Here is a 72,089-nt window from a genome sequence, read left to right as displayed (position 1 = left end):
AATGCCTTTCAATATGCATGTCTGATGATATTTTCCTTTTGAAAATATATCCTAAAGGAAAAGAAAAACAATCATGAAAAATCACAAGTATATTAATGTTCACCTTTTTAAAATTTTTGAAAATTAGAAATGACCTAAATGCCAATCATTCAATTATAGATTACGGAGCCATTTATTATTGGCACAGAACAAGTTCTTAAAACAACTTAAAATGCAGAAAAGTCATAAACCTTTTGGAAAATGTAATTCTAACTATATTGTGGTAGCCAACTTCCAACATGCCACGAAGATCCATATCTCCCAGTATTCTAAATCTTGTATGGTCCCCTTCCACAATGAATCATGGCTGACCTATGAAACCAATGGAATAGTGCAGAAGGGACAAGATTTGACTTCTGACGTTAGTTCCTAAAAGACATTGCACCTTCTGTTGTAGTCTCTTGGATCACTCTCTGTGGGGGAAAAGCTGATGCCATTAGGAGTGGCTTATGCAGAAAAGAGGTTTCCAATCAACAACCAGCACCAATTTACCAACCAGCCGTGTGTATGACCCAACTCGTAATAAACTTTCCAGCCATAGTCAATACTTCAGATAACTACAGTTCTAATTGATACGAGATTGCAATATCCTGTGAGTATTCTAAGACAGAAATGCTCAATTAAGCCATTCCCAAATTACTAACTCATAGAAATTATGAGGGGTTATTGATTATTATAGTTTTAAGCCATCAAGCCTTACATGTTGCATACCATTAGATTAATAGAGACTTGCAAATAAGTGTGCGTTAATATGTGCATGAACTTAAAAAATACCTGGAAAGATATAAATTAGAAGGCTGGTCATGTCCTCTTTTTTATTTTAATTTTGTGGATTTCCTTTATGTATTTGTTTTTTTTTTTTTTTTGCAATTGTTAAGCAATAATAATTATATCACGTCTCATAATGCAATAGCTTAAAACCAGTGATAAACAATTCCAAATGAAGTCATAAAAGGCAAGACTCAGCATAAGAAACACAAAGGTAAGAACTCTAGCAGACATTTATTGGAAGCAATGCAAAGCAAAACAATTGTGGAGCATCTTTAGAACTGAGAGAGAAAAAAAACGGCCATTCTAGACTTCTACAGACAGCATAAATGTATTTCAAATAAAAGTGAAATAAACACTTTTACAGGCATACAAATTTTCAAGTATCACCATGGACCTCTATTGCAGAAAGTGCTTAGAAAAGAAGAAAATTATGGCAGTTGTAGAAACAGATCTACAAAGGAATAAAGAGCACAGAAAACAGTCATTACGTGGATAAATATATACTTCTCTAATTATTGACTTTTTTTTTTAAAAAAAGTAACTGATATTAAACAAACAAACAAACAAACACAAACCTATGTCTTCTGGAATTTCTAACATGGGTCAAAGAAAAATGTCCAATCACATTGCCACAAGGGAATAGAAGGGTACCGTGGTAAGTTTCTAGTAACTGTAAGGGAAATGGGATCATATCACTGAAAGGTAACCTTTAGTAAATTGAAGGTGTATAATACACGCCCCCAAACAACCACTAAAATAACAAAATAAAACGATAGGTAGTAAAACAAAAAGCAGACAATACGGAATTATAAAAAATACCACCTACCACCGAAGGCAGAAAAAGAGGAAAATGAGAGAAAAGTCTATGTGCTTACCAATACCATCCTAGGTAGTTGATTTATTTAATCTTCCATGAGTTAGAATTACAGCCAAAGGAGAACAGGAAAACAAATATCAAGGTGGCAGATTTAATCTAATCATATCAATTTTGTATAGACCCCAATTAAAAGGTAGAGGTTATCATATTGAAATCAAAAGCAAGGCCTCGCTCTAGGATGCCTAGAAGAAATGAGCTTCAAAATAATGGCACAGATGAATTAAAAGTAAAAGGATGAAACAAGATATAACGTGATAATATGAATCACAAGAAAACTGGAGGGATGTGTTAACATCAGATAAAGTCGATTTCAGAGCAAAGGATATTGCTAAGGATAAAAAAAAAGGGTTGTTTAATAGTAATAAAGTGATTAATTCACCAAAAAGATATAATAAGGTTACGTGTTCAGTATATTTTGTCCATGGTTGCAAATGCAGCTAGTATCCCTGACTAACTACAAACCCTAGCTGCCTCGTGGAGGAAACACTTGAAAGAACGCAAGGAAAAAACAAAAACAGAAACAAAACAGAAGTTACCTCTGGTAGACAGAACGCTGGCCTAGCCAAATATGTGTACTCCCTAATCCCTGGAAGCTGTGAATGTATACCTTACATGGCAAACACAACATCTCAGATGAGATTGAGGGTAAGGACCTTGATTTGGGAAGATTACTCTGGATTATAAGGGTGGGTCCAATCTAATCATACAATTCCTTAAATGTGAGAATCTTTCCCTGCTGAGTGAGGGAGAGATGTGATGACAGATGAGTCAGAGAGATGTGACATCATTAGCTTTGAAGATACAGGAAGAGGATCACAAGCCGGGGGAATGTGGCTAACTTCTAGATGATGGAAAAGCCCAGGAAATAGATACTCCCCAGAGCTTCCGGAAAGGAACACGACTCTTCTAATATTTTGATTTTAGCCCAGAAAATCCGTGTTGGACTTCTGACCTAGAGAAATGTAAAGTAAAATAATAAATGTGTGTTTTTCACACCTCTACGTTTGTGGTAATTTGCTGTGCCAGAAATCTGAAACTAATACAGTCCTAATTACTAAGAATAATCTAAAAAGGAGCTTTGGCGTATACTAAAGAAACACTAATATGTTTTCATGCTCAACTGGAATACATTGCAGTCTACAGTGCTTTTAGATTTGTGGTTATTGTGTTTCCAGATGGTAATGTCTCAAGATAATTGTCGCTCTCTAAATATCTGAAATAGCTTGAAGAAAATCTAGATGCTTCTTTATTCACCCCAGCTACTTGATTTTATTATTTTGTCCTACTATCAGACTACAGCTTTGGATGTGTGGTGCTGGGCTAACCTGGCTACTTTCTGGGAGTCACAGCTCCAACAGATTGCAGTTGCATCCGTACAGAGATCAACTGTACAGAAAGGCGTTTCTCTGAACAAAGAAAGCGCAACTTTTAGAGAAGGTCCCTATTTTCAACCATCTCTTTTGGGGACTAGTTGGATTACAAAATTAAGAAGTCAGCAATTCATCTTTGTTCCCTGAAACTGCTTGTTTCTGCTAACTTCGTTTTTCCATGGTGTCTTACTCCATCCAGGCTGCCATAACCGAGCACCATTGTAAGGTCGTTTATAAGGCTGGGGAGCTTATAAACAGTAGAAATTGAATGCTCACAGATCTTGGAAGTTCAACATCAATGTATCAGCAGATTTAGGGTCTGGTGAGGATCTGTTTCCTAGTTAATAGACGGTCCCCTTTTTACTGTGTCCTCACACGGTGGAAAGGTTAAGGGCCCTAATCCCACTCATGAGGGCTCTATACTCATGACCTAATCACCTTCCAAAGGTTCTACCTCCAAATCATCACATTGGGTGTTAGCATTTAGTATATGCATTTGGGGAGGGCACACATATGCAGTTTATAGCACATAGTATAATATAACTCAGTAACATATTTGCAAAAAATATCATAATGATTACATAAATAGGGAAGCTTTTCGTTTTCATGGATGCTAAGTGATTTTATTGTTTACTGTGATTGTTATATTCCTTTTAGTCTCTTATAGCCATAGACTGAATTAATTTTAGCTTGAATTTGCTTGCCTGTCTGGGTTGTTTTGTTTTGTTTTGTTTTCCACAATGAATGATATTTTGCAGACCTGTTCATCTCTGACTTGTTTTATGTCTTCTCAACATAATGCACAGTGACAAAAAGGAAAAAAAAAGGTTTTTCCTTTTCAAATGTATTTGGATGTAAAAGGATTCTGGTATATATTTAGTGTTGTAACATCATAAGCAAGCCCAATGATGACTGGTACTTTAGAGACTGTGAGGTTTTGAATTCTTATGTAGCCAGAATTAATCTCTAACTACTTTCTTGGGCTTAGTTTAAGAAGACAGGCATACCAAAGAGATTGAGGAATAATTGGCAGAATTTGAACATGTGCGTATAAATATCATATTTAAAATATAATGAATTTCAAGACAGTATAGTGAGTTCAAGTTACATTAAAATTTATTTTAATTTAATTAATTTATAATTATGTTTCTCTAGTAAAATGTTTTAAAAATATGTGCATACCACTATGAAAAGTGGCTCTGTTGGTTAAGTGTCCAATTCTTGATTTCAGCTCAGGTCATGATCTCATGGTTCATGGCCATGACTGGCCATGCGTCAGGCTCTGCTCTGACAATATGGAGCCTACTTGAGATTCTCTCTCTCCCTCTTTCTCTGCCCCTTCCCTGCTCGTGCTCTCTCTTTCTCTCAAAAGAAATAAACCTGTAATTAATTAAATATAAAGAATCTACATTTCAGCCCAGTGTGGTGCCATGTGATTCAAGTAAAGGAAAGGTACATTTCACTGGAAGAAGACGATGTACTTAAAAGGTATTATTACTAGATACTTGACTTCTCATTTAATTTTCATCATATTTCCATGAACCAGACTTGCAGCCATTTTAAAGATAGGCACACTGATACTGAATTTAAATAAATTGTGTACAAATGCTCAGCTAGCGACAAAGGTTGGATTCAGAAACAATATTTAGGCTTCTAAACACTATGGTCTGTTATAACTCACTCTCCATCCAGTATGTGCAAAGCAATAAACTAGGTACGGACAGTTGTTAAAATGAATAGAATTAGGTTTCTCCTAGGGTACCTAGAAGCCAGAAAGCAAAGGCAATATAAAGAAAAATGGCATAGGGGCGCCTGGGTGGCTCAGTCGGTTAAGCGGCCGACTTTGGCTCAGGTCATGATCTCACGGTCAGTGAATTCAAGCCCTGCGTCGGGCTCTGTGCTGACAGCTCAGAGCCTGGAGCCTGTTTCAGATTCTGTGTCTCCCTCTCTCTGACCCTCCCCCGTTCATCCTCTGTCTCTGTTTGTCTCAAAAATAAATAAACGTTAAAAAAAAGAAAAAAAAAAGAAAAATGGCATAAAAGCTAATGATTTTCAGATTCACATCACTTAACACCTTTCTACTGTGTTACATTTTACTTCTGTGTCATAAATTCTGTCTATTTGCCATTCTTCTCTTACCTTGCCACCATGGTACCACATTATTCTAGCTTCTTGCTTTTCTTACCTCCAGTATCAACTTCTACGGACGTAGGCCCAAGGTAGGTGAAGCATTGCTTATCCTATCTTCTTATTCCTACTATCTTACCCACACCTCTCTGCTTGATAGTTCTCCTGATCTCTGAAAGGCCATTATAGTTGCAGTCTGTTGCTGCATGAAACTCACTTATCCCCAATACCATTTTTTTTTAAAACCAAAGCTCTTTTAGTCTTTACCTTTACCTTGATCTTTCTATCTATGCCTCAGCTGAAGAGAAATCCAGGTTTGTTTGTTTTTTTTTTCAAACTCTCTCTAAGTGATATCTACTGACCTGTTCTCCCATACCACTAAAAAACTCCTTGGGGTGCCTGGGTGTTCAAGTCTGTTAAGTGTTTGGCTCTTGATTTCGGCTCAGGTCATGATTTTGAACCCTGCTTCTGGTTCCATGCTGACAGTGTGGGATTCCTTCTCCTTTTCTCTCTGTCCCTCCTGGGCTTATGGGCATGCTCTCTCTCTCTCTCTCTCTCTCTCTCAAAATACACAAATAACTTAAAAAATAATGTTTCAATAATATTCTAGGCAGTAAACTCCATGAGTGAAAAATTATAAGGAATTATACCACTCCAGGATGACCTCCTCTTAACTAGATATATCTGCTATGACCCTATTTCCAAGTAGGGTCACATTAAGGTCACATTCTGAGGTACTTACAAGTTTTCACGTCATACAATTGAACATATATTCTAATTCCCATTGAAATTTCCTATTTTACCTATGTATTATTTTAATCTGGTGACTTTTCTTATTGTATTGAGTTAAAAACATTTTTTTTCTTGATTACATATGTCCATATTATCAGTCAGACTTACTCAAAACGTGAGTGGCATTCAGTATCACACTTTACTAACAACCCACAAAAGATTCAACACAGTCACAAAAATTGCCACATCAATATTTAGGAGACCCCAAAACCATTAAGCACTTTTTCCTCAGACATGTCCTTCAAACAAGGATGTCATTTATATTCAGAATGATAAGCACTAACTTTGTGTCCTCAGTAAATTAGTTGGGGCTATTTAGTTAAGGATCTTTCAGCTTTTCTATGTTACTAGTTACATAGCCAGTAGGAGTATGTGAGTAACTTCCATCTTTCAGGATATCAGTGGCTCATATATCCAAAAATTGCAGGTTTATTTATACACCAATTATTTTCTGATGCAATTATTTCTCAGATTAACAGTCAAACATCAAAAGATATCTTTGAAATATCCTCATTTATAATCTAGGTTGTAAAATCCAAAGGTCAAAAATTACAAGGAATTTGTTTAGGGTCAAAGTCAGCCTCCAGTTTCCTGACAAAAGAGAAACTCTTTACAGACCAACTCAACTCAACCTTTTTCTACCCAATTCCACCATGATCAGAGTACATACTCTGAATTTGGCCAATCCTTTGAAAGTTGTTAAAAATCTGGCTTTATGGCCCATATATGGTCAATTATGGTAAATATGACCCGTGCTCTTGAAAGAAATGCATATTCCTCCATTGTTAGGGCAGAGTTACATTTATAATTAGCTTAAGTATTTTAGAGATGTTATTTGACTTTTCTATATCTCTACTAATTTTTTGTCTGTCCTATTTGGTAGTAGGAGAGATCTCCTATGGTTGTGGATTTATCAAATTCTCCTATTCTATCAAAGCTCTGTCTAGGGGCGCCTGGGTGGCTCAGTCGGTTAAGCGGCCGACTTCGGCTCAGGTCATGATCTCGCAGTCCATGAGTTCGAGCCCCGCGTCGAGCTCTGTGCTGACAGCTCAGAGCCTGGAGCCTGTTTCAGATTCTGTGTCTCCCTCTCTCTGACCCTCCCCCATTCATGCTCTGTCTCTCTCTGTCTCAAAAATAAATAAACGTTAAAAAAAAATTAAAAAAAAATCTGTCTACTTTGCAGCTTATTAAAAGTATAGAAATTGACTTTACTAGATGATTGCCCTTTTATCCTTTTAAAAGCCCTTGCTTATTACTGGCATGTCTGACTTCTTTTATTATTATTTAAGTTCAAGTTAGTTAACATATAGTGTAGTATTGGTCTCAAGAAGAGAATTTAGTGATTCATCACTAAATCATATAACACCCAAGTGCTCATCCCAAGTGCCCTCTTTAATGCCCGTCGCTCATTTAGCCCTTCCCCCAACTATCTCCCCTCCAGCAGCCCTTAGTTGGTTCTTCATATTTAAGAGACTCCTGTGGTTTGCCTCCCTCTTTGTTTCTATCTTATTTTATTTTCCTTTCCCTTTGCCCATGTTCATCTGTTTTGTATCTTAAATTCTTCATATAAGTGAAGTCATATGATATTTGTCTTTCTCTGACTCACTTATTTCTCATAGCATAATATCCTCTAGTTCCATCTACTTGTTGCAAATGTATGTGTATCTATATCATCTATATCTGTCTATATCTATATCTATATCTATATCTATATCTATATATATATCTATCTCACTTCTTTATCCATTCATCAGTTGATGGACTTTTGAGCTTTTTCCATAATTTGACTGTTGTTGATAGTGCTGCTATAAACATTGGGGTGCATGTGCCCCTTCGAATCAGCATTTTTGTATCCTTCGGATAAATATTTAGTAGTGGAATTGCTGGGTTGTAGGGTGGTTCTATTTTTAATTTTTTTGAGGACCCTTCATACTGTTTTTGAGAGTGGCTTCACCAGTTTGCACTCCCACCAACAGTGCAAAAGTGTTCCCCTTTCTCCACATCCTTGCCAACATCTGTTGTTTTCTGAGTTGTTAATGTCAGCCATTCTGACAGGTGTAAAGTGGTATCTCATTGTGGTTTTGATTTGTATTTCCCTGATGATGAGTGATGTTGAGCATCTTTTCATGTGTCTGTTGGCGATTTGGATGTCTTCTTTGGAGAAGTGTCTATTTATGTCTTCTGCCCATTTCTTCACTGGATTACTCATTTTTTGGGTGTTGAGTTTGATAAGTTCTTGATAGATTTTGGATACAAACCCTGTATCCGATGTCATTTGCTAATGTCTTCTCCCATTCCATTGGTTGCCTCTTAGTTTTGTTGATTATTTCCTTCACTGTGCAGAAGTTTTTATCTTGATGAGGTCCCATTAGTTCATTTTTGCTTTTGTTTCCCTTGCTTCTGGAGACACTGACACGTCTGTCTCAACATCAACCTTTACTGTCTGTGTCCTCATATTTAAGTTATGTCAGTTGTAAACAGTGTATCTTAGTTGTTTTTTAATCTATCCTGAAAATGTTTATTTTTAATATTTAGGCCAATTATATTTAGTATAATTATTGATCAATGTGAGTTTATAGTTACCATTTTGCCCTTCGTTTTTTGTTTGAATTATTAGTGTTTCATTTCTCCAAAAGTCCTTATTTAAGTGGGTCCTTCTATCTGGAATTCCCTTTCTCTTTTGCCTACATTCATTTAGTTATCTCTCACCAAAACTTTAGTTATTTTCTCAGAGGGGACCATCTGGCCCTATCTCTAGATATGGTTTCTTTTGGTAGTCAGTCTTGTAGTATCATATTTCTTCTCTTCAGTGCACATAACTCAATTATTTTGTGTACTGATTGATGTGTGTTTCTTCTAGACCATAGCTTGATGATGATAGGACTTATTTATCTTCTATTAATAAATACTTGCAGCATTAATAAATGAACATGTCAATTCTAAAACAAATTTTACCTTTCTTTACAAACAAATGTTAAATAAATACAAACAACACTTTCAGAAATGATCTACATATTTACACAGAACCACAGTATCTCAATGCAGCACCACCATTACATTAAATCTAATTTGTCTTGCCACAGATCTTATCAGGCACCCTTTGCAGAAGCTAGGGGATGCTTTACAGCTTCCTATGGGCTTATTCCTATATAAGAAAACAAGATTTCCTGAGACAATTCTATTTCTTTCACACCCACATGGAGGGAGAATAGGACTGACCAAGTGCTGGTTTATTTCAAATATTTTCCAGATTATTTGGTGCAAATTCTTTTCTACAATATCCCATTGTCATTTTTAAGTGAACTCGGCAAGGCTCAGGGCTCTGACTCATGAATGTTCACTTTCTTACTGGATTAAGTAGGCAGTCACAGGCAAAAATGTCTGATGACTCAAAGTTTCTCTGAGCGTGTTCAAGTTTTTTCCCTTTTGGAAATCACTCTGAGTACAAGTGGGAGAAATAATGATGTGCTATGGGTCCTTTCTGTCATTCCTGTGCAAACAGTACACTTTTTAGGACTTTTACCCTTTCAGAAATATTCCAGTTTATCAAGGTCCTCTTAGCCACTCCCTTATTAAAGGAAGAAATTATTTCCTCCTGTGCATTTAGTTTGAGAAAGTTTATAACAAATAATTTAAATTAAACAGAATAAATGTCCTGGAAATTAGAGAATAGTAGGTGAATAGACTCATTGCAAATAACCTGGAGTTTGAACCATCCTTGTGTTGAGTTACCTGGTACTGGGCTAAATTTAATCTGATGGGTTTTAATAAAAATTCAGGGAATGGTGCAGCCTTATCATCATCAGATATATTATTCTGCTTTACTAGAGCAAATAGAGTAAAAGAATATATATCACTTTGTCTTCTTAACATTAAGAGCTTAAAATTTGTCAAATAAATAAATATATATATAAAAAGAAAATTTTAATATCTAATTCTTATAAGAAATCCTTTTTACCTCTGCTTCCTTTGAAACAGACTACTATTTTTGAATCACAAAACCTCAACATTAAAGGATTTTTTTTCACCCTCGCATGCCCAAAATCTCAGACTGGTTGAAACTTCAACTTCACAAAGAATTAAATGTTGTATTTCTAGCCCAGAAAGGTGATTGCCTACCATTTTTATCGTATAATTACTTAGATTTTCATATAGACTGTCACATACAAACTTTAAGTAGCAAAATGCAGAATACAAAGCTGCCCCAAAGTATAATAACTCAGGTATTCATTAGATCAAAACATAAAGGAAGTTACTATGAAAAAATTTAGTCTATGTATTTAAGAAAATTAATCGTAGGTAAAAACAACTTTATTCCACAAAAGAGGACAACTCTGCCATAAATTTGTTTTAGCAATAGCAATAATAAAAAAAAATACTTCTTGTTTTAAGAAAATCCAGTTATTTTCAAAATCTTTAGAATTCCCCATTTGTATATATTCACACTTGTTGGAGAACTACATCCAGAAATAACTCATCTCATTTAGTACCTCTCTCTTTGAGAAAGTATTCCATATATAAGATATATATAGCAAATGCTCTAGACTTTGGGTGTAAATGTCAAATTAACAATCCAGTAAATACTAGCCATTCCCTTTTATTTCCCACAAATATAAGAAAGCCATGTTTTAGTGGCCTTTCCTCCCCTAACAAGTCTAAGAGTTCCTGACATTCATCTTCTTTGTCTTTATATTCTCAATCAGTCATTATCTTCTAATCCCCTGCTCAATTTTTTATAGGTGGCATACTATCTCTACAAACCACCTTTTCCTGTCTGCTACCTAAATTCTGCAGTCTCTTAACTGCAATTTGAGCATAGAGCATAAGTCATCAGAAAGCAGGTAAAACAGACTGGTATTTAAAAAAAAATATTACATAGGTTCAGGAATCAGAAATGAATAGGAACGTAGAGGGAAAAAAGCTTCAGCTAGATACCAGGCATCACGGCTTCTGGACTCCATAGGATTTGTTCATACCAAGAATAATTACAGCCTCCTTTTCCTCTATAGGACTATTGTGACCACATTTTTTGTATACCAGGCTTCTCAGAATTTTCAACTCTCTCTGGGGCCCAGCAAGAGGAAAATCAGTAGTGCACCCCTCACTCACCCATTGTCTCAGCCAACTTTTGATTGTACTTCTTAACTCTATAATAACAATTTTGTTCCTGGCGTAACAAGTTTTGACATTAACACACTAAACAGCTTATTCTTCATTGTGACAAATTTCTTCATTCCACAATAAATTAGGGTTTTGATTTTCACATAACACAATACTGGGGGGGGGGCGGGCGGGGAGCACTTGGGTAGCTCAGTTGGTTAAACATATGACTCTTGATTTTAGCTCAGGTCATGATCTCATGGTTTGTGAGATCAGGCTCTGCGTTGACAGCATGGAGCCTGCTTGGGATTCTTTCCCTCTCTCTCTGCCCCTCCCCTGCTCACTTTCTCTCTTCCTCTCTCTCTTTCAAAAATAAATGAATAAACATTAAAAAAGAACATAACACATAGGCTTACTGAAAAAAGAAAAGAGATACACACACACATACAGAGAGAGAGAGAGAGAGAGAGGGAGAGAGAGAGAGATTTTCCATTCTAAAGAGAATTCAGTTCTCCAAAATATAAACTAGGAAACCCTATTCTGGCCCTGACAGAATGAATAACTGACTAGATTTGCCCTCCCATATTAAACAACTAGAAAAATAATGAAAACATTTGTTTTCAGAGATTGGACAATAAGCAGTGAAGTAATATGATTCTGAGGTAAGGGGAACAAACAAGATGAGTCCTAAAGCATAATTGGAATTTGAGGTTGCTGACATTTCCTTCACTGTTACTTCAGTCCACATTCTGGAAAGAATTGTCAAAACTGTTAAAGATTTTTTTTTTCATAACAGAGACACAATAGAAATGATAAGCAGAGAGGGATAACAGTTTCACGTGTATTAGTCAGTATATAGGAAAAGAGTAATTACCCTAGAAATTTTCGACAGAAAGGAATTCAATACAGGGATTTAGAGCTAATGTAATTGTTGGAAGGACCATGGAAGTGTTCAGGGAAAGACAATGTTGGATTTTAGGACATTATAAAGTGGAGGAACCACAGGAATCCACTGTTGATGGTCAAGGTTATCTACAGCACGAAACCGGATGATTTTGGATAAGATGTTCAGAAACTTTCACATGTATCCTTTGCTGCCACAAAAACAATGGCAGCTAGTACTTGGCCTTCTCTTTCCAAGCATCGACCAGTATCTTTCATTGATGGAGTCTAACCAGGACTCTGGTGGTGGTGGTGGGGGGGGATTCTTGAAAATGCACTCCAAGCTTTGACTGCTATAAATACGGGAGAGTAGAGACAATATGACATGGTTAGACATGCAAACTGTAGACATTTTATTCATACAACAAATAATTTTGAGTATCTATTTACAATATGTGAAGCATTGCACTAGGCTGTGAGAGGAGGCATGGAGAAATTAATAGATGTTCTCAAAAACTTGCAATGTAGAAGCAAAGATCAGACTTGTAGTGAATACCACCGTTGAGAGAAACACAGTAAAACCTTGGATTGCGAGTAATTTGTTCTGCAGGGAGAGCAAACATTTCTAATAAGTTTTAACTTGATAAATGAGCGATGTCTTGCAATATGAGTAGTATGTGATGCTGAATGTCACATGATCGCAACTGAGCCAATGGTTCTTCTCTCTCTCTCGCCGTGGGATTGTGGGTGATCATCTCCTGTGTTTGGATGCTCTGACTCAGGCAGAAATCAGTGATTTTTCGGAATGTTGGAAGATGCCCACAACTGGCACCAGTGTATTTTTTGCCACTTCAAAGCACCTATGGACAGTCCTTTGTTTTTCTATTCAAGAGTAAGCTTAGGAATGCTTTGCTTCATTCTAAGTCAGGCTGCCTGCAGATATAGACCCTTTCTTCTGCTGCTTTATTGCCAGAAATCCTCAAGAGGAGGTAAAAGCAAGTGTCTTTGGGTAGGTTCCTTATTAAAGTTGCAAGAAAACAGAAATATTTCATGGAGCCAATAGATAGCAGTGACTCTAGTAGTGAGAGCGAAAGACATCCTACACAATAACCCTTCTCTCTCTTGTCTCCCTCACACCAGCCCTGAAGGTTTTCAAAGGTAAGTGCAGATTAATTTGTTTATTTTTCTTTATATTTTGTATTTCTTTGTTATTTCGTATTATATTACAGTATTGTAATCATTTTTATGTGAATATTTTGGGGTTGTGAAATGAATCATCTGAGTGTCCTTTATTTTTATGGGGAAATTCACTTTGATATACAAGTGCTTTGGATTATAAGCGTGTTTCTGGAACGAATTATGCTTGCAAACCAAGGTTTTACTGTATGTGGTTAGTACCAAATCTGTAATGTAAATAAAATAATTAGAAAATAGAGAAAGCATTTAGGAGATCCAAATTTTATATTGTTCAATTAATTGCCTTGTATTTTAAATTAATAATCCTTTCAGTCGCTCAGCATTGCAAAAAAAAACATTTGCCATGTTTAATTAATGTAATCCACTGCAAATGACATGTTTTCCTTAAATGGCTGAGCCATTGCTGGCCTGTGACTTTTTCGATGAATTATAACTTTGGAGTAGCTTCCCTATTCCAGAGTCCATACCTCAGCTATGCACATGGAGGATATCTACTTCATTAATTCACTCAGGGATTAATATGTCAAGGGTTTGACCCTTACGAAACAATACATAACAAGCAAATGTACAAATCAGAAGGCCAATGTTTAATTTACCATGAGAGACTCATTTAACCAGGTCACTGAGATTGGCTGTATAAATGGGGCATAGCTTTTTGATAGGAGGAGCTTGTGCCTGAGAGTCAGTTTGGAACTGTCCACTCCTTGCATCCTATTGCACAATTGTTAAAGCAGTGAATCTTTTTGTGAGTGACAAATCCACTGAATAAACAGAGAAAGACTCTACGTCTTTGCCTTAGAGCAGTGCGTTGCAATAATGACAAATCCTTATGCAGAAATGTACTTTCTACACAACACTACATTTGTGTTTGTGATTGACAGAAGCATGTAATTATTCCTGGACTTTCAGCCTACTGTACTTTGGTTTTACTTTTCATGGGCATCTGCCTGGTAATTTTTGGTGACACCTGGACTTATTTAAAACATCTCCTAGTGTGGGTTAACTCTGCACATGGCTTATTGTTTTAAATTTTTTTAATGTTCATTCATTTTTGAGAGACAGAGAGAGACAGAGTGCAAGCAGGGGTGGGGCAGAGAGAGAGGGAGACAGAATCCAAAGTAGGTTCCAGGCTGTGAGCTGTCGGCACAGAGCCCCATGTGGGGTTCACTCGAACTCATGAACTGTGAGCTCATGACCCAAGCCGAAGTCGGTCGCTTAACTGACTGAGTCGCCCAGGCACCCCTGCATATGGCTTATTGTTTTAATTTTCTGTTGATTCTTACTAGCTACAATTACAGAGGGTGATAGTTACAACTGATCTCCAAATGCTAGGGGTGTGCTTCATTCACCGTTTGGAGATACATTGACTACAGTTAATATTGGTAATTATAACTATAAATACCCTCCAAATATTCGGGATTGTTTTTAATAGAGGTTATGAAACATTTTAAAGCTACTTTGTATTGTTTTAATGAATTAAATACACACTGCTTTTAACAGTCGTGCAGATGTCAAAAATTGCTCTCATTACTCAGAGAAAAGTTAACACCATATTGTAATATATTATTTTTATCTCAGCAAAGGTTTAAAAACAATTTCATTCTGATCCTCAGCCTCTTATTCTACTTAAACTCTTCTTTCATATGTAGTGATACAGATTTCTATTTTAAGTTACTAACAGTTTGTGATTTTTGTCCCTTTCTCTATTTGCAATGATAATTGGCTAATTAGAGAGTTGATCATTCACAAAAAAAAAACACAGCACTGTTGAGAAGCTGGCTTTGGATATGCAAATGTTCTTATGTATCAGAAGGAATTATTTTTAATGTTTTCCCCCCAAAACTCAAGCGTTATTGCTTTACTTGTCTTCACTTCTGAAAGGTCATCAATGACATTTTTTTAAAACACACCAAAAAAATAAACTGTGATTAATTTGTTTTATGAACTTTGCACTTTTATGTTTGTATACATTTTTTTAATGTGCCACTATCATTTATTTACGCATAAAATCTTGGCACAACCTACTATGGAGTTAACATTCAGTTTCATCTTTACATGTGGTCATTAGCACATTAATTTTTTAAGAATTATAAAGCCTCTTTTAGAAATGTTTATGGGAAAGGTATATTTACTCAAAGAATGTAAATTTAGAATATCTATTTTTCGAACTAAATAGGGCACTAAATAGAACCACATCTATCTCTTGGTTCCCAGCCCAGGAATTATATAATTTTCTTCTGTTTTTTAAATCTTTATTTATTTATTTGGAGAGAGAGAGAGAGAGAGAGAGAGGACACGTGGGGGAGGGGCAAAGAGAAAGGCAGAGAGAGAATCCCAAGCAGGTTCTGTGCTGTTAGCGCAGAGCCCCACGTGGGGGCTCGATCTCACGAATCATGAGCACATGACCTGAGCTGAAATCAAGAGTCAGACACTTAATTGACTGAGCCACCCGGGCACTCCTGTATCATTTTCTTTTTTTATAAAGTAAAAACTACAACAAATCCAAGGTTTTTGAAAGCTCATTTTGCAATTAATTTCTTCTGTTTATTCATTAATTTCTTCTGAGTAACTCTTGTTCATGAGCATCTATTAATCTTAGGGCAATATTAGTTATTTTTAAGTCTGTCATTTGCTATCTGCTTACTATGTGCAGCTTACAGATATTATTTCATTTGACCCTTATATAAATTCCATTAAATACAACCAGAAATTTTAGAGATGAGGAAAAAGAGGCATAGAAAATGTGAGTAACTTACTAAAGTCCTACAGATAACAAGCAGCCAGTCTAAGAACTGAGCATATGGCTACATGATCCAAAGTCTGTGTTCTTAACCTCTTTGCTATCATCAAGCTCTACCACTGACCAGCTATTGCAACGGAAGACAAAAAGTTACGTTACGTACATAACAATACGTAGCTTAAGGAATGTACTTTCATTTTGAAACAGATAACACCTCTCAGAGTTCAGCTTTTCTTTGAGCAGGTCAAGATCAATGTTGCATTACTTCCAGTGCCTGAAATGATAATATCTCTTAGCTTTCCTTGTTGTCCTTATTGAGTCACTTCTAAGAGATTTTTCTATATCGAAAGTCAAGTCACCTGATTCAACCATCTTGACCATGGCTTTTTGGATCATCATGGGCATCTGACCCATGGTTTATAGTGTAGAAGAAGTCTAGCCCAAAGCTTCGCTCCATAGAGATGATGACTTGGCCAATAATGTACTGTCATTAGGAGAGTTTGAATATAAAACTATATTCATTGGTTAAGTGTCTGACTTCAGCTCAGGTCATGATCTCATGGTTTGTGAGTTCAAGCCCCGAATCGGTTCTCTGCTGTCAGCTTGGAGCCTGCTTCACATCCTCTGTCTCCCTCTCTCTCTGCCCCTCCCCCACTCATGCTTTCTCTTTCTCTATCTCTATCTCAAAAATAAACATTAAAAATTTTTTTTGAATATGAAACTATAGAGAGATGTTGTTAGTTAGTTGCCTGAGCGGGGATATCTGGTTATAGGAGCAGAATCTAAAAGATAACTAGAGGGGTGCCTGGGTGGCTCAGTAGGTTAAGCGTCCAACTCATGATTTAAGCTCAGGTCATGATCTCATGGTTCGTGACTTCAAACCCCACATCAGGCTCTGCGCTGGCAGCATGGAGCCTGGTTGGGATTCTGTCTCTCTCCCTCTTTCTCTGTCCCCCCCCTGCTTGAGCTTCTCTTCTCTCTCTGTCTCTGTCTCTGCCTCTATCTCTCTATCTCTGTTAAAATAAATGAATGAACATTAAGTTGTCTAAAGGGGCAAGAACTATAGAGAAGAGAGGGGGAAATCAAAGCAACCAACAAGAAAGCAAGGTCATGAACTCTTGCCCACTCACTCCTTTAATTCTCTTGATGAATGTTTAATTCTCCTGAAGAATTTTCTCATCTTTTATGTCCAGCATATTGGCTTCAATTCCCGGCTGTTCTACTTATGTCGTGTCTTAAGCTAATCTCCTACCTCTTTCAGACAATGTACTCGTCTATAAAATGACAGGGCACGTATTGTGTGATAGCTCCTGGCAAATGGTAGACCCTCTAGAAACATTACTTGAATTTACATGTGACACAAGCAATTCTGCATTGAAGCTTTATTCAAGATCAGGCTCTATTCCCACTTATTCTGCCCCATTTTCTCCTCTCCCACATCTTCCCTCGTTTCTCCTTGGGATGAGAAGAGAGGGGAGCTCAGTTAGATCCTTAGTTCAATTACATCCTGAACTTCCCTGCTAGCTTCTACACTTACATTCTATTTAAGACTAGACTCTAAATAGGAGGATACCAGTGGACCTAATATACCCAACATCGTTGTTTTTCGTTGTTGTTGTTATTGTTTGTTTGTTTGTTTGTTTGTTTTGTTTTGTTTTCGTTTAAATCAAATTCCCAATCATCCTTTAAATCCATTTCTAAGAAATTTAGTCTGGTTTCTCCCACCAGGTTTATTGTCCCTTGTATCAGAATTCCTTTTAAGACTCTCTTATCACTCCATCGAAGTGGCAGTCTCTGAGGGCAGAAACAATATATTACTCATTTTTCATCCCTAGAAGTATATAACACAGTACCTGGCACATAGAAGGTATTCAATAAATATGTGAACTGACATGCAATGTGCTGAGCCATGGGGCAGGCTGCCTGAACAGAAGCACTTACCAAATCAAAAGGGCAGGGGAATGCTTGAGCTGGTTTTGCTGATTTCAGGCCTTCTGTCCTTCCGAGATGTAGGAGATTCACCCTTATTGTACATGGGTGGCTGCTTTACCACACCCCAGAAGTGCAGGTGCAGATATTAGCATTGAGCAGATTTGCACAAATGAGAACTCTTCGATTTGTCATGAAAAGCTAGGATTCCAAGAAAGAAGGTGATAAGTTGAAAAATTAGGGGAAAATATGTTGTAAGAAGAATCTGGCACACCCCTTCCCCACCTCCATATTAATGAAATGAAAAGGGTGGGGGAAGGAAATGTTATGCTACACATTGGCAGGAAAATTGTGCGTGTCCTGTGAGCAGATGAACATGGGACTGTGAACAGGAAGCTGATTATTCCAACACATTCTAGTTCTCACTGGAAATATCATCCTGGAGGAAAAGTCCAATATCTCTACTTTTGGATCACCTACTGCTCTAACTTTCTGTATTTTCTTGGACTGGAGATAAGGAGACATGTAACTATCTTAGAGGCAGGGCATTTTTAAAACTAAGGTAGATAGGGGTGCCTGGGTGGCTCAGTTGGTTAAGCATCTGACTCTTGATTTCTGCTTAGGTCATGATCTCACGATTCGTGAGACTGAGTCCTGCATTGGGTTCTGCGCTGACAGTGCTTGGTATTCTTTCTCTTCTTCTCTGTCTCCCTCTCTCTCACAATAAATAAAAACTTAAAAAAATAAGGTAGATATTTATTACCTATATGCATTCAGCCAAAAGCTGACCTCGACTTACCATACTACCATTTGTGGGAATTACCTCTCTCTCTTTCTCTCTCTCTCTCTCTCTTTTTTTTTTTCTCCCAATTATCCAGGGAGAGTAACTTATTTTTTTATATACTGTCCGACCAGTATAGTCATATGTGATTGTCCCAGTACTAGTAACTAAAGCAATCTAGACCAATCAGAATCTCTTTCTTTCTTTCTTTTATTTTTTTTGTAATGTTTATTTTTGAAGGAGAGAGAGACAGAGTGTGAGCAAGGGAGGAACAGAGAGAAATGGAAACAGAAAGGGAGACACAGAATCCAAAGTGGTCTCCAGGGTCCGAGCTGTCAGCACAGAGCCGGACGCAGGGCTCGAACTCACAAACCGTGAGACCATGACCTAAGCCAAAGTTGGACGCTTAATGACTGAGCCACCCAGGCACCGCTAGAATGTCTTCCTAAAATGGATACTGAGATGGGAGAGAATTCAGCCTATAATGTAAGAATTGGAGAGCCTCTGTCAGCCAGATTTTCTACTCCTTGGACCAAAGACATAGAGAAAGCTAAAGTGGTACTGAGGTAATAATGAATAAAAATGAAATAGCTATAAAGAAAGGAGAAAGATGCTCACAGATGGTATTTCAATTATTGTTTCCAAATCATCCCTGAGGACCATTTGTTTTCTATTCCTTGCGTATGAGACACTCCCATATCCTTAAAAATGACTGCACCACCGCCCCCCCCCCCAGGCTTGGAATTGTTTTCTGCTAAATACAATCAAATGAGTCTTAAATATTTCAATTTCAGATCACATCAATGTCAGTCTGTCTGAGAATGACCCAGACAGCTCTTATCTCATCTTTATTTTTTAAATATTTATGTATTTATGTTTGTTTGTTAGTTTATTTTTGAGAGAGAGAGCGAGCAGGGAAGGGGCAGAGAGGCGGGGGAGAGAGAGAATCCCAAGCAGGTTTCACAATGCCAGGGCAGAGCTCAACTCGGGGCTCGAACCCAGGAACCGTGACATCATGACCTCAGCTGCAACCAAGAGTGGGATGTTAACCGGCAGAGCCCTCAGGCACCCCATCTCCCCTCTCATCTCTAAACTGGAATCATTCCATGACTACCCAAGACTAAAAACATAATCATAGTTACCATTAAACGCGACTCTGAAGATTATTAAAGCTGGGCCATTAGAAAATAAAAGTCAAAGGTAAGAGCTGCAAAGGTTTTTCAAACAAGAAATAATGTTTAATAAATCACAGAAGCCAAAAAAATATCATGCAGTAAGTAAAAGCAGCCACTTTCATCAATCAATAAAGCAAGTTTTGTGGGGGTTTTTTGTTGTTAAATTCCATAAAGTCGCTTTAAAGAAGTTGTGTTTAAAGCTGTGCTGTGCAGCGGTATCCTGAGTCCCCACATGGAGGGTAGTATTTTGAAATTGGTAAGACACGGGTGTGCATCATTTGAAATGGAATTCATTAACAGGTTGTATTATTTTACTCAGCCCCCATGGAACATCACAATGAACTGATCAGCTGCCACGCTTCAGGTAGAGGGAGGTACGTAAACACGTTTTCAGATGAAAGACCTGTGGGGTTAGGAACATACACAATGTGCCCCTTGCCAGCTGATTTATCCAGTAGGACAAGGGAAAAAAAAAAAAAGATCCTTTCTTCATTTCACTGCATTTTCAGTGTGATAGAGCACCAAATCCAGTGACTAACCCCACTAAATTACTTGGCAAGGGCTGGACCCTATTTTTCTTTGGGAAAAAAAAAGTAGCAGTGCAAGAAGATAATTTGTAGGTCTGGGTTTCTAATATACAATAATTTTGACCATTTAAAACAGTTTTTGCAGGAAATATTTTATAGTTAGAGAAATAGTTTTTGACATTTTGGGGGGAAAAGAACAATGGGCCGTTTACAGGTCTACACAGCAGATTAATGAATCTAATTGAGTCTGTAGGGAAATGTTTCAGTTTAACTACTGGAACTAATTTATACATTCACTACATCGTAATAAGTCAATTTAAGTTTCTGGAAATAAAACTGGATATCCTGGGTATAGATTTGAACTATAAATTTCTGCAAGAAAGGAGTCTGTGTGTTCATTATACATTGTAAAATTACCATATGGACCTGTCAACACTTCTTAGCACAGCTTTGTAATAATGTCATTTAGTTTAACATTGTAATGTGCCAACTGAATTAATGTGTATGACACAAAGCATGCCTCCCTCCCAACCTCTGCTTCTGGGGAGCTGTGCAACTTTTAAAGATTTTTCTCAAGGCAAGAGCCTCCTGCATTTGCATAGAGAACTTCAACACAAAGATTGAGTGTAATCACATTTACCAGGAACTGCTGAGACACAAGCCATGGGGCTCTGACGCCTAAACTTTCCAGAAATATGCAGTCCAAAAATGGGAATAAATCTTCACCTGCGAAACCTTACTTTACAACCAATACTAATCAACATCTAGATAGCAATGGCTTTCTTCATTAATTGCTTTTTTAACTGTGTAAAACTCTTAAGAAGGAGAATTGAGGAAACATTCTGCACATAATAACACGTGGTATTACTCTGTTACTCAACTGTTCTTCTCAATCTGGATACTTATAACACTCATATAAAAACATTTCTATCCAGATATCGTTAGACCATGACATAATATAACCCTGTGGAGAAATAGTCAAGCAAAATGGAAAATGGCGGGGGGGGGGGGAGGGACAACTGCTAGCATTTACCATACGTGAACCATATACATGTATAATCTGATTTAATTCTTACAACCCATTCTGTAGATGAGGAAACTGAGACACAGAGAGATTAGGTAGTTTCTCCAAGGTCTTGTACCTAGAACAGTTTGGATTTGAATACAGACGGGTCTAATGCCAGAGCAAGAGTTGCATACCAATATACCATACTCTCTGTCCAGAATAATAATTACTAACTCTTACATAGAGCTAGTAGTGTTCCAGTAATTAAATTACTTGACTCATCCCCATAACCATCATGTAAGCTAACTGTTTTCATTATACCAATTTTATGGATGAGGAAACTGAGACACAGAGAGACCGTGGAACTAGTTCAAAGTCACATTGTTAGAAAGTGGCAGAGCGGGAGTTGGAACCAAGGCAAAGTGACTTTAGGATTTGATTTTCTTCCCAACTACCACATACATGCAGTTGCCCTTTGAATAAAGCAGGGGTTAGGGTGCCAACTTCTGTCCAGTTGAAAATCTGCATGGACATTTTGACTCCCTGCAAACTTAACTACAAACAGTCGAATGTTGACTGGAAGCCTTACCGATTGCATAAACAGTCAACGAACACCTATGTTGTATGTATTCTTACAATAAAGTAATCTAAAGAAAATGTTATTACAAAAATCAGAAGGAAGAGAAAGTACATGTACATTACTGCACTGTATTTATTAACAGCAACAACAACAAAAAAAGTCCACATGTAAGTGGAGCGATGCAGCTCAAATTCCTGTTGTTCAAGGATCCGCCGTAGATAGTTTCCTTTGTGGCGTATCTTAGTAAGAGAGTGAATTTCATCTTGTATTCAATCATATGGGCTTCACAAGTGTGTACAACCATTCTTTGGGTTAGGACATTGCCTTAAAAAAAAATTCCGTTTCCCTTGGAAGAGCAATGCACTATCACATAAACCTTCACAATCACGTAGGGGCGCCTGGGTGGCTCAGTCGGTTAAACGTCCCGCTTCCACTCAGGTCATGATCTCACGGTTTGTGAGCTGGAGCCCCGTGCCAGGCTCTGCGCTGTAGGTTCAGAGCCTGGAGCCTGCTTCCAATTCTGTGTCTCCTTTGTTCTCCGCCCCTCCCCCGCTCACGCTCTCTCAAAATATGAATAAACATCAAAAAAAAATACCTTTTTAATCACACTAGGGTAGATGAGTTAATCTGATAAGCAAGCTGCCTTTATGCAGAGAGTCAAGTTTCAAGCGGAGGAACCTGTGTTAAGTCGCTGATAAAGATAAAGCTTTCAGAAAACATCCGGATGCTCCCGGAAAAAGCCCTGCCCCGTAAGGAGTGAAATGATAGAAGGTCCTGAATAAATAGGCCACCACTTTGTACCACGAAGAGAAAGAACACCTAAAGCTTGGACCTTTAAGCCACACCCAACTGACCACCTTAAAAGCCACCCCTTTAAGCTGACACACCCCAACACCGGAAATGGGATAACAAACTTAACTTCTTCACAGAAAACTTCTTGCTTGCTTACAGACTAAACGTTTCATTCAGCGTGTTACTTTTCTCTTGCCGCTCTGTTCCTCCCATTTACACTCAACATTTGAACTTTGATTTTCTCTCTTTTGATCCTTGATGCTCTGAGTGTGGGCTCCCTGTCTGCTTGGATGGTTTACACCCTAGTTCTAGTCTCCATGATCTAAATGAGTTTGTCATTGATAACTAGTACCTTGGGAGGGAATAGATAGCCCAAGCCTTGTGATGAAAGTTCAGAGTCCCTGAAGTCATATGTTATTTTTACCGTTTTGAAGTCTCGGTTGGCATGGCTGACTATGGGTGATGGTGCACGTTGCAGGAATTGTAAAAGTAGCAGGGCTTATCACACACCACCACCTTTACCATCAATATCATTCTCAGATATTTAGATTTGTCCTCTAAACAACTGCTCTGAGAGACCCTTTGTCAAAGTTTATGGGATCCCCTGCCATTCATTCAGTATTGATGGCTATCTGCTATCTTACAGGAAGATAGAGTAGATACACTATAACTTTAGCAAGTTGCATCGAATTCTGGGCACACCTCCCAGAAGAGAACTTATATTTACAAAAATACTGTAAATAGGTGGCTATCTGTCCAGAAAGTATGCTTCATTGCTGTTTTCCCTTTTAGTGGAACATTATAAGAAGTCTAACTGTCAGTGTCTCAGATGAAGGTAGGAAAGATTGGATGACATCGTTTAATCCACTTCAGATGAAGTGGAGAGAGGTACATCTCAGATACCATCATTTATGCCCCCAAAAGATGTTAAAGGGCACATAACACCCTGTACTTATGAGCAGTCACTTGGGATAAACCACAGTGGTTGATGCTGAGTTGACGCCAAACCCCATTAACCAAGCGAACGGCACAATATAATAGTACCATGCAGTAGTAGTGCTTTCTGATTGGCCTCTCGTTTTCATTGTTCTGTAACATCTGTCTCATTGGCTTTAAAAGGAAGAGAAGTAAGGAAAGATTCCAAAATAACTACCTTTACCAAACTGAAACAAATACAGACATACCTCATTTTATTGTTTATTGCTTTATTGTTTTCGCTTTATTGTTTATTGCTTTGTTGTTTTTGCAGAGCTTGCATTTTTTACAAACTGAAGGTATGTGGCAACGTGTGTTGAGCACATCTATTGGTGCCATTTTTTCCCAACAGCATTTGCTCACTTCATGTGTCAAACTTTGATAATTCTCCCAATATTTCAAACTTTTTCATTATTATATTTGTTCTGGTGATCTGTGGTCAATGATTATGACTGGTTGAAAGCTCAGATGATAACATTTTTTAGCAATAAAGTATATTTTAATTAAGATATATACAGTTTTTAGATATAATTCTAGTGCACACATAATAGACTACAGTATGCATAAACATAACTTTCATATGCACTGGGAAACCAAAAAATTCGTTTGACTTGCTTTATTGTGATATTTGCTTTATCGCAGCGGTCTGGAAGTGAACCAGCAATATCATCAAGGCATGCCTATATAATTCCTACAAGGGTTGAATTTCCCATATGACTCACGTTTAGAAATCACAAAACTAAGTATGATCTAATAAATTTGCTGAATAGTTTAGGTGAGAAATCATTAGGACAGAAAGCTCACATTAGAGCATAAGTACCCTGGTTTGGCTTCTGCCTGGATCAGTGTGGGGCACTGGCCTTGATTCTTCTTTCCTTTGCTCCTCCCAGGCATTGGTATAGTCTTCAGCATTGGAAACCAAGGTATAGGAAGGGGTTGGTAAATATCTTACAAATTCAGGTAATGGATCTAGATCTAGATAATGTAGATTCCAAATTAGATGTTTTGGCCTTGGAATTAAGAGCCTTATAAAATAAGCTCCTTTATTAGGAAGTCCTGCCTCAGCTCTATTAACAATTTCATAAGTGTGAGAAAAATTGTAATACTTCACTATTTTAATAAATTTGTATTCTCTCTTCAACATTTTTATAGAAATGCACAAATCTCTTGTTTGTATGATCATGGTAAATGGGGAGAAATGTAAAGGATAATTCTCATTTTCTTGATTACATTTGCACTTTCCCAACCAGCTCCTTGTACTTTCACCTAATCCCTGCCTTCGAAATATGCCTAGCTTTTCCGTTTAGATGAAACATAATTTGTTCAAATTGTCCTTTCCAAATTTGAAGAAGTCCTACCTAGGATATGAGGCAACACATGGCTTTAAAATACTTAGCATTTGTGTGATGCTGCTCATCTTTAATCCACTTCAGAAATATTACTAATTAATTAATTAGTTCCTGATTACAAGGGGGTAGAAGTTCAAGGAGAAAATTGACAACACTTCTCCACCTTTATAAGAAATATTGCTTATTTTAGAGAACATTATTTCTCCTGAGCAATCTGTAGTATCATAAAAAGTATTGCAGATGCCCTTTGCTGGGACTAGGTACAATAATCATTAAAAATGACGAATAGTACTAATAATATTAGTACAAATGCAGCAATATTTTGTAAGGTGGATACACATTTGTTAGATTCCTTAAGAGCAGGAACTATATCTCGTTGTCCTTTGTGTCTGACACCTAACACAGTCTCTGGCACAGAACATACGGAAACATGAATTTATAGGTAATGAAGTCTAATTTAGAGAGTTTATTTCAGCCAGTGATAAATAAAATGAGAGACAACACAAAACAGAATTGCGCCACGTAAAAGGAAAGTAAGAAATCAACACTGTGGTTGATTTTCTGATCACGAAGTTGAGTCCCTTAAGCCTCAGGAAGAAAAGGCAAAGGAAAAACGAAACAGAAAAAGAGCCCTTATTAAATATGAGCATATTCCGTGTGTAGAGAAGATTCAGATTTTGACGCCATTGCATACAAAAAGCAATCTAATGCTTTCAAACATAGTCTCAGCTATGTTTTCTTAGAATAGTCACCCTGATGTTATAACAGTTGAGTTGGTAGAGAGTGTAACCTCTTCTCATCCATCTGATGTCAAACAGCTAGATTTTCCAAATTGACTTTTTAGTTTTACACGAGTCCCTAATACAAGATAGACACAAAACTAAGCCGTCCACACACATACACACTACACTGTTTTGATCCCCAAATAAAGTATTTAGCAAAAGAGATAAAATGACTAATAAACTTTTTTAAATTTAGAAATGACTTTTAATTTTGTAACTTTCTAAAATCTAAGATTTAAACTTCCTTTATGGACAAAGAAGGGTCCGCTTATTCTCTATTATTGAGGAAAACCAAATCAATAACCTATAATTTATTCTGGTATGTAATAGCTATAATGTAAACAATATTCTTGCAAGGGTAGCCTAAAAATTTAGATTTGTATATATTGTTCATGATACATAAAAGAAAAATAGATGTTAAATTTGGCTGTGCAGCAAGGATTTTTTTAAGCTTTTTTTTTTTTCGATATCTGACCCTTTTGAAAACCAATAAAAATTCTAAAAGCTTTCTTCAGAATAAAGAAGCATAAAAGTAATACAAACATAATGTTTTACACTTTATATCAAGAAATCCACATACCTTAAGAATCCCACGCATGGCCCAAAGAACCTAGGTCCCTTGGAAGATGGTCGAACAATGAACAGAAGTTGAGACATCCAGGAGAAAATGTTTAGGAGAGTAAATTAATTCGTGTTTGGGTGTTGAAAGTTTCAAGGGTCAGTGAACATAAAGTCAAATTGTCCAGCATATAACTGAAAAATCAGAAGCTTGAGAGACAGAGGTTGGGGCTAAAAATAGAAGCTTTTCTTACATGGAAGTGATTACTAAAATCATGAGCGTTAATAAAATCAGCCAGGGAGAAAATAAAGGAATGGGAAAGAAAAGATAATTGAAAAGATGGTAGGATGCTTACTTGCAAGGAGTGTGAGAAGAGCAAATGAGAGGAAAGTGGAAAATGAGAAACCAAACATGTAGAAGAAAAGCCAGGAAGATCATTGTCTTATTGAGAGACTCAAGCAGCAGATAGCCAACAGGCTCAGAAGCTTAAGAAAAACATATTGAGAATTGAGAAAAGACCAGTTAATTTTGTGACTAGGAGATCTCTATTAAACTAGAAAGGACTAGTCACTAAATTTTAAGGGGTTAACGAGAGAAGAAGAGAAAGAGTGATAAGGAAGAGAAGCCGCCATGTTACTGAGAAGTTCTGTAGTCCAGCAGAAGGAGAACGGAAGGTAGACAATACTTAGACACGATCATTTTCATCATTTGAGGACTCAATTCAGAGAAAGTTAGGGAAGAGCAAAACAGTGAGACCACTTTCCCGCACACTTTCCTTTTCCTGTCTGATTGTTTTCTGTCACATATTGTCCTTTTCCTGAGACATCAAAAGCTGCTGAGCTGGGTAGAGTGGAGAATTTGACAAAACCAGTCACTCGCATTTTAGAGAGAGACACACACGTTTATTATATTCATTGTATTAGGGCTGTGAATTGCTTGGAAAACAAAACAAAACAAAACAAAACACAAAAATTTAAAAAAGGATCCTTGACTCTTTCTACCTGAAATGGGGGGACTTCTATGGTCATAGGGAAGTTGTCACCTGCCAAAGTATGAGTCTGAATGATGTGGCTTGACTAGCATTGTGTTCTATGACTGAACTAGTGTTCACAAGCTGATGAAATGCTGTGAGATTTCCCTGTGGACACAGTCTTGAGCCAAGCACTAGTGAAATTACTACAATCCTCCCTCACTGAATTAGATGATCAGACTAATCTTCACAAATGGGTAGGATTTAAGATATGATTGTAAGATTTTTATCCAATTGCATAAATCTATGTATGGATGTAGGTTCAGATTAGTAGACATTAAATATAACAGAAAAAGATACGGACATTTCTATCTAGCAACTTTTATGTATATTTTAAATCGTTTCGTTTTTGTATGTATTTCTCTCAATAAAAGTAGCAGACTGAAATGGAGGAATTTGTTGCAATAAAATATAAAACTGAGCTATTATGTTACTAGCTCAAGAACACAATGCCTTAGATATTTAAATTTGTGCAGAGGGAGTTATATATATAAAATCTCTGGCCAAAGTCACCACGTGTGAAGTTGGAAAGACAGTATCTATATATGGCTGAATAGAAAAGTTTGAAATATTACTTAAAAATTACCTCTTTACAAGAATATGCACATGAGAATCACTAAAATTAAAGTATTCTTTTTACTTAAGTACTTAAGTAAAGAATGCAAAAGGTATTGTGTTGGTAAGTATGCATGAATTCACCCTTAAAACAAAATTTCAAATAGTCTTTAGATAAAATCCTTTGCCAACCTGTTTTTTTACTCCATGTAACTGAGTTTTTATTTTTGGTGTTACTATAAACTTGCTTTCTATTTAATTCTGATCAAGAATACACACATTTTATCACACACACACACACACACACACACACACACACACACCACATACACTCCTGGGTCATAGAGTCAGGGCATTAAGAGCTGTTAGGAAATTTTGAGACAAATCTAACTCCAGCCCAGAGCTAAGAGACATGAAACTTGGCTCACAGAAGGTGAATCCTCATCCCCAGTCTACAGTATGAAAAATCTGGTAAGAACTTTGGTGCTCAGGCTCATGGTCAACTAACTTTATTCCATATCACTCTCCTTCATCATTTCACAAATATCCTCTGAAAATGTCTTACTTTGTGCCTTGGTATCTTATGCCGACACGTATTCCCTTCTTTTGTACCTTAAGAGGGTCAAGGTGATCTCCTATATTCCTTCAGACACAGAAAATAGGCTAAATATACAAGGCTCTAATCTCATGATATTAACCTAAGCCTTTTTTTTCCCCCTGCGATGATTCTTTTCCCAGAGATGGATTATTGGTTTCAAAATCAGTGTTGTAAAGGTAAGAATTGATTCTCTGTAATATCTCCGTCCTGGTTCCATTTCTGCTGGATCCGTAATGTAAGACAACACCAAATGACTTTATATGCACTGATTTTGAGTTTTGTGCAAAGTTTCTAGCCTGAAATATTATCAATCCCATTGTCATGTGTACAACTAGCTTTTGGCAGAATATGTATCCGGTGGGTCATTCCATAAACCATGGAGTCTCTGGCAGTCACCCTTTTGGTAGTCCACACAAGGTGTTACTGTAGAGCTGTAGTAAAGACAGAACTCTACCTTATCATTCACACTCCATCTAAATGAAGAGGTCTTAGATAAGATTGTTCCATTCTTGATTTAACCCAGGGTAAATATTCAAATAAACCATTCTATTTTTTCAAGTCCTAATCTGTCTTTTCCTAAGAATGGAAGAAGAATCTAGTGTTGTAAGAGACGCCTAGGATCTCACCTGAGATAAAACCAGGTATCTCAGTATTGACTAATAGTTGACTGTTGTTGATTAATTGACTAATAGTTCTAAATTGACTAATAGTTCCAAGTGACTTTAAAATACATCATGTCATGTGGATTTACCAAAGTGTTTAACCACATGTGTTCCTACTTAGAAATTGTGAAAGTAAGGCTTAAGGAGAGTTTTTCAAGGTCATGAATCCAACACACGTTCCAAATATTGTTCTCTTTGTTGTTTTTATTCTTTACTGTTATTTTCAGTTTAAAAGCTCCAAGTACTATATAGTGCTGACAGTTTTTAGCCTGCATGTAGAACACAGTGCTCACAATTAGGGACTGCTATGGCCCAATGGAAAGGATGTGTTAAAAAACAAAAGGTAGGAGGATCATAAGCTCATGAGAGTGCTTCCTCACCAGTATGCCACTAACACGTGCCAGGGGACTTTTTTCCCCTAATCATCCTGTAGAGTATTGAATATTGAAATATTTCCCCCAGACACCATAATCTCAAGATCCCTCTATCAGATGACACAAACCCCATTAAGAATATTTGTCATATTGGAAGAAAGAAAGTTATATTTTGTCTTCCTTTTCTACTTGTGAGCCTCTTTGATTGAAATGTCCCTTACTGATGTCATCCAGATCAGCTCAAGTTAGACATTTGACGAGTCCATCTGTATCCACAGTCACCCACAGACATGGGAAACTGTCACCCATCTGCCTCCCTGTGCTCTCACTTTGTTCCTGTCCTGGATATTTTGTTCTCATGTAGCCACAAGACATATTAATACCCTCCTCCCTCCAAGAGATGTGAAGAGAATAGAGTCTCTGCTAGCTTGTGCTCCAGAGAAGGATGTTACAGAAATGGCATATGTCATTATACTGCTATCCACATATGTTCCACAAATTCTCTAGCAACATCCTCACATTTTAATGAGCATGTTGCTTCACTTCCTGACCTGCATTCACTGTTAATCATTTCAATGACTGATTATGACTCATCAGTTACTCCACACTTTCCCCAAGTTGATTGTTTTCTCTTAATGTCAAAAAGTGCTGTAAGTTTGGGAAACCTTCTTAGCTTCTGTTGCCTTCTGGTATATTGCCTAAATTGTATTTTGTCACTAATTAAGGTGACTTTGTTGGACTTGAATATTTGTTGTTAGTCCCTTTCTAACTTTGGAGGGAAACATTTCACTTTTTGGGAAAATAATGCCAGCATGATTTTCAACCAGAGAAAGGGCAAACTTTAGATGTGAAACTTAAAGATAAGAAACAAATGAAATTTTTTCTTTATCACACTCCTGGGGCACTCTGTATAAAATTCCAATAATAATTAATGAGTCTAAAAATAACACGATTCTAATAATTCCATAAATATGATAAGAATTCAGAAGAGCTCTCAAAATTCCAAAGAAAACAATTTTGTCAGTGAATTAAAAAAAAAAGATTACTTGAATCAATTTTAATCATTTTTTAAAGAAGTCATATTATTTGAAACAAATTCTACAGATTACAGCTGAGTGTACTAACTTGCAACCATGTCATATGAATTCAAAGTCTTGTAAGATACATCCATTCACCATTGTCACGTAAGTACGAATGGTGCAAAAAAAACAGTTATTGTTTATCTGCCAATGCCTCTCACAGGCAGTTTCCTCAGTAGGTAATATCAGTCATACTTAAGAATATGTCTGAAATGCTATTTTGAAGCATCAAAATAATTTTACTGAGGTAAAGACTATTTGTAGTTTCAAAATCTGCAGTTTTCCCTTAAAAAAATGTATTTTTGTTGTGATGTATTTCTGGATGCCTAAGCAACGTTAAAGGAGTTTAAATCTCTAAGCGTATTTTGAACGTACAATCATGTCTATGACTAATGCAGAGTTCATTTTGTTCAAATGAAAGTTACTGTAAATATTCTCTGAAATGACTTGATTTTTTTTTCATTCTTTTATTAGGTAACTGATCTTTAGACAAAATAATAAAAACAGGTTTGTTAAATGAGATAAACCTCGGTTAATCTTTTAGGAGACAAATTGTTGTTCTGGTTATTGATTCTTTCCTAGTTTTATGTGGAAATGAATTAGAAAGGCTCAAAATTCTCATTTTTTAATTTCAAGAGAATGTGGCCGTAAATGTATTTCTGTGTAAATGCAATAGCGCCCTCTGGAGGTCTGGAACACCGTGCATAACTTTCATAAATCAGTGTCTTCTTTTGTTAACCCTGCATATTTTTGTTGACTTCGACATTTAATATTTTATATTCTGATAATTGTATTTGTCTCTTCACATGATTAAATACATTTAATCTATTATTACTTTCTATCATGCATTCATCGTGATTTGTGTGTCATCTCATTTGTAATGCGACAATGTAATAACAAAACATACAATTCTGCTGATCTTGGTGATGGATCCATAACTTTTCTATTTTTTATCACGTGAAAATATTTTCCAAACAAGAAATGACAACTTTCATTGCCGAAATCCCTTAATATCTGGTTATATGCAGACAACAGCGAGCTAATTTTACCTCCTTTGAAGATGCTTCATGGAAACAGTTACTTTCATTCTTTGAGTCCCTGACCAACAAACACAGCTGTGGTTTTTCTGTGGTTTTGAAGCGAATTTATTGGAGATGGGGGAATATGGAAAGGAGCAGAGGTCAAAAAACATCGGAAAAAATATCATGAGTCACTGGAACACATTCAAGAACCAGAGTGACTTCTATTGTGCCATAATAATATAAATAAATGATCCCATAATCATTGGCCTCTCTGTAACAGCTTTACACACAAAGATGTTTTTGAAGTCCAGGGAGATGCAAACAGAGTTTTTCAGCCACTATAAAAAAGGGGATGAGCCTATGACTAATGCAGGGTGAGAGGAAATAATGTCATGCAACTCTGAATGAAGCTTGGGCTTGCTTCTCCCGGAAGGTTTTCAAGAGGCCACATGTCAGCTAGGTGGGGGTGGATATTGGAGTGTCCCTCGGTTGGGTTGACCTCTGGGGAGGTTGGTCTTTCCTGGCTCAAGAAAAGGAAGTCAGAGGACCCACCCCCGTTCTGACCCCTGAAGGCAAAGGAGTGACTGCAAGCACGTCACAGGGAGTCTTCCTACTACATACAAAGATAAACAGACACAAAAGTGAATGGAATTATAACTCTAGCCCCCAGCACTCACATACACTCAAACATGGACGTACAAGGGTGCATAACACCATAATTTCTAGAGCAACTAAAATTCATAGAAAAATGTAACACTGAAATGATTATATATCTAACAGGGAAGAGGAAAGAGAAGATTGGAAGAGCTAGAACTGCCTCCATCATTCTGTCCTCAAGGTCAGAATGCTCCTTCTCCCCGTCTCTCCCCTCTCCTCCTTTAATGATATCATCGAGAGGAGGCAGGGCACAGCTGTCAGCAAAACCGGGAACATGAACTATGTTCATTGTACAAGTTAATCATCACAGAAGTTAAAGATGTCCATGTTGTGTTGTTTGGATTTTGTCACTGACTTTCTTGAGTTTGTATCCAGAGTAAATGTCATAAGTAAGCTCCTGGTGCTTTGGTTTACTTACAGGGGTGAAGAGAGTTAAGTGATGGGGTGCTTGCAAAGCATGAGATGATGACCATGACATAGAAACAAAGGCTGGCTTTCATAGAGTTGTAATGACTTGACAGACACTTAGCAACTGTATGGACTGGGCACTGATCAGAATACCTCATAAGTTCTAGCCAGTAGACTCTTTCCGGCAACAGTGTGAGATAGTTAACATATTCTTATCATCCATCATCTTCATCAGTAAATCTGAGACACACAGACTGAGCAATTTTCCCCAAGTCACACAGCTAACAAATTCTGGAGCCAACATTCAATCCCAGGCGACCTGGCAACTCTACGCTCTTAGCTACAGGGTGATTTTGCAATTCTGCCACTGTAGCCATTATGGTCGTTGTTGGACAAGACCGTCCTATTACTTTGCCAAATTTATCAAATAAACCTGTATTGCAAGAGAGCGAGGATAACTTTCTCTGTCAATATAAATACAATGGCATGATTGAGGTATCAGCATAAGAAATGGAATTTGAGAAATAATGATTTGTTTCTTAAGTTATCCTTAACATTTCTTTTTTTATATTTGTTCTTCCCTTGGTGGCCATAAGTTACTGGATGATCATCCCTCAGAACTCCAGATGGTCTTCACGTAGACATTGAAAATCAAATGAGAAAAAGAAACAAAACAAGGGCCACTGACCCGTCTTGTGCCCTTTGCATCCAGCCTCCTGGTTGTGTACATGCTCTGGTGGTTCACCATCATAGCGCTACGGTTTTTCCATCAAATATTCCACCAGTGATTCTCACAGGTAAAGAAAGACTAGAATTGTTGAGGGACCCACACCTTCCTAGAAAGTAGTGGGTTTTTATGTCTGGTGACATTTGTGTTTTTTTGAGTCACGAAAGAGCAGTGGCACTTGCTCTGAATAAGCCTTTGGAGTTTTGATGTCATGTTTTTGGCTCTTGATGGCTTCGACCCAGCTCCTTTTATAAAGGACTCATTGCTTAGCTTACTGCTAAGACTGAAAGGGCATCTGTCCACATTCCTCTTAATCATCAGATCTCAAACCCAAGTGTGAATCAGAATTTTCCCAAAGATTCTGGCTCAGTATCTCCAAAACAGGGTCCAGAAAAATCACAGATTTTCAAATGATTCGGATGCAGGTAATTCAAGGATTGCACTTAAAGAAACAGAGCAGACCAGGTGGTCTGGAAGCCAGGGGGAACAGTGGTCTCCTGCAAGGCTCTTTCAAATCCATGTGCCTGAATGCCATACTAGATGTGAAGAATCAGCATCTCTGGAAGATGGAGGGCTGAGCATATGTTTTTAGAATGAGCTATTGGAGTTTTCTGCAATGTCTTCAGAACTTGCTCTGTTCTGGGATTGTGGTTTGAAGGCTGTGTTGAGTGGAGCCCCAGGAATTTAGGAAGTGCTTCAAAGCCTTTTCTGTGGCCAAATAGGCAGGCATTTCCCTTCAGGCTTCTTACCAAAGCTCTGCTTATGTTGCTTTTTAAAAATATTGGGATTCCACACAGTGCCCTCCCTTTTTTGGAGAGGGGAGGATTTCTGGGGGGGTGGGGGGGGGAAGAAAGAAAAAAAATATATTTCAAAACTGCACCTCTCAAATTAACATCAGGGATGTCACTGAGGCCGTATAGATAATTCTGGTCATTTTGAACCAACTTTGTATCCAGCTCTATTCCCCAATCCCCAACAGACGTGTGACTGACATAGTGTCTCGAATCATGGAAATCTCTGAGTCACAAGTGATACGAAGAACCTGTTGATTTTATTTTAAGCCCATGACCTAAAACACACAAAGAATTACTTTTCATTTTGTCGTTATCTAAAGATAATTCCACAGAAATAATCATAAAAATCAAGACATTGACATCTGACTCCATGTTAGTCAGAGTTGATTTTTTACAAGCTTTCCACTTCCACTCAGCTATTAGCATCAAGAAAAAAGGCTGATTTATTCTAAGCCTCAAAATGAGCACATGGACTGAACTGAATGTTCTATTTACTCCTGGTTACAAACTGACAAGGTTGCCATTGGACCAAGAAAAATGTTTCTCCTGCGATTATTAATATTTGTTGAGAACCCAGGGTCTGGATTGCCACCATAAAATTTATAATACAAAATTTATAGTCTGTCAAGCACTAAAAGTCAGAAACTAAAAACAGGAAACAAACTAGATGTAAAAATATAGGTGAACTAAAGAACCAGAGTTAACTACTTTCTTGACAGATATTATTCTTTTTTTTTTATAGATGGCTTGAACAGGATCATCCTGAGGCACAAGATCAACTAATTAAAACATTTGCACAGGAAATGCTTATACTTACAAGTTCTGATTTTGCTGCCCATTGGCAAGAACAATAATTAATGAAATGGGCCAAATCAATTTCAAACTCACTTAGACCACTAGTTTCACCCCCTCTGCTCATCACCTTCATCCCTCTCTACCAGATTCTCCAAGTAGCAAATATGAGCCATGTACACTTTATTCTCTTCTCTGTCCCCAAGTACAAACAAAACAAAAAAACAAACAAAACGAACAAACAAAAACAAGGACATAGCTCAAACTTAGCCTCAAGACAGAGAAGAAATGCAGTAAAGTGTATTATGGCTGAAAAAAAGTTGTTTTTTTTTTTTTTTTTTAATTTTTTTTTTTCAACGTTTATTTATTTTTGGGACAGAGAGAGACAGAGCATGAACGGGGGAGGGGCAGAGAGAGAGGGAGACACAGAATCGGAAACAGGCTCCAGGCTCCGAGCCATCAGTCCAGAGCCCGTCGCGGGGCTCGAACTCACGGACCGCGAGATCGTGACCTGGCTGAAGTCGGACGCTTAACCGACTGCGCCACCCAGGCGCCCCTGAAAAAAAGTTTTTTTAAACATTTTCAGAACTATCCTCTTTGTATAGTCATCCATTTAGCAAATATTTATTGTGTCCTACCGTATTCTAGGCATGGGGGAAGCAAAAATGAATAAGAGGCAATTCTTTGCCATTTGGGAAAGACTTTTTTGAATTGGGAGCTGTGGCCCATTATTGAGCTGTGAAATCAATAGATCATGACCAACAATAAAAAAAAAAATGAGAGTAGAAAATCTCAAAGGACACTTCCCATTGTAAGGGAATATATTCTTTTTATTAATGTTTATTTATTTTTGAGAGAGAGAGAGAGACAGAGAGAGAGAGCAAGCATGAGCAGGGAAGGGGCAAAGAGAGAGGGGGGAACAGAGGATCTGAGGCAGACTGCGCTGTCAGCAGATAGCCCGTCGTGAGTGAGATCATGACCTGAGCTGAAGTCGGATGCTCCACTGATGAGTCACCCAGGCGCCCCAGGAATATATTCTTTTATGGAAGTTCCGTTTCAGTCTGTGTCTGTGCGTGCTTTGGGTCACGATGTAAACACGTATTTCTAGTGGTAGTTGCATTTGAAAAGTTTAAATGATACTGTTAAAGAGTCTACCTAAAGAGGGAGACAATTAATACAATTAACACAAAAGATCACAAATGCTCTTTCACAGGTGTGGAAAAGGAAGCCTGAAATCTTAAAGAGAGAGAGCGTCTATCTCTGCCTCGAGACTTGCAAATGGCTGTTGAAGAAGAGTTTTGATATTTGAACTGGATCCAGAGGGATGAAACTGAAGGTAGAGAGGGCGACCCTAGAGGGAAATTCCAGGAAGAAGGAACCAACTGTGCAACCAGTTCTGAAAGGGAGCACTGTGCTTAGAGTGGTAGGAATGTGTCTGTGGGGGAGCACACGGTTCATGGGGGTGAAGGGAGGGGAATGGCATGTCATAAAAATGGAGAACCGTATATGAAACAGGCTGGCCATTGAGGAAAGGAACGACAGATCCAGTTTGCTCTGCTTCATTTGTCTGTTTTTCAGAGGGTAACACTGTTACCATCAAGATGGACTGGAGAAAAAAGACAAGGGAGGAGATCATAGCAATCATTCTGAACATAGTGAGGGTGAGAAGGAGAAGATGCCACATTTGGGAAGATGCTAACGTAGAATCCAGATGAGTTCATCATTAATTAGACATGTGTGGGGTGACGTAGATGATTCAAGAATGACCCTATTGTTACAGAACTACGGAGACAAAAGCATCACAATGTGAGCGAGACGTCTATTTCTCCCCTTATAAATTAGCTTCGTTTTCCGTGGTGGGCCATTAGGTAACTTTTTTTGAGCCTCCACTTTTTAGTCTGCTAAATGGAGATGTATGTAACATAAAGATGCCTTTAATCGGAAGTTTCTAACTGTATAGCCTTTTGAACAGACTATGGTTTATTATTATAATGGCATAATTCTGTGATGCAAAACACGTGTTTGTTAGTGTCATCCTCACTACGATTCAAATATCTCACTTCTCAAAGTATTATTTGCTCAAAGAAGTCAGAGAAAGAAGCTAATTATTTTTCTTCTACTTCAAAAACAAATCTAATAATACAAACTCAATTAAGATTCTACATAGCACAAACTTACTTAGGTAAGAAAGAAAATAAACTATATTGGTCATCTCGTTAAAAGAATAAAAAAGCTGTTTTCCTTTCTCACCTTGTTCACACCAAGGACACACAGACCTCTAAGCATTATCTTCTCATCCTGCCATAATGAGAAAGAAATTTTATGGTCTGTGTGTTTGCTAATAGGTACATTTCAAACCTTCCATTTGGGCATCACAGAGTCATTTTCTCCCCCCAAAAAGACATCCAATTCACAGGAGAATGCAACTAAAAGCAAGTCAACTCAAGCTCTGGAGATTTTTTAGAGTATAAGGTGTGTGGCCCCAAAATCTGTTTAGCCGCCCTAAACAAGATTCCACCACTCCCCATCTATATACAAATACTGAGAACCACTCTCATTAATATTCTTTTAGAATTATAAAAGTCTAGGGGTGCCTGGGTGGCTCAGTCGGTTGAGCATCCGACTTGGGCTCAGGTCATGATCTCGCAGTCTGTGAGTTCGAGCCCCGCATCAGGCTCTGGGCTGACAGCTCGGAGCCTGGAGCCTGCTCTAATTCCGTGTCTCCCTCTCTCTCTGCCCCTCTCCCGCTCATGCTCTGTCTCTCTCACTCTCAAAAATGAATAAATCTTTTTTTTTAATTTTTTTTAACGTTTATTTATTTTTGAGACACAGAGAGACAGAGCATGAACAGGGGAGGGGCAGAGAGAGAGGGAGACACAGAATCTGAAGCAGGCTCCAGGCTCTGAGCTGTCAGCACAGAGCCCGACGCGGGGCTCGAACTCACAGACTGCGAGATCATGACCTGAGCCCAAGTCGGATGCTCAACCGACTGAGCCACCCAGGCACCCCTGAATAAATCTTTTAAAAAAATAGAATTATAAAAGTCTACATTAAAGTAAGCCCTTAGTTATCAAGAAAAGTTGAATATTTTATGGATGAATCATGTTCTGTATGTTGGGCTGTGTAAGGCCCTATAAAAGTATCCAAGAGCAGATTCTTTGTTGCTTAGTAGGAGAACCTTAGACTGGATCGCCAGATATTGTGGACTCGGGGAAGGTGGTTTGGAGAAATCCAAGAACGCTGACTGAGAATTTATAGAGTTGGATTCCAGGCTTCACTCTTTCTCCAGCTAATCAGTGTCATGTCTTCATTTTTCCTTAGGGTTTGCTCACTCAGAAAAGAGAGGGTTAAAATTAAAGGGATGTTAAGATCTTTTCTAGTTGTAATGGTGTCCAGCTTTATAAAAAGCTTAGAAAATAAGAGAGAAGGTAAGCGCATTCAGCTCAACATCCTGGTAATTGTTAAGATGAATCTGAATTGGAAAGAAAAAAGTCATGAAGAAATTTAGTTTGGGGACCATCCTGAGGTCCCAGGTGGAGAGGAGAGGAATGGTAGTTGTTGGGCTCCCTCACCATCTTGAAAACAGTTTATTTGTAAATCCCTCTAAGAATGGTGGATTGTGTCCTCTTCTCTATAAAATGCCTTCTGTTGTTCACCATAAAGTGCAGATTTTATAGTTTCACATGACCAGCCTAAGAATTATTAATAATACTTATTTGTTCACCATTCTGCACGTAGGTGGGGAATAGAGAGCAAATAAAGACTCGTTCTCTCATATTTTCCATATCTAGGATTTCTTAAGCTTTTGAAAACCATTAGTTCATGTAAAGGCACATTGTCTTTGAGGAAGTTTATGGCCTTGTCTTCATGAAAGAAATTAAAACTACACATCTGGTAATAAAATATGACTGTGGGTATTTACCAAGATTCTCCCAGAGAGCAAATCTACTCTCACTGAAGTGTAAGACTAAGTTCCTCTGTTGAAACACTTTGAATCTCTGGGAAACTTATCCTTTTCCTAGATTTCCAGTTCTGGAAAATCTATGCAGAATAGAAATTAGCAGATGGACTGAGAAATCATCAGAATAACGCTTTTAGTGACAAATTCTCAGCAAGTGCCTTGTGAGCATGTTCCCATCTAAAAAGGATCGCAGCTGTCTTTCCATGTTAACTCATGGGTAATGGGAAGAAGTCCAAGTCAACTCTTTGATGGGAAATCAACTCCTAAAATCAAGGTAAAATCAAAGCGCTATTTTGGGGGGTTCCTCTATCCTGGCTTAATGTAGGCATATTACACCATTTTGAGTGAAAAGTGGTCCTGGCCCTCTTATCAATTATCACCCTCACTTGGCTAGAAGGAGAAAACCATTTTGTTGTTTAGCGAGAGAGACTGGCTTGAGCATACCTGCCAAAAGGTGAGTGTGGTGAACTCACTCTAAATGCGTGCTTTGTTTTGGTGGATCTTTGTGTTGATATGGTGTTCAGGATCGATGGCCCTCCAGTTAAATGTGAAAGCCTGGCAACAACACATACACATTCCGTATGTACTCATGTTATGTATTTATATGTCAAAGAGGAGACCTGATTGTCTAATATTCAATACTTCCCCCAGTAACACATACCACCTGGGATCTGTTTCATGTTTACAACAGGCTAACAGTTCCTGTTCCAGGGAATTTTCTCCTTTTGTTTAATTCTGTCTCTACCAGGACCAAGTAACCACATGTGATTAGTGGCTACCATATTAGACAGTGTCGATTTATACTTTGACTTTCAAAGCATCCCAAGATTTTAGTTAATGGCCACCCAGATTCTGAAATCCAAAATTGTTCCTGACTGTCTGCCATTCTTCAGTGGCTAAAAACGCCCTTTTTGTCTTATGAAGTATAACTCAATGTCAAAAGGGTTTATGTAATATTTAGACTTGTATTACATGAAATTAATCTTAACATAAAAAATCTTTTGATTACAGAGTATGCTTTGTCAGTGATTGATTAACTAACTTATTTATTCATATAATAACGTCACTATTTCCTTTTATTTATATTCTTGAGCTGTAACAGAAAGTTTCTATTTGTGCTATGCTAGAAGGCCGATTACATGGTTATCATAATCTTTCCACCTGTTTTACTAGGCTCCCTAGAAATAACCTTTTATTTTCTTTGTTAATGACTCTCCCTCAAAATCACTTTCTTCATACAGAACCAAGATTTGAGGACAATGATATTATTGTCTATAGAGATTCCTACTCTTTTCTCACCTTTACCTCTGCCCTCACCTCACTGGTGTGGAAAGAATAAAATCTTTATTTTCATCATGTCTTCTTCATAAATAGTTACACTTGGAAGTGAAGTGACATACGTATTTCCTAATGCACACTCTGACCCTTGGCTATACTGTTTTGTATTATTCTTGCCTTTCTTGTCTCTCCATGTGTAAAGTGAATTGAGGACATTAACAATGACCTTCTAATTTGTTTGCTTTCTGCATTAATAGGATAGGTGATAGGTATGGAATAAACTAATAAGATCCCATACATTGATTACTTTGTTGATTAAGACCTCCATAATGAAGGAAACCAAGAACAAGTTCATTAATAAATCAATCAACATTTATTTATAGTCTACTATGTACTCTGAATTAAGAGATATATAAATAAGTATAAGATAGGATACTGGCTCTCAGAAAACTTCCTGTAGTTTAGGAAACCAAGATGAATACTCAAGAAGCTATTGTGGACTGAAACAACATGAAATTAATCATTACATTTATGTCAAAAATCCGTAAGCATTTTATACTTTAAGCTGTAGGATTTCAGGAACCAAAGAGATCAGTGAAGACGAGTAAAACAAGGAAAAATTCATGGAGAAGATGGCACTTCAGCTTTGCCTTAATTAGCAAATAAAATTTGATGAGACCCCTGAGAAGACAGATACTATTCAAGGGAGAGAGTAACTCAGATGTAAGTCAGAAAAGCCCTGGAAAAGGGCAGTGCTGGTAGAATGGAGAGGTTGGCATGGGTGAAAGAGAATCTTGAAAGGAAAAATGGAAAGTAAGCTCTAGCTATAAGTGCGGCAGATACACAATAAATCTTTGTCCTTCATTCAATGATATCATATTTTAACAAGAATTACTATGTCCTAAGATTTTCTTCTGCTTCACAAATCTTCATAAAAGGACCAGATGGCAGTGGGATCTTCTCCTCCTCCTTTTTCTTTCCTTTCCTTTTTTCTTCGTGTATTGTTATTGTTATTATTATTATTATTATTATTATTATTTTCTAAACGCCATGTACCCACTCAATATCAGAGGACAGTTTCAATCACATCGGTATAGTCCTCTCCTCACAAAGGTGATCAAGGAACAAATGAGTGACAAGGAAGGAGAGTCAGAAGGATGTATGGAGCAAGGAAAATTTCCCAAATTGGATTCTGGGCACTCACTATTCCTTCCTGTATTCTCTTGCCCTCTCCAAAAGCAATATTTCCCTGGAATGGGACAAACATGGCAGCTGAGGAAACCAAAATGCAAACATTACCCAAATTATATTTATTTTCAATATGGATTTATCCCTAAAGTGTCTCCTTGTGCCTTTTATGTTATCAGGTAGTCTCTCATCATTAATATGCTAAGTTAATAAGAGGAAGTCACTGTAGCGATGCAATTTGCCAGCCTAGGTAACCAAGTACTACCGGAGAACCAGGGAGCTTAAGGAGGAACAGCATAAAAGTTGAACAGCTTTTTTATCTTGCTCTTTGTACAAGGGAGTTGCCAATTCAATTCAGTGATGTTTCAGCAAGATTTTGTTGATCTTGTTTCAGATTGGAAAATATAAAATCTAAAGCCCTTGCCACAAACATAGTGTTCACATACAAATATATATGACAGGCGTGTGTAGAATATAGGATAAATATATGCCCAGAAGCCAATGATATGCAAATTTTGCTGTAAATTGTCTATTACTGTCACCACTTGTCAGCATGTCACCAAAACAGTAGCTATCTTAGACCATAACTCTCTCTAATGAGTAAATTAAAAGATTGTGAAATCAGAAGAATGCATATTTTCAACTCTAACAATCATAATAATGTTATGATGAAAAATCATAATAATACGGAGTACCTGCATCCCGCTACAAGAAAAATTTCAATGAAAATCCACTAAAAATGGTCTAGATTAAAATTATTAGTACTATAGAAGTCATTTCATGGTGGGGCACCTGGGTGGCTCAGTCGGTTGAGCTTCTGACCTCAGCTCAGGTCGTGATGTCACAGTTCGTGGGGTCGAGCCCCACGTTGGTCGAGCCCCGCGTCGGGCTCTGTGCTGACAGCTCGGAGCCTGAAGCCTATTTCAGATTCTGTGTTTACCTCTCTCTCTGATCCTACCCCACTTTCACTCTGTGTCTGTATCTCTCAAGAATAAATAAACATCAAAACCATTCTTGAAAAAAGTCACTTCATGGTAAGCTAAAACATTTAAAGAAGATAAGTGGATTTATCCTTTCCAAGGCATTTTATAGATGTTGGGGTTGAAAATGTAATGTAAAAATATAGGGAGGCATAACCTCATAGATAGAGGTAAGCTATAGCATCCAGGCTTAACTTCTTTGCTAATCTTTTAATTAATTTTGGAACTTTCTTTTCTCTATTTATCCCCAATGCATAACCAGCCCAGACTAAAATTTACTTCATTTAAATAAAGCATTATCCCATGAGGAAACTGCAGATTCCAAGAGATATGCACCAGTGGAGACAATTCCAGTACATGGCAGCTTAGGTGTGTTATGAGTGTAAAAGCATGTAATTGTCTTCCCTTGTTATAATGAAAAATGTTATAGAAACCTATGAAGATTCATCCTTCCTAACAGGTCTTTTACAAGTTTCCTGTCAGTATCGAAGTCAGCCTGGGGCTAAGAAATGAAAATGGGATGTATGTCAATTTAGTAAATAATTTTCAGCCTCTACACACAGCCAAGAGACTCTTGGTATTAAGATGTTTTAAATTGCTGCTCTCTCAATTAGCAATACTACACTTAAGATCTTTAACTGTTATCTTGGTTAACTAGCCCTTTTGCCAGGAAGGGTCCAGGTCAATGACGTAGATTTAGAAGCATCACTGCAAAAGGTAATGTTAGTAAAAATGGAATTCTAAGAGAATCTTTGTCTTATATTATGCCGTATGTTGCAAAAATATTTATTGATGAAATTTTTTAATATCAGGGATTGTATTATGGTATAAAATTATTAGAAATATCTCAAGAAAAATATCCAGGAAAAGAGAGGGAATAAAGAAAACAGGTTAATTTGAACAAGATATATTCCTGGCACCAATATTAATATGATTGAGCCCTGACCTTTGGAATATTTCATGCATTATTAATCCATTGAAGACAGTAGGTAATATGATTTTATATGCTTTTTAGGTTATAATTTGCATAGCTGGGGATGTAGTTTATTTTTTCAGCGCCTTGCATGCTGTGAGTGCTCAATAAATACTAAACAACAATAATATGGTGTATAGTGTATTCCTGAGCTTTAATTTGCATGGCCATCTGGAAAACTCTTGTGTTGTAAACACTAGTTTTATTTTGAGTAAGAATGAAATTCTGCAGAAGTTGTTTAGCATTCTTGGTTCAAATTTTTTCCTGGTTTTCGCCCTTTCATTTGGTAGAAAATGTGAAATAATTCAAAGAGTTTAAGGCTTTTCAATGTAAGAAGTGAAAGATTTGGATATATTATATTTACATGATGGTATATATTTTATCAAGTTAGCTTTTTATAACTCTTTTGGAAATCCATATATATATATATTTTACTTTTATAAATCCTTTTCATTTTCATAAATCTTCCTCTTCACCAATCGTATATGTAGGAAGGTAATTACCAGGCAAGGCCCATTTTTTTTTCATTTCATCCATTTGCCTGTTTTTATAATTGAGATCTAGGTCACATTCCACTCTTTTAAAATGTGTGGTTCATGGGGCGCCTGGGTGGCGCAGTCGGTTAAGCATCGGACTTCAGCCAGGTCACGATCTCCTGATCCGTGAGTTCGAGCCCCGCGTCAGGCTCTGGGCTGATGGCTCAGAGCCTGGAGCCTGCTTCTGATTCTGTGTCTCCCTCTTTCTCTGCCCCTCCCCCGTTCATGCTCTGTCTCTCTCTGTCCCAAAACTAAATAAAAACGTTGGAAAAAAAAAATGCTTAAAATGTGTGGTTCAATTTTTTTTTAGTAGATTTGCAGGGCTGTGCAATCATCACCATGGCTAATTTAAAAATGTTTTCATGGGGCGCCTGGGTGGCTCAGTCGGTAAGCGTCCAACTTCAGCTCAGGTCACGATCTCGCGGTCTGTGAGTTCGAGCCCCGCGTCGGGCTCTGGGCTGATGGCTCGGAGCCTGGAGCCTGCTTCCGGTTCTGTGTCTCCCTCTCTCTCTGCCCCTCCCCCATTCATGCTCTGTCTCTCTCTGTCTCAAAAATAAATAAACGTTAAAAAAAATTTAAAAAAAAATGTTTTCATCATGGCAAAAAGCAACATGGTGTCCACTAGCAATGACTCCCCATTTTCCTCCAACCCTTCCCTTCCAGCCCAAGACAACCACTAATCTACTTTCTGTTTCTATAGATTTGCCTGTTCTTCATATTTCATGTAAATGGAATCATACAAATGTGGCCTTGGTGACTGTCCTCTTTCACCTAACATAACGTTTTCAAGGGTCATTCTTGCTGTGGCATGTAACAATAATCTGTTTCTTTTTATAACAAATACTATTCTGTACCATATATCCATTCACCAGTTGATGGAAATTTGGGTTGTTTCCACTTTTTTGGCTACTATAAATAATGCTGATATGAACAGTTGTGTACAAGTTTGGGGGCATAGGTTTTCATTTCTCTTGAATATACACATAGACGTGGAATTGCTGGGTCATATGGTAAAACTATATTTAACTTTTGGAGAAACTGCAGCCTGTTTTCCAAAGTGACTATACTACTTTACATTCGCACCATGGTGCATAAGATTCCAATTTCTCCACTGCCTCGCCAATATTTTTTTTATTATCTGTCTTATTGATTACAGTTATCTTATAGGTGTGAAATGGTATTTCACTGTGATTTTCATTTGCATTTCCCTGATATCTATTTATCTTTAATCTGTTAAATAATTGACACAGCCTAAAAATTATTGGAAGGGGTAGGCTAATGTGTGTGAGAAGCATAGGGGTCAGCTGAAAGGTAAAGCATAGAGGCAAATTCCTTCTCCCAAATCATTTGAATGAGATTCAAAATTATTTAAAACTTCCAGGGTGGCCCAGAAAATCCTCAATCAAATTTTAGGGAAAACCAATCAAGTCCTGAGATAAACTCCCATGAAACAAAAAGATACTAGTGGACTGGCCCTTTCATGGGAATTGTTGCTATAACAGGAGATAGATTCTCTTTATAAGTGTTTCTACACTGATCAGTCATGACCCTTGAAGGAAACAAATGTCATATTCAAAGGAGGCAATTAAAAAGTGTTTAGTAAAGGAACCATTTACAGAGATATGGGCAGGGTTAGGGGAACTAAAAAGCGACAGGGAAGCACCTAGAAACTAGCAATAGTGCTAAGCCATTATCACCCTTAGTTCTGAATGGTCCAAGGCAGGATACAATATTCTCTCAAACCACTGAAAGCTATAATTATGGGACAGGAGCCACCAGAAGGAACCATTATCTCATGTAGAAGAATGCAGCCAATATTAAAACTACCTCCCAGATCGAGTATGAGGAGGAAAAAATACGCTGATCTTTCCTTTTTCCCACACCGTCATTCTCCCACCAGTGTCTCCTATTGGTCAAACTCAACCAGAAGCTGAAAAGCAAAGCAGCTTGTGTATGAGATGCAGAGATATTAGAATCTTAGGACATAGAACATGGCAGGGAAGAGAAGAGCAGATAATGGATCTGGAGTGGCAATGAGATAACACAGCCAGGGAGGAAAGGTGGTAATGTGCTCTCCGTGTGGAACAGAGACAGTGGAGGTACTTTTCAAACTGTCTACCTTTGACCTGCTTTCCCAAAGTTTCTGGTTTTGATGGGGGTAACGGCAACACTGAAGTCCCCCTGAAGCAAGTAAGTTCAATTCCAAGTGGCTCTACAATCAGGTGGGGAATCAAGCAGTGAAGAGGAACAAAGAGACACTATTCTGTCACAGGAGGAAATAAAAACACTTCGGCAGCACTTAGAAGTTGGGAATTGGTTGATTGCATTCTCTAGATTTCATCTGTTACCCTCTGACCTTCAACATTAGAGTTGGCAGCAAAAGAGGAACAGCACATTCCAGGAAAACACTTTCTGATGGCCAGGGCAGAATCTTTCCTACTGCAAGGATGACATCTATACCTGTAAAATAAGAACAAATGTGACTGGTCCTGGGTGACAAGAAAGTGCTCTGAGAAGTTTCTGAGTACATCGGGTGAGGGGTGGTCCATTCCAGAGAAGAGAGATAATGGAATTCATGCCTTCTGAATAGATGGGTTCTTAGGTAGTATTTGGAATCACTGTGATGGAGCTACTATTTACAGTCTAAACTGTAAGTCATGTATCTTACATCAACTCTCTCTCTCTCTCTCTCTCTGTGTGTATATATATTTATATTATATATATATTATATATATTATATATATATATATAATGTATATTTTCTTTTGGTGATGGCAATGATGCGTGAGTATAATGATAATTTAAAATTTTTGTTATCTCCCACACTTGGTTTAATTTTTAGATATATTTTCACATTAAAAAAGAGGTTCAAAACATAAGGTCTATGGTTTTAATTCTTTCATCCAGAATCACAGTATCACTGCAAAGATGTTTTAGAACACTGATGAGTTTAAACAAGGAGGAAAGTTTTCAGTGAAGAGTTAAATTTGAAGGTTGGTGGCCTATAGGCTAAGAAAGGGGCTGTTGCAGATAGATAAGATCACGCGAGGGTGACTGCAAGAAAAAAATGAAGGAATGTTCAGCTTTAAAAAACAAAATAGAACAAAACCAGAGTACATTTCCTTTCTTTTGTCTTTATACAATAAATACTTATTTTCAGTGGAAATCTCATCAAGCTGTCAAGTCAGTTGATTTGAGCTGGGAATCTGAATTCTCAAAATAAAAGCTAATCCCAGCCATATTACCTGCCATGGAGATTTCGTGTTCAATAAAAAGAGCCTTGCTCTTTGGGTACCTCACATCTCTGTGAGGAGTTTGTTCCTAATCTTTATTTCCTCCATCCACCTCAAGCACAAAAGATCAGATGGCAAGCAGCATTTTGTATCTAACATCTAAGTAACTGGCATAGTATAGTGTTTCACTTCTTCAGAGGATAAATATGCCAGGAAATCAAATCGTTCTAACATAGCCCCAGACTAGCAACACGTTTCCTAATTGTTGGCAAATGTGTGTGTGTGTTTATAACACCTCACATGGTTTCATTTAGAAAAACTGTATTGTGTGGGTTGTTGTTTTTTGTTTTTTTTTTTTACATACATATATAGGTGATCCTGGTAATCACCACTTTACATAAGCATGTGTACTCTTCCTTCATTTTTATGCAAATCCTTTCCACAACCAGACAGGTGCATTGTCTGCTTTCTATTCATCATCAAGAAATCCAATAACTTGGCTGTGTACCTACATCTGGTTAGGGTTTGACCCAATATGTACTTGAATGTGGATTTCAAACACACGCAGGTGTTGAGCCTATCAGAGCTACTAACAATTGGAATCTCATTCACCCCTGCAAAGGCAACCAGTGATTTAAAAAAAAAAAAAAGAAAAAAAGATTATAATTTGGACTTTGATGCCTAGGTCTTTTGGTAGGGGGAAGGGGAGGGGAATTTGTTTATTTAATTACTGGAGCACCACTGAGAACTAGGTTCTCTAAAATTCTGTTATGCAGCGAAATGTAGCTTCATGTAACTTTTGGGAACTGACATATAAAATGAAAAAATTGAATTGAATTTCAAAATCAAAGGAAGACACACAGCCTATGTTTGGTAGTGTATTTTTCACAGTGTTTGCCTACAAAAGTGACCTTCTCAATGGAGCACAGAAGTCAGGAAAGAGCTGGACTCTGGAGACAGGACAACAAGCCGTCCATAACAAATGGTAACATTGCAGCTCTTCTCCTTCGCCAGCACCCCCTCCCCACCCCCCCCCACCCCCCAGTGTGCTTGAAGGAGGACACGGATGCCACTACATATAGGCAGCTATTAATCAAAGAGCCCCTTTTGGATACTCACATGTTGAGAAGATTAAGGCCTATTTTTAGTTTTCAGGGAACAGAACTGCTAACACATAAGGTCACAATCAGTTGCTCTATAGCAACGAAGATTTACATGCCCACAAGAGAGAGGAAGTAAAAAACAAGAAAGGCCAAGATAGCTTTGAAAACTGTCTGTTGTCTCATGGCCATGCAAACAGCTTAAAAGCCTGTGAGAATGGAGGGGGGGAAATGGACCGCCCATATATCAATGACCAATTTATAATCTTGTAAATGTGCCCTTAATTCCTAAGGCAAATTCTGTTGGCAGCGTAGGGATTTGGAAGGAAGAAAACCACTTTGTACCTACAGCAGACAGAAAAAGGGAATAAGGGGGGAAGGAAGTTCTAAAGGGAGTGTTGACAAGGCATGGGCTCAAAAATGACTGAAAAAGATATAATGAGCTCATACTGGGCACTAGAAAGGATGAGAGAAGAGGACACACCACAGGGGGAGAAACAAACAGATTTAGCATATACTTTACACCAAGGAGAAAAAGGGAGGGAGGGAAGAGAAAATGTGGTTTGTCATTATAGAACATCCTTCTGGTGGGCTAGACAGAGTATGCTGCTTCTGGAATTGAGACAGAAGCCAGCTCCTTCCCCCTCTGTCTGAATGGCACATAGCTCACTCCTCCCTGAGGTCCAGGGAACATGTCAAGGCCTCATGAACCTAGGTCAGTGAAGAGCTTCCTTAAATAGGGAGAGCTTTCTAAATGATAAACAAAGTCCACTGAAACCTCTCAGGGTAAAGACGACATCTCAGACAATTATTATGAATTAGAGAATGGCAGACCTAGACTAAAGCATGGAATGGAACTGAGTGAATTTGGTAGATATTTAATTTGCTTCATTGAAGGCTTTAACTTGAGAACTGTAGGAATGCACTAATTTAAACCCAGGAAATCTGTCACAAGAGATAGAGATTAATATGATCCACTGGTGCCCACTATAAAGATTTCGAACCTATGAGCGCAATAAAGGAGGAAGAAGTTCAATCCAATGGCCAGGGGTGACTAATTCCACCCAAAAAGACACCAAGATCCCACAAGTCCAAAAGGCCTGTGACTCACTCCGTTTCACTTCTGCCCATTATTACCATACCAAACCTGTTTCTTCACCAGGCATTTTTGTAAACCATCTTAAAATCTCTAAATGTTCTTTTCAACGCTGGTGGCCTGAAAAGCGTTAAAACACTTTCAGAGTTGTCTGAATGGAATCCAGAGGGGCTCTGACATGGGTAGAGTTGATTCTGTAGGTAGCATTCACAATCCTTTTAAATTATTGTATTTCTTGTTTTATGGATCCTCACGATTTGATGTATCCACGACATTCAACAAACATTTATGAAAAACCTACTATTCTAATTATTTTCCCAGATGTTGGACTAAAAGAAACACAGAGATGAATAAGAAGGGATCTCTGTTCTTGAAGAGTTTGGAACAGGCAGAGTTAAAAAGTATCAGTTTCTAGTTTAATGGTTGGTAGTGTTTGAATTAAAAAAAAAAAAACTCTCAGCATTATTTCTTTTCCTGACTTATCCTAGGGGTGAACTAAATATTTAAGTGTATTATAAAAGATCATATTCTCTTTACTATTTTTTTCTTTCACCTGAGAATTCCCATCAGCATTGAAACTGGAAACACACTTTGTGGTTTCTCCAAATTTCACTGACTTCAGCATGTTAAAAAGAATACCCGAAAGGCAGATAGGCTTTTCTTCTATGCTACTTCTCAATTCTTTCTTCCCCTCCTTCTGCTTAGAAAAAAAAATCTTATAACTCTAAACTGGTCTCCTGCTTGGATTAATTTTCTTCACCAAAACAGTGACCATTGTCAAATGCCTCGCATCTCCATGGAAACTGTTTCCTTGGCCATAGACAAAGGTCTGCCTATAATACAATGCCAGGAGAGTGTCTGAGGTTGTAGACCCCTTGTTTAAAAAGCACAGTGCAAGGGTATAGTGTAGATTTTATATATTTCTGCCTGTCTGCTGCAGCTGGTGGGCCTTCATTCCAAAATAATATTTTTTCAAATGAAGTAGCAGAAAACAGCTTTACATTTTTGTTATCCCTTCCAGCACAAAATAAAAAATGCCTGTGCTGCCACTACCTGATTCAATCAAGTGGAGTACATTCGATACCCACAGGCTACAAGTGCTGGAAAAGCTGACTTGTATTTTAATTAATAATGTGCTACACTTTTTCAACAGCCAGGCCTTTGGCAATCTGATTTGCTTTGTTCATTATTTGCTGTAAACAATTTTCAAACAACATGTAGGCAACTCTATTTCTGAATATCTCCTGCTAATTCATAACATTAACAAAAACGTAGAGGAGATTTTTTTTTTCTTACTTGTAAAAAAAAACCCTAATTAAACTTTAATCATAGCCAATAGAGACTTTGAGATAGGAATATTGGGGTTCATATGTTCAAAATATAAAATTAAATATTTTAATACAAAAATAGAATAAACATTACACACACAGACACATACACACACACACATATATATACCTCTATACATACATATATATATACCTTAACCTATAAATATATATATTTATGCATACATATATACACATACATATATACATATATACACATATTCTGCCAGTTCACTAAAGTACATATAACCAGGATGAAGCATAGGCATTAATTAAAAATCTGGTGACACAAAATGGAAAAAATTCCATAGTTGTTATTCGGTACGGTGCTATGGACTGAACCATGACTCTCCCAAATTTAGATGCTGGAGCCCTAACCCCCATGTGACAGTATTTGAGATAGCACCTTTATAGAAGTAATTAAAGTTAAATGAGGTCATAAAGGTTGGGCCTTGACCCAATACAATTCATATTCTTATAAGAGACACCAGAAAACTGTATCCATGCCATGTGAAGGCACAGCAAGGAGGTGGCTGTCTGCAAGCCAGGAGGAGAGCGCTTAGCAGAAACTGACTCAGCCACCGTCTTAATCCTGAGTTACTCAGCCTTTAGACCTATGAGAAATAAATTTCTGTTGTTTAATCCATGAAATTTATGGTGTTTTGCTATGGCAGTCAAAGCTGACTAAAACATATGGAAAAGGAAATTGAAAGTGTTGAATAACTTGCGTTATATTAAATAGAATATATATACCTCCTCACCAAATAGAAGTGATGGGCATCGGAGGGCACTTGCTGGAATGAGCACTGAGTGTTGTATATAAGCGGTGAATCACGGGAATCTACCCCCAAAACCAAGAGCACACTGTATACACTGTATGTTAACCAACTTGTCAATCAGTTACATTAAAAATAAAGAAAAGAAAGGAAAAAAAGGGAAATGAATGGTTAATCTTCATTTCCACAGGACCAGACCTTCTGAGAATAGCATTAAAGATTAAGAAAGAGGACTTGATTTAGACACGAAGAGTAACTTTAGAATTAGGGACATATATGGAAAGAATAATTTCTTTCCTTTGCATGGAGCTTTACAGATAGCAAACCACCTTCCTACAAGTTGGCCTTCCATCATCCCTATAAATGCAATAAGAATTAGTATGTCTATCTTTAAAACGAGGAAACTGATCAAGACTACACAGGTTATCACTGGCGGCACAAGGAACAGGGGATGAAGGATATACCTGCGGAAAAAGGATTAGAATCTTTCTGGCCATGAGTGTAGTACATAATGAGAGGTATAAAAGGACCAGTTTCGAAGTCTACTTTCCAAATATGCATAGCTTACAAGAAGAATTTGTTTTTAATTTTCTCCTCGTTTAACTTCACTTAATAGTATATTCCAAAATCAATGACCATTCCCATCACATTAACATTATCTACCAAATAAAAACTTCCATAGGACAACAGTGACTACAACTATAGTTGAGGTGAACTTGGGTTGATATCTTCAAATGAAAAACCATTAATACATTTATTAACCTGTGAATATTTCACCTAACAGATATTCAATAAACATCTATTTTGTTTCAGACATTATGTTTAGTGCTGAGTATATAATGGTGAAGAAGATAATTATGGCCCCTACCCTTAAGGAGCTGATACCCATTAATGCTAGTTCCAGTAAGCCAACATGTACTGAGAATCTATTAGGTAGCAACCACGAGATAGACAAGAAAATAAATATGCAAAAGTAAGATTTGATGATTGTAAGAAAAAAATGATGAATAAAAAGTTTTAATGCAGTATAATTACCATCACGTAGAAGTATGGGCTAGACACCATGGTTTCATCAAGTCAGAGACAGTCAACTCTTCTCGTGAAGGGGAATCAGAAAATACTTCATTTGAATTTTGCAGAATGAAAGGAAGAGCACTAGGTGCAGATTGTGAGGAAAGGCCTTTCGTTCAGGTGTAATAGCTAGCATAAATATATACAGGTCAAAATAAAGAGTAGGACCGGAGCAGAATCTTTCAGTTTCACATATTTTCATCTTTTTAGTAGATGGGTAAGGTGTAACCATGGATATATTCTGAGGGATAAAGAGCAATGAGGCTGAAGATATAAATGGAACCAAATCATAAAGAGCTTTAAATGCCACAAAAAATAAATTTGCTTCATTTTATAGGAAATCAGAAACCACCGTGGAGTTGTAAAGAGAGTGCTGAAATGATCAGACCTGTGTTTTTGGTAGATCTCTAACAAGAATGTGGAAAACAGGGTGGACAAATGTGAAACTGGAACCTAGGCGATATTTGGAATAGTCAAACTGGGGTTAATAAGGACCTCAACCAAGGCACTGACAGTGAAAATGAAACTCGTTTGCTGATACGGTTAATCACAAAGATCATCCAGCTTTGCTTTCTTATTTTACGAACAAGACCTTAGCCAGAGAGAACAAATGACTTATCCAGTGGCACATAGAACCAAGATTAGAGCTCGGATCCCCTCATTTCCATTCCAGCCCACCGGCCTCAGTGTGGGAAGGCCTCACTCTCATCTTTCTCTTATTTCACATAATGATAAGCACCTGACTTTCCAGGTCATCCTTCTCTTGGTCTTTTCATAGACTTCCACTCAAGCCTGATGCATTGCTGATCACATAATTAATATACAACATAGGTGGAGACTGAAGGATGTCCATGCCACTGAAAGCTGCTTCTTATTTCTGAGGGCTTTCAGTCTTAAAATAACTCATGAGCTATTACGTGCAGGCACGAAAGCTGTCCCGGACCCAGTCAGTCACACAATGTCACATCAGTTGAGCCGGATCCAGAACAGAGTCTGAAGAGAAACGGTTCCTCAGGACATCGATAGCATAGAGTCCCTGTTGTCCTAAGAGAAGCACTTGGTATAACTGGAACCTCTTTTAAGTCAACTAGTATATTTCATAGCAACTCACATCAGCCTTAGAAATCAACCCACTTTGAGTAATAGTCAAATATTCAAAGTTATTGCCTGGGGTTATAATCTACATTCCTATGTGTGAGAATCCTGACGAATACCTTGGCAATTTAACTTTAGATCCTTCATTTAAATTTTATCTGATCCTCACAGGGCATAATAGTACTTCAACTCCCCATATTCATATCACTAGAGTTAAAAACATTACTTACTTCGTATTGAAAAGAGTTGTTACCATTGGGATTCCCAAACTACCCCCTGGAGGTCCAGCTGCTCAATCCATCTGCTGAGTGTAAAGGCATCTCTCTCACTTCAACTAAGTGTGAGAATAGAATAGTATTTCCAAATTCTTGATAAACACGAATCTTTGGGATTTGGGAATGAAAGTTCGGAACTCCTGCAAATTCTTGAGAATTCTCAAAATCATAAGTTATTCCTATATTTTTCATAAGATTTTCTTTATGTGATAGTAATGAGTGCCCATAATAATAAACATGAATCATTCATGGATAGGGTTACACTAAAAGTTTCAGAACTGTTCTATTAAAAAAGGATATAATAATAAATGAGTGTTTTATTCTGATCTAAAACAGATGATGAGCTAAGTGATTTTCTTTGTTTCTTAAGATACTTTCAACATTTTGCATACTTTTTACTTGCTAGTGTGAAAATCAAAAATTGTTTAATACCTAAAAATTATGAAGTTTAGTATTATTTACAAAGAACTGTAACTGATAGAGTATATTAAAACACTGAAAATGCCAGTGAATATTATTGAGTGGTATTTGAACACAGTAACTTTCTAATCTCCTAGCAAGGTTAAAGGCACTGCACAGAATCAAATGTTGAAATTACCAATTTAGGAACTCATTTTACTCCCAAAACTTGTTTATTCTTGGGGCATCAATCACAGGATTTAACATATACTATATGTATAAACTTCTATGGGGCGCCTGGGTGGCTCGATCGGTTAAGCGTCCAACTTCGGCTCAGGTCATGATCTCACGGTCCGTGAGTTTGAGCCCCGCGTGTGCTGACAGCTCAGAGCCTGGAGCCTGTTTCAGATTCTGTGTCTCCCTCTCTCTCTGCCCCTCCCCTGTTCATGCTCTGTCTCCCTCTGTCTCACAAATAAACGTTAAAAAAATTTTTTTTTAAAAACTTCTAAATATTTATTTCATTTGTGAGATTGATGAACCAGTAGGTAAGACAGTATCACAAACACGTTTATAACCTGGCAGCCAGTCTGTAACTAGGGAAGCCTGACTCATTAGGATTGTGACCACTTCTGTCCTCCTTGCTCTAGCCATCATTCCAGGAAACATTTTTCTTGGACTTCACATCTCAGCACTTCCTACCCTTGCTTATTTTTTTAATTTTTTTTAACGTTTATTTATTTTTGAGACAGAGAGAGACAGGGCATGAACGGGGGAGGGTCAGAGAGAGAGGGAGACACAGAATCCGAAACAGGCTCCGGGCTCTGAGCTGTCAGCACAGGGCCCGATGCGGGGCTCGAACTCACGGACCGTGAGATCATGACCTGAGCCGAAGTCGGACGCTTAACCGACTGAGCCACCCAGGCGCCCCTGCTTTTGACTTGAAGCTGCTCCAGTAACATTTTTACGTTGATTGTTCAACTTTAAGTCCTGTGGAATTACGATACTTTTCCCCATTTTCCGGATATCTAAACTGATCTTTCTCAGTATTTGGGATTCAGAAAAACACATGATTCTCCCAAGAAATACCAGGACAAATTTTTGCATGGTGACACTGAAGCCAATCATCTCTTGGCAACCTGAAGTCACAACAGACATCAGCCATCACAGTAACCGATCCTGGACTTTGAGAATGTGAATAGTGAATTGATGTCTGCAGGGTATTAACAAGTTCAGAAGTCAGTGATCTACACTCAGAGAACATACTTTTAATTTCAATGAAAAAAATACTTGCATTTCAACATTACATTAGCCAGATGACTAGAGGAGTGATTACTTTTTAAATTTCAGTCATTGCTCATTATTTATTTTGGAATGAAAAATCAACAGATATTCATGATACTCAGTTGCCCTGACATCTGTAAGGATAAGATGAATTTCACAAGTTATTCACTAAGTTTATCTCATTATAACAGATACAAATTATATTGCTCAGCTACTCAGAGAAATTTTCTAACCTTCTGTAATAGATGAAGTACATAGATAGAATAACTATTATAGGATTCCCATTGCTCCGAAGAAAAGAGTTTGGCTTTTCTTAAGTTTACAAAACCAGCGTAGGCTCTGTAATCTCAACAATACCATTCTGGTCATTGTTGAAATAATTCTTGTGTATTTTTCATGGATTTACCTGGGTGCTGAATACAAGAGATAGAGACCAAGGACCTAGTACAAGCACCTGACACAGCACCGTGACGTCTGGTTCACAGTAGAAAAGGGAACATCTCCATCAGGATCTCTGCTCTCTGATTAATGAGGAGGCATTCATTACAACTCAGGAACAGACAGCACCTTCACATACTGGGAACTTAATTTATTAGTTTAAGGGGCAGAGGTTAAGGAACACAAGAAAGAGAAAAAAAAAAAGGAAAAAGAAAGGACAAGAAGACAACTGGAGCAAAACAGAGACATGGAGTTGTAAACATAATGGGCTTAACAGTAATAATAATGACTTCTAGAATTAAGCACATATTTTAAATAAGTATAAAACCCTTTAATGATTAGAGTCTAAATATTAATGATTCAGCTAGATGTGTTATTTTAAATGTACCCATGCCACTTCCATTTATATATATACGAAACTGACGGTATTCTGTTGAGAAAACCAAAGAATATGGGATCCACTACAAAAAAACAGAATTTTTTGGAAGCCTTTACTTCCTACTGCCTACATAGCTAGTGTCTCAGTAGCCAAGCATTATTAGACAGGATGAGTCACTTTCAAACATGACCATTCCTTGGGTCTGGATGGAAACCAGAGCTGTCTGAATGCCAGAGACCCAACATAAGGTTGACGATAGAACTGACTTCTGTTTGCATCACTTCTCTCCCCGGATGAAACAATTCTCCAAGAGAGCTGGGACCTTTGCCATATGGTCTTCCAAAAGTGTACACATCACCTCGGACAGTTCAAAGGGCAGTTATTCAAAATCCCTTAGTTTGAAACAAATAAATGTATTTCTTTGGAGGATTCCTGTATAAACTCTCACATCAGCCACGGAATTTATTATCACTGCCATAGCAATGTGATGTCATCTTAAAGTACCACAGCTTTGCCAGACACTGGCTAACCCTTCCCAAATCGATTTCTTCTTCTTCCCCAGAACACAGCTAGACTGTTTTCCAAACTTTCTTACAGTTGGGTGTGGCCACTAAACTAAGCTCTAGTCAATGACTTGTGAGTGGAAGTGACTGACCTACAAAGCCTCCCACACAAGGTCCTTCATGCGTTTCCTCTTTCTGCCAGCTCGGGAAGGGGATCTCGGCTATGTCTGGGTGCCATACTTGAAGACGACGAAACCACAAGATGGAAAAAGTCCGGCTTCTTGAGTCACCACTTAGAGGAAAGGCATCCACCAGTCCAGAGCACCTGTTTTGGATTATACGAGACCAAAATATCAATTTCTATTGCATGTGTGCCATTATGCATTTGTCACTGTTGTTAAAGGAGCTAGTGTCACCTTAACTATTACAAGAGTTATTGTGATGTCAAACCATGCTTTATCACCTCGTGTTCAGAGACTTCATATCATCTGTAAGGCCAGCGTGAATCTGCACTAAAACAGACATATCACTCATGCACCATCACATTACCGCTTTTAATAATTAATTTAGAAAATGAAATTAATGGTTGCTCACCACTGAATTTCCGGGATCCCCTCTGCCTTATCTCGCTAGTTAAGTGATAGGCCTCGGGTTTATTTTTTTTTATCTTTCACAGCGTGCGATAGTCAATGCTAGTTGGTAGCAGTAGAAAGAAGGTCGTTAAAATCCTGAATATTATTTATTCTTTTGAGATTTATTATTTTACTCCGTATTCAGTATTTATACTTCCACAAAGGTGAAAAGAGCTCAAGGACATCAGAAGTTAATCCAGTCCAAAATCAATACAATATGGATACGTATTTCCTCAGAATCAAACAAAAAAACTTTGATTTAAAGGCAAATTATATAGATAAAGATAGAGATAGAGATAGAGATAGAGATAGAGATAGAGATAGAGATATATAAGGTTTTTAAAGCATCATCAAATCACTTAAAAGGATAGCTAATATCTGAGGAAGATAACTAAGATTATTTTGTAATACCGAGGGAGCTCACACTTTACAAGAAAAATGTACAGTTCTAAAGTGATCATCCCAAACTGCCAAGCAGCAGAGTATAATTGACTAATCTTTATTATTTATTCTGTCATCTTCTTCCCTTCGGTAAGTGTTTTGTTTCAAAAGAAAGAGAAATGCTATGGAAACTGCTTTTCCCTTCTCCAAAGAGTATCTGTAAGTCACATATGTTATAATACATTTGCATTCTTAAACAAATAGAACCCAGACAAACAAATTAAAAATGATTATTTATGCCCTCAGAAGCTGGGTTAGCCCGAAGTGCCAGCAAAAGGTCAACCATTGCCTCCAACTCTGCTGCGGATACCCTGACCGGGAAGCGCCATTGATAATGACCCCTCGGCTGTAGGGCTTGAAGACTTAATCATCTGACATGCAAGCAGCCCGGGGCGTTCGGAGCTGGCATTTTCCTTCGTGAGATGTACACAAACAATATGCATTTTAAACAATTCAAAGCCCCGGCGCCTAAAATAGACCTGGCACCGGGCCCCTCCGCAGGAGCGGCTTCTCACCATCTCAGCTCGCACGCAGAGGCACATGCCGGGGAATGTGGGGCTGGCTGCGGCAGCTGGAACAAGACGCGGCGCACCTACCGTTGGCATCTTCCCCACATTTCAAGGCACGCCTGTCATCTGTATCAACGGAAACTTAATTGCAGGGCGCTGTAACTCCAGCCTCTTTGGAGAGGAATTTTTACGCGTTGTGCCGAGAAGGAAAACTGTCTGCTCAGAAAATTTCACCCTTGTCTTCGGCGCGACACCTGAACTGGAGGCATTTGCACGCAATGGCGTGGTTGCTGTGTCCCCGTAAGTGGTATCGCTAGGTCTTCGTGAACGGAAGCGCGGAACATCGGGAGGGTCATTTCGACTACCCATAAGATTCACCCAAGGCCTCCGGAGAGAGCTTTCTCCTGATAAAACCGAGGCAAAGAAAAAAGCCGTGCATCTAGAATCTGCGTTTTCTGATGCCGGACAGGAACATTTAGGAACGTTAGAAATGAACATCCGCGGGGGAAAGAATCCTCAGAGCTGATCAAAACGACTCTCAGCATGTCAGTTGGAAACCTATGTTTTAAAGAAGAAGAACCATTTCTCTTTCATATACAAGAAAAAACGAAAGCCATCAGGGGCTTCTTCTGTTTAAAATGCCAGTTTCGTCTCGCGACCAGAACTACCAAAACTCCTACCTACCACTTTCTAGACGGTCAGTGGGAAACCTCCCTCCTTTAGCTCATGTCGTTAGCTGAGTTGCACGTGGCCTGTGATGCCATTCTTCCATCCAGGAAATGAGGAGGGCTTACATTCTGCACGCCATGCAGACACCCCAGAACTGGCCAACGAGCCCAGATGAAAGGCCATGAGTCAACTTTAGCTATAGGGCCATTTGGCAGGAAATCACTATTGGTAGTCGTTGGTCCCACCATTTATTCACTTAAGAAACATTTTCAGAGCTCGGTGCTATATTTGGTGGGAAGATGGCTCTAGGGAAAAAGAGCCAGCCAGATGTGTATGCAGATGGCCAAGGCAGGCAGTGCTGCACGTGCTATGGAAAGATTCACCCTGGGGTTATCCGTCACAGGTATTTGATGCTTTTTTTGCTATCGAATATTTTACAGAATTTATTTCATCCACTGAAGGGTTTAATCTTAATAAAAAGAGAGGGAGACAAAAATAAAACAAAACACACCAAAAACTTCACACCATGAAATGTGATGTCTCTCTCCTATTTTTTCCATTGCTCAACACCAAGAAAATGAAACCTTTCTCTTACCATGTGTTGTGTTTTAATAAACTGTACATTAGTTTCATTCAACTGCTCCAGCCCCTGGCTATCCACTTTTCTGTATATTAGTTTTAAATACACATTGCTTGCAATAACGCTGTAGCAGGAGCTGTGCCTCAAGTGAAGAAATGGTTAGGATTGCTTTACATTTGCAGTCCCATTGAAAACATTTATTCAATCAAAGGGAAAAATAAATGTGGTCCCTCAGCTCTGTCAAGTATAAACTGTTATTGATCCCCTAAATGAAATTTGTTCATGCTGATCGATCAAACACATTATCTTTTTTTCCAGTCTATTACCAGCAATTGGAAACTCTCAAGCGTCAATAGTTGTTTGACCACATACAGCTGTAAATTTAGACGATTGCTTTCAAACCTGAATTATTTCTCCCCATCCATCTCTCCCAAAAAGTGATGTCGACATCGAGCTGATTTCTCTCTGAGCTGACGGTTAAAAAAATAATTGAATAACATGTTGACAATAATTGGTGTCTCTCCCGCTAAGCTACAAGGCAGGGAAGAGTGGAAGCTATAAAACACGCTTTAGTGACAGCAGACTCAAAGCCCTTTTCCCTTTTCCTGGTCTCCTTACACTGGGGGCCATCTCACCTTCCTTATACATTGTTAACCACATTTGACACAGAATCATTCATTATTGAACTTTCCTCCTTACACGTTCTGTTAGCATTGGTTGGCTTCTGACTTATTACACTACTCAAGTCTCACGCACCTTACATGACAAACTAATCCACTAGGAGCGCAACCTCTCCATAGAACACCCAATGTTCCTAACATAGGTGGACTTTAGAGGAGTTTAAAGTTCCGCTGGATCTCGAAAAGCCAGTCTGACTTGATAAAGGCAATGGATTCCATTTATTCACCCATTTATTCATTCAGCAAGCCTGCTAGCCATTCATTCGATCATTCATTCATTCATTCATTCAAGTTCATAGTTCTGCCTTCTATTTTTTAGACACCACTATAAAATGGCCTATTATATCATAACACTTATTGCACTGCAAATCAAACTGAATTTCCTGCACACTTAGTGAAGTACAGTACAATAAGTCAATTACATGGATGTTGAGCCTGGCCCCAATACTAACACCATGTATTATTCTGTAGTCATAACAAAACAAATCTGACAAATCCCAGATAAGATCTATATTGTCCCACCAAGTTATGAATCATTACAGATAACCAGAGGACCATAAGCATTTGTGTGAAATAAGCCAATGATTTCACCCCCACTTCAGCAAACAGTGAGACTGCCACTGTCTTTATACTATATCTCAATAATGATGTACTTACATCTCACAGAAAAAAAACATTGCTAATGAAAATTCTATCCATGAATGGATACATGGGTTGGGCTGGTTCAAGTTCTGTGAAGCCTTTTCTCCCCTATTTCACAATTTTACTATTTATCAAAGCAAATCTGCTTCTACCTTAGACAGTAAAATCAGATTCTCGCCACTAGTTTCCAATCGTCAACTCTCTAGAATTCACATTACATCTTCAAAAAGAACTTAATTTAGAATAGATTATATATATATTTTTACAGTAACTTTCACCTCTTAATTGCCATCATTAGGGACCTACTTTCTACCGCTGTCAATATCATATATGTTTGTCTTCCGTCTTGCTGATAGGTAATAATTTTCCAAGTAAGCTTAGGGGAGCAGTGATTCTTTATTAAAACTAATAAAAGAGGAAATCACAGGTTTTTAAAAATTAGTCTGGAAATTATTACTGACAAGTCTGTCTTGAATTTCTAAGCAGAAAAGAAACAGTGGGGAGTTAACATGACTTGTCACCACAGCAAGCTACTGGCTTTTCTGCCTTACACTTCTGCTTGTGCCTTGTACAAGTAAGTTTTAGCAGGTGCCATTCTACTATTGTCTGAAGCTCCATTTTTCTTATGAGTGATAAAGGTAGGAGAAAACATAAAATGCATCGACTTATAAAACCATATTTCAATGATGGTTACTAATTATAAATCTTACTACTCCTGACACAAATATGATAAGTAAGTAATAGATACCAGGAAAGAAATCACTCTATAGGAAAAAGCATTATGGAATGATAAAGACCAGTAAAAGAATATTTGTATTTCATTAGAAGCTCACAGTGAGACTAGAAATAACTACAAGTATTAGAGAACCATATTCTTCTTTCATCAACTCAATTCACCTTTGGATTTTTGTTCTGTCTTCCATTTGGGGAAGTCTCAACTGGTAGACAAAATGTAGTTGCTGGAGAGAGCTTTTTAAGAAAAAAAAAAAAAAGGCAATGTTTCTGACCTGTTCACCACCTGTCAGAATTCCAAAGTCATTGTTCCTTCTACTTTCTAGGGAATTCACACAAAAATGAACTTCATCTTAGCTCTATTAAATCAATTATCAATCAAGAAATATTTTCAGAATGAATTCCCCATAACATAATGAGTGATATGAAGCTTTATGATTTCTGCTAACTAGGATAGAAGCATTTGATATGACATATACTTTACCTTCAGAAATGGCGCTATTCATAATACAATGGGAATAGGGCACTTTAAAATTAATATTGACAAATAGTACTGAGGGTTTCTATAATGTTAAAAAAATACACATTTCAGAAAGTCAAACATAATTCTCATTTTCTCCTTATAGGAGAATCCATGCAATTGAAAGTCCAAATTAGTTGGAAGTGATTTTCATGCTGTATTACTGGATGTGGGGAAAAAAAAATTTCTTGATTCCTCAATCTATTCAATCTCCTTCCTATGTACTTAGTATAACCATTTAATTCTGGTGTATGGTTATATAGATGGGAATCCTGAAAACAATGACCAAAAACAAGACAAATATTCATAACGGCAACACTGAGAGCATATGTATAGTTCATTCTACTATAAGGAAATTCATATTCTTAGGATGTTCATAGTCACAAAAACCTTAGTTTGAGCAATGGACTATTTTAACTTGAACCATAACTATACAGAGCTCAACTAGTAATAATTTCCATCTAACCAAATATAGAAAGCTGCTGTTCAGCTCTGATTTGTTGTCTCTAAATGGTTTTTCAGGGATAAAAAGGAATGTGAGTATATGTTATGTGAATATCTAAGTCAGACTGCCTTTGCATGGTAGCGTAGGGTGTAGGATTGGTCTTCCATTTATGCAGAAGCGTTGGTCTTGTTGAAGTAATAGCAACGTTTCCTTTAAAGTTAGGGAAAAAGGCTGTACAGACAAATATTAGAATTAAAATTACTTTCAATCATTGTGTATTTAAATCAACATCAGATTACCCACTTTGGATCCATCATATTTTTTAATGTCTTTTAATTGTAGTATTATTATTTTGAGAGAGAAAGAGTGCGGGAGAGGGGCATAAGGAGGGAGAGAAAGAGAGAGAGAGAGAGACTCCTCAGCAGGCTTCACACTCAGTGCACAGCCAGAAGACCTGAGGCTCAATCCCATAGCCCTAGGATCCTGACCTGAGTCAAAATCAAGCACTGGATGCTTAACCGACTGAGCCACCCAGGTGCCTTGGATTTGTCATGTTTCTTAATTGCTCAACAATAATCATAAATAATGCCTATTGAGGCACTATTTTAAGTGTTTGAAATGTATTCATTATTGCCATCTTCACAATAATCCTATATGGCATAATAACTTGTGTTGAGTCATAGGGTTCCTTAGTGGTAAAGCCAAGAATTGAGTTCAGAAAGGCTTGTTTTCAGAAGCCACTTCCTCTACCTTATTTTGCTTGCCATATAAAACAACATTAAGAAATGCTAGCTGTCAGATCTCTTTGCTTTTCAAAAGATGAGCTAGAAAACTATCTTTAACAAGTAAAAGGAAAACTGAACTTCTGATTTTGTTACTTAGAGAAGACTAATTACCTCCTTAAACAAGTGTACTTATCCTTCTAAGACCATGCAAATTTATCCTTCTCTCACATTTGGATCACCTGAATTTACTCTGACAGTCAACTCAATGATACAAATTCGGTGATCCTTAGGGCCAAATGGGCCATCCAGGGATCCTGATATCTACTTCTTGGTCAGAGAATGCCTTCTAACACTGTCCAACAGGCTGAGCAATAGCTCTAAGACTCTGAGTAGCTTAAGAACATGGATAGTATCATGCTCATTTATGCCTCTGCAGGGATGAGTCCAGTGCTTGGGTCAATGTTTGGATGCCATGTGGTAGTGCAGTGTTTTGGAGGTTAATCTTGAGGATTCGATGTAATAATAATTATATTAAGCTAGGGGCCTTCAAATACCCAAATTCTGTAAGATTCCTCACAAAGAACAACAATAGCCAAATCAGAACAAAATATTACTATACTTAGGCCCTGGCAAGCCCTTAATAATTCTTCACGTGGGAGCTATTGATTATTACTAAAATGTAAACTATGACTTTGACTTAGAGGCCAAACAAACGAACAGGCAAAAATCTTCTGCTTCCTCTTCCTATATACACACATAATTGGGGCTCCTTCCCACTTGATCTCTCCTCTCTAGAATTTTCCCCTCACTTCCCAACAACTGTGGTTGCCCCTAATTCTATCCTGTGGCTCTTTTGGCAGGAACACTGGTTTTGTTGTTGTTGTTTGTTTGTTTGTTTGTTTGTTTATAGGAGTTTTGGCTGTTCCAAATAGGGCCAACTGTAGCCTGCTCCTCAGCTCGAAGTGTGTAAAAAAGAAAAATTTACCCCATGCTACCCTCAGTCTAATTGTCTACCCTGCTTCAGAATCTGCCTGTTTTTGTTCATTTTCAAATCTCTATAGGTCACTGTGTGTGTGTGTGTGTGTGTGTGTGTGTGTGTATTTCAGAGTTTATAACTGCCACCTATAGGTACATTAGGTTCAGTAGGAGCTTATTCAACCATACCAGGATTGGAAGTCCTAAATTAAATGAAAATAAGCAAATAATAAATAAATAGCAAATAATGCCTCCTAGATATTCTCTACATACACAAACGATAACCAACCCCACCAGGAAATGCATGGTTGTTGAATCAAAGGCATAAGCAGCAATTCCTAATGGGGCTCAAATGAAAAGAAACTAATTTTAGTGGTTTGATGAACAAGCTCTATCTAATCTCTTAATTCTCTAAAGTAGACCAGTCACCTGGAAATTTCCTGACAAGACGTGCATTGCTGTTTACCATTATCTACCCATATCTATCATAATGCCAGCTACATAATTGCTATTTAATAAATATCTGTTGTATAAGTGAGGAAAATGACTACTAATAAATGTTATAAAAGAATTGAACAAGGTAATAAAGAAAATCAGAGACATAACTCATTATTATATCTCAACTGAGTGTACATAAATAAATCATACATACAATAAAGTTCATACTTCATTCTGGATCTCAAGAAAAGAAAAAGAAAATTTACCAACCCAGTCAAGGAAAGTTGAAAACTTCTGCAGACGGCTACAGAATAAGTCTGGTAAAAATAAGGTGAAGATAGGAGTAGGATTTCTTAAAGAAGTTGAATTAAAAAGAAAGAGACCTATCCCCTCCTGAGAAAAGGAAAAAAAGAAATTAATTGGCTGATAACTTGGCGATATCTAACTTGGTATAAAATAAAGAAAAGGGCAGCAGAAACCTGCAGAGCTCTCTTCTTGACCCTAGGCATTTTTAATTTCCTAGAGAGTGCTTCCCACTCCCACACTGTTGTTTTGGATAATAAAAGGCCTTATGTGGTGAATGTGAGTCATACACATTTAGAGGAAGTAAAGTTTCAGGCAGTAATCAAGGCTTCAGTGGGCCCCGGCAAGCTTCTCAGGCCACATGTGCAAGGATTTGGAGAAAAGTTATCTGAGTCCAGTCCAGAATAAAAGCACTAGCTTCTGTGGCTTTTTAAGTCATGTCAAAGCAACAAAGTAGCTGAAGTGTCCATCTGTGTCTTGGGTTATAAACCTAAAGTCAGTCAGTCACCAGAATGGGAGAGGAATGTTTCTGCAGTAGCAATTAGGACCCAGTGGCTGTGGAGCCCTGACTGGTTTGCAGGGTTGAAAGAAAGTTGCAATCCCCACAAGCAAATTTTGAAACCCTTGGCACAATGACTAAAACAGAAAACTTAGCTGAAACACCCCAAAGAGAAACCATGGTCCTCCCACACCAGGTCAAGAAACAAATCCCAAACCTGGTAGAGTGAGGATGTTAGCACTGCATGGATGAAAACAGAGACAGAGATACTGTCTATCTTCCCAGAAAGATAATTGGATGATTACTGCAGTGAGTCTTTGGGCAGCTCATTTCCTCTTGCCACAGACAAGATTTTTCTCTGAAAATGAGGAGACCCAAGAAGGTGACCTATTAAATCACTTCAAGCTATGAAAAATTCATATGCTAAAAAATGATGGGGAAGCAAAAGACACAAGTGGAATATTGTATTTCCACTCCTCTGTAGGATGGGGCAACATATATTAAACACTGATTTTCAAGACATTTGATATCAGACAATGAGGAAGGCGATATTCATAAGATGGAAACGAATAAAGTAAGCCCTGCCAGTTTTCCACCTCATAGCTTTGAGAGAGTTTGAGAGGTAATTCGAGAGCTCTAGAGATCTTCAGAGGATTAAAGCATTTGGCAAAGTATTGTCATACACGTGAGGAAGATTACCCAATAGTAAGGAAGGAATAACTAGAAGAAAGAGTACTCACACCAGGCCAGAAAAATTGCCTGTTCAAACCAGCCTCATATTAGAAAGTCTCATAATCCATGGGGCATTTAGTACTCAGACAAATCTCATTTCAATAGTGGGGTAAAATTAACCATAGATTAATACTGCTTTAGCCATGCCAAACATACCTTAAAAAGCAAGCTCTAAAAACATCCATTTCTAAGTAATTAACTGGGTCCCTGAACAAAGTTCAAGAATATTTATAGCAACATAAACATACCTAGCACAAGAAAAGGTAAAATTCACAATCTCAGGCATCCAATGAAATGTTATCAAGCGTGCAGAGAAGCAGGAAATATGACCTATAATGAGAAAAATCTACCAGAATAGACCCATAATTGACACATGTGTTAGAACTGGTAGAAAAAGACAGGAAAATAGCTATTATTGCCATGTCTCCTACATTTAGAAAATGTAGAGAAAATTTTGAATGTGTATTTAACTTATTTAAAGTTCTATGAAAAGAATACAAGTTAAATTTTAGAGATGAAAGGCAGATTAGACATTTTGAAAGAGAAGACTTGTGAATTTGAAGATATATCAATAAAAACTATCCAAAATAAAATGCACAGAAAAAAAAAACAACATAAAAAGGCAAATAGAGTGTCAGTCGGCAGTAAGCTGCCTGTCAACTTTAAGAGGTCAAATATGTCATTGGAGACTCCACAAAAAAGAGGGGGTGTGGGCATGACCGAAAAACAAAGAGCAATCGCTGAATTTTTTCTAAATTTAATAAAAATTGTAAACCTTAGGGGGCGCCTGGGTGGCTCAGTCAGTTACGTGTCCAACTTCAGCTAAGGCCATGATCTCATGGTTCACATATTTGAGCCCTATGTCAGAGCCCGGAGCCTGCTTCAGATTCTGTATCTCTCTGCCCCTCCTCTGCTCATTCTCAATCTCTCTCTCTCTCTCTCTCTCTCCCTCCCTCCCTCCCCCCCCTCAAAAAATAAAATAAATAAATAAATAAATAAATAAAACATTAAAAAAATAAAAAAAACCATAAAACATAGATTCAAAAAGTTCAACAAACCTATGCTTCAGAAACATGAAGAAAATTACACAATGCACATTGTAAGCATAGTGCTAATGACCAGGGATGAAGAGAAAAACATAAAAGCAGTCAGAGAGAAAAGAAATGTTGCATACAAAAGAACAAGACAGTTCTTGTTAGAAACTTTACAAGTGGGAAAACAGAGGAACAACACAGATAAAGTACTCGAATTCTATATCCAATGAAACATCTTGCAAAACGACAGGCAAAGGCTCTCCCAGACATATAAAAGTTGCAATAATTTATCACCAGCAAATCTGCTGTGTGGAGAATGCTAAAGGAAACCCGTCAGTTAGAAGGAAAAAAAAAAATGTCAGTTGAAAATATGGATCTACATGAAAAAATAAAGTTTACAAAAAATGGTGATTCCATGGAAAAATAAGAATTTTTTTATTATTTAAATATTTAAAAAAGATAATTCAATATTTATACAAAAATAATGTAATATGAAATTTGTAACATATTTAGAAGTAAGATATATAGCAATAAAATTACAAATATCAAGAGTGAAGAAATGAAAGTATGAAGTTTTAGGTTTCTTATCATATACATACTGTTTAACATCTCACAAAGACTGTGATAAGTTAAGGCTGTGTACTATAAACCCTGAAGCAATCACTAAAAGGACAAAACAAGGGTTGTCACTGAAGAGATAAAGAGATAAAATAGAATTATAAAGAGTACTTAATTAGGGGCACCTGAGTGGCTCAGTTGAGCATAGGACTTTAGCTCCCGTCATGATCTTACAGTTTGTGAGTTCGAGCCCCACATCGGGCTTGAAGCTGTCAGCCTGTCAGCACAGAGCCTCCTTCGGATCCTCTGTCCCCCTCTCTCTCCATCCTCACCTGTGCTCTCTCAAATATTAAAAAAAATAATAATAATAATTACTTAATTGACCCAAAAAATGTTTTAAAGAAAGGAAAATGAGAGCAAAGAATAAACATGACAAATAGAAAGGAGTACCAAGATGGTAAATCCAAACCTACCCCTATAAGTAAACACATTGTAACAAATGATCTAAACACACTGTTAAAAGACAAAGCTTGTCAGATTCAACCCAAAAGCAAGATTCAACTCTATGTCACCTTCAAGAAATTCACTGAAATATAAAGATAAAAACCTGTTAAAATTGAAAGATTAGGTAAAGATATAGCAACAATTGTCAAATAAAACTGGAATGGCTATATAAAGTGAATTTCATAGGAAAGAATATTACCAGGAATTTTTTTTAAAAGTCATTTCCTAATAATAAATGTATGAATTCATCAAGAGAGCATAACAACACTTTAGTGCATAACAATAGAGCTTCAAAATACACGAAGTAAAATAGAAGTATAAGAAACAGACATAACCACAATTGTGGTCAAATATTGCAATATCCCTCTGTCAATAATTTATACAACAATTAAACAGAAAGTGAGTAAAAAGAAGACATAAAAAATGCTGATCAGTAAATTTGCCTTAATTGATATTTTTAGAACTCTCCAAGCGACACTACAAAGATTGTTGGTTTTTTTCAAGTGCGCATAGAATATTAACCAAGATTGACCGTATTCTAGACTGTAACAAAGCTATCAATACATTTGAAAATATTCAGGTACCACGAAGTATGTTTTCTGACCACAACAAAACCAAACTCAAAATTAACAACAGAACTATTTTTGGAAAATCCCAAGGAATTTGGAATATAAATAATACACTTCTAGAATTGCATGGGTTAAAGGAAAATTTTATTTTTATTTTATTTTTTTTTAATTTTTTTTCAACGTTTATTTTTATTTTTGGGACAGAGAGAGACAGAGCATGAACAGGGGAGGGGCAGAGAGAGAGGAAGACACAGAATCGGAAACAGACTCCAGGCTCCGAGCCATCAGCCCAGAGCCTGACGCGGGGCTCGAACTCACGGACCGCGAGATCGTGACCTGGCTGAAGTCGGATGCTTAACCGACTGCGCCACCCAGGCGCCCCAAAGGAAAATTTTAAAGAGAAGTTAGAAAGCATTTTGAACTGAATGAACATAAAAACATAGCATAGCAAAATTTTCAGTATTCCACTGAGCAGTATTTAGAGGAAATTTTATAGAACTAATGGTCTATTATAGAAAAAAACATAAAGTGTCAAATCAGTGGCCTCAGGGTCAACTTCAAGGTATTCGAACAAGAAGACTGCATTAAAGCCAAAGTAAGCAGTAATAATAAATATCATAGCAGAAAAAAAAAAACTAGAAAACTGAAAACAATAAATCAAACCAATGAAACAAAAATGATTCTTTTGAGATCAACATAATTGATCAAATTCTTGGAAAGACACAAATGACCTAAGGTAACTCAAGAAAGCATCCAGATGGTGACATAGGTCATTCCTGACTTCAATTCCTCTCACAAGAAGACTAATTAACAACTCTCTATACACAGGACACCAACTATGGAAATCCCAGAACCCACAGATGGTGCTGAAGCACCCGCCGCAAAAAACAAGAGCTGAGAAGGACTGCATTATAAAAAGGTAAGAGGAGCATTTTCCCTGTGACCGCATTATCCCTCCCCCAGGCTGGCAAAGCACCACACAGAGAGGGCCCTCCTGGGGTTATAGTTCTTCCAGTGGGAAACGAGACCCCAGAGTGGACATTCAGCTCTGCCAGCATTATGGCTTCCTTCCTGGGAGGCTCACTCCTGTCTCACCTCTCCGGGATCACTGGAGAAATCTATAGAGCTTGACCGCTAGGGATCAGATAGAAATGGAGAAGGGGGGATGGGGTTTACAACAACCAACACTCAGATTTTGGTGGATCACATTCCTGTTTGCAGTGGCCCCTGACCAGACATCCCAGTCATCAGTCTACCTATCTTTAGAGCTGGGCCAGTGGCCCTGTCAGGCCAGGGAGCTGGGTTGGCAGTTCTACCTGATTGGATCCCCAGCCATCGGGTCATACTGGATGAGGAGCTCACTGTATAGCCCCGTCCCAGAAGGAGAGCAAATTCCCAGTCCTGCCTATCTGCTCAGCATGGTCACCAGTCCTGCCCCTTTCAGGTCATAATCTCATGGTTTGTGGGTTTAAGCCCTGCATCAGGCTCTGCTTTGACAGTGTGGAGCCTGCCTAGGTTTCTATCTCTCTTCTCTCTACCCCTCTCCTGTTTGCATGCTCGATCTCTCTCTCTCTCTCTCTCTCTCTCTCAGATAAATAAACATTAAAAAAAAAAACATTTACAAAAAGGGCTAAAAAATAAAATCCTGACAATCCTAAGTGCTGATGTGCAACTAGATCTCACATACAATGTTAAATGCAAAATGGGACGGTCATTCTGGTAAAAGCGTTTGGTAGTTTCTTTATGTATATTTTAAACATGAGTTTACTATAAAACCAACAAGTCCTGTTTGTAGGTATTTTTCCTAGAGACATGAAAACTTACGTTCCCACAAAATTCTGTACATAAAAGGATTCATAATGAACCCAAACTAGAAACAATTCAAATGTCCTTGAACACGTAATAAACTGTGGTGTATTGATGCAATGTAATGCTATCCTGCAACAAAAAGAAACAAACTACTGACTTAACAGCTGGATAATTTTTTTTTAATTTGTATGTGTGTGTGTGTGTGTGTGTGAGAGAGAGAGAGAGAGAGAGAGAGAGTGAGAGGGAGAGAGAGAGACAGAGACAGAGACAGACAGAGACAGAGACAGAGGGAGGGACAGAGAGAGAGGGAGACCCAGAATCTGAAGCAGGCTCCTGGCTCTGAGCTGTCAGCACAGAGCCCAATGTGGACCACAGGATCATGACCTTACCCAAAGTTGGAAGCTCAACTGACTGAGCCACCCGGGTGCCCCTAACAACTGGATACATCCTAAAGGCATTAAGCTGAGTGGGAGAAGCCAGCCTCAAAATGCGGCACTGCATAGTACAATTTCTATGACAATTCTGAGAAGACCAAAGGGTAAAATAAAGAACAGAACCAAGGTTGGGATGGGGCAGGGTATTGACTGCAAAGGGGAAGCTGGGGGGGATAGTTTTTGCAGTGATGGAAACATTTTGTATCCTAATTGTGGTAGTGGTTACATGAAATCATCCATGTGACAGCGTTCATAGAACTTTGCACCAAGAAGTCAATTTTCTTGCATATTAATTAAAAAAAATAGAATAACAGATTTGAAAACAGAAAATAAACTTTGGTATGAAGAAAACAACTCAATAAAAATGGGCAAAAGATATGAACAGATATACGGTTGGCAAACAGGCCCACGGAAAAAAATAGTCAATATCATTAGTCTTTCGGGAGTTGTAAATTAAAATCACAAGGATATAACACCCCATGCCATTAGGCTAAAGTTAAAACATCTGACCACAGATACCAAGTGCGGGTGATGTGAAGGAGCTGTAATGCTCAGTGCTGCTAAGAGAATCTGAAATGGTAGAACCAGTATGAAAAACAGTAGTTTCTCTGAAAGTTAAAAATATACCTGCCATGTGCTTCAGACATCCCATTCTTAGACATTTACTCAAGGATAATATGAAAGCATACATCTGCACAAAGACTCATACACAAACGTTATA

The sequence above is a fragment of the Lynx rufus genome, unplaced genomic scaffold, assembly GCF_022079265.1.
Source record: "Lynx rufus isolate CCGP_SWC_20201006 ecotype Redwood Valley unplaced genomic scaffold, mLynRuf1.p SCAF_2, whole genome shotgun sequence".
NCBI lineage: Eukaryota > Metazoa > Chordata > Mammalia > Carnivora > Felidae > Lynx > Lynx rufus.
The sequence above is the reverse complement of the archived record's forward strand: the minus strand, read 5'-3'. Positions refer to the sequence as shown.